The following is a 72,089-nucleotide window of genomic DNA, read 5'->3' as shown; positions in this document are numbered from 1 at the left end:
TGCATCAGATGACCTGGTCTCCACAATCCCCTGACCTCAACCAAATTCAGATAGTTTGGGATGAGTTGGACCGCAGAGTGAAGGAAAAGCAACAAGTGCTCAGCACATGTGGGAACTCCTTCAAGACTGTTGGAAAATCATTCCAGGTGAAGTTGGTTGAGAGAATGCAAAGCGTGTGCAAAGCTGTCATCAAGGCAACGGGTGGCTATTTGAAGAATCTCAAATATAAAATATATTTTGATTTGTTTAACACTTTTTTAGTTACCACATGATTCCATATGTGTTATTTCATAGTTTTGATGTCTTCACCATTATTCTACAATGTAGAAAATATAAACAATTCTGAAAAACTCTTGAATGAGTAGGTGTTCTAAAACTTTTGACCTGTAGTGTAAGTCAATGCCATCTTCCATTAGGGTGAACCATTGAGATGTCCTCTTAGTAATGCATGTGGGACAGGCTATACAATAGTAGAAAGTGACAGCAATGACCTTCTTGTCATTTTTGTCAAGAGAACTCCAAATTCATCACCGGTACAGATGGTTCAATTCCACCAGCAAAAATACAATCAGCACCAACATTGACGAACTGTCCACATGACAAATTAGTTGTTTATGATTATGTGAGATCCCCCAGTCACAGGGTTATTGCCAAAGGTATTTTCAACACCAAGGTCAACATAACAGAGAGACTCCTTTCCTTTTCTGATAGTGATTGTTCACTCTGCAGTCACACATGAAGCATTCCTGAATATTGTTCAGGTTTGATGGACAAATGTGTGATGTAGTTTGACTGTGGTTAGGTGTGGAGGACACTGCAGAATTTCCTGTGCTGGAATACTCTGGAGCAGAGTGCAGTCCACCTGTCACCCTCAGTGAGACAGGCTGCTTAGCGAGACCAGAATTTTCTGGCTTACTGAAGTATGAAATTCATTTACTTCACACCTCTCACAGACTTCATCGGAAATCAGGACCCATTCAGCTCTGATAGGAGGACTAACTGCATGGGCCTGGTAGCACTTACCACGGTTTAACGCCAAGTGGGAGAAGAAATCAGGAAATGACAGATTTCTGAAATTGCTGTACATGGGTGAGTTTTCCTAAAACCTCAAAGCTAACATGACAAATTCCCTCTCTTGACAACAAAGCCACACAGCCGCAAGAGAGGAACAATTATAAAAATCGATGGTTGTCAGTAAATCTTCCATGTGTGAACCAAATAAATTTGTCAAATGTCGCTCTTTAGAGCAAAGAGCTCTATTTTCATGTCATCCAACAAATGTCAACACCTGGAGTTTGCATTGGCACTTGAATTGGAACCGGTGCTTTGGTCAAAGGACATGAAAATAGAGCTCTTTAGCCACGCACACCAGCAGTGGGTTTGGCGTTGAAGTGAGAATGTATGAGCAGGAAAGGTCCCCATACCTACTGTTAAATATGATGGTGGATATTTGATGTTATGGGGCTATTTTGCTTCCACTGGTCCTGGGGCCCTTGTTAAGTTCCACAGCATCAGAACCCAGTACCAGGATATTTTAGCCTCTGCAAGGAGGCTGAATCTTGGCCCCAAGTGGATCTTCCAGCAATACAATAACCATAAGCACACATCAAAATCCACAAAGAAATCAAAATCTTCATTTTACAATGGCCATCTCAGTCTCCGGACTTGCAACCCATTGAAAACCTGTGGTATTTGAATTGAAGAGAGCAGTCCATAAGCGCAGATGAAGGATATCAAGGATCTGGAAGGATTCTGTATGGACTATGGAGGAATGGTCTAAGATCCCTACCCCAAAGTGTTTTCTAAATCATCAAACATTTTTGAAAAAGATTCAGTGCTGTTATCCTCACAAATTGTTTTTATAACTTGTTAAACAACATTTTTCTGAGCAATGGTACTAGAGTGTCACGACTTCCGCCAAAGTTGGCTGCCCTGCCTGTTCGGGCAGTGCTCGGCGGTCGTCGTCACCGTCCTACTAGCTGCCACCGATCCCTTTTTCGTTTGTCTGTTTGTTTTGTCTTATTAGTTTCACCTGTGTTTCTGTTGTTTGGTTTAATGAGCTCCCCTATATTTAGTAGGTAGACCCGCCTTTGTTTTGTGCGGGATTGTCTTTATGTTACGTGTGTACATTTTAGGTAGTGGTGGATTTTCTTTTCTTAAACTTGGCACCCTGTGGTTTTTGGGTTGTCTCGTTGTATGTCCGCGCCCTGTATTTGTTGAGCTTATTATTTTGTGTGCCTTAGTAAAAGCACTTAACCTCAGTGGAACTCTCTCTGTGTCTGATTCCTGCACCCACCTTGTCCCGCGTGACATAGAGTGTATTTCCAAAACTCTTCATCCACCCATTTTGCACATTTGTAAAATGATTGGTTATGGGTACATTCATGTGTGTGTATAATATTGCTGTTCTCAGTTTTTGTATTCATAGATTTTGATGTGTATGAAAATGTTTTGGTTTTTTTTTGCAAAATCCATTGTTTAGCTGGAATGGAATGTTGGTATCCTGTATATTTGACCGAGATATGTGGTTGTCTCACCTTAGTCACCTAGCTACTATAAGATGCTTCTTCTAAATTATTAAAATGTAAAATGTAACATTAGCTAACGCACTTTTGTACATCGCGCTGTTTCATACATTTGACCTTATTTAAGCACCCCTAAAACGTAATACTTCTAGGTCAACTGCAATATGAATACCATGGTGAAGCACAATTTCTCCCCTTTCCAGCAAAATCAATGATGAGACCTTCATGCTGCCCGTCTCATTTGATGGCGTATCAGGATTTCTTATAAGGGTCCGGATTAGTGTCCCGCTCCTTGAAAGCGGCAGCTCTAGCCTGTGGCTCGTTGTGGAAGTTGCCTGTAATACATGGCCTCTGGTTGGGATATGTACATGCGGTCACTGTGGGGACACTTATTGATTTTGTCGATGACTAAGGTAGTATACTCCTCAATGCCTTTGGATGAATCCCGGAACATATTCCAGTCATAAAACAGTCCTGTATCTTAGCCTCCACGTCATCTGACCACTTCTGTATTGAGCAAGTCACTGATACTTCCTGCTTTAGTTTTTGCTTGTAAGCAGGAATCAGGAGGATAGAATTATGGACAGATTTGCCAAATGGAGGGCGAGGGAGAGCTTTGTATGCATCCCTGTGTGTGGAGTAAAGTTGTTCTAGATTTTATTTTTTCTGGTTGCACATGTGACATGGTGGTAGAAATTAGGTAAAGCAGATTTAAGTTTCCCTGCATTATAGTCCCCGGCCACTAGGAGCACCGCCTCTGGATGAGCATTTTCTTGTTTTCTTATGGCCTTATAGAGCTGGTTGAGTCCGGTCTTAGTGCCAGCATTGGTTTGTGGTGGTAAATAGACGGCTATGAATAATATAGATGATAATTCTCTTGGTAGATAGTGTGGTCTACAGCTTATCATAAGGTACACTACCTCAGGCGAGCAATACCTCGAGACTTCTTTAATATTAGACATCTCGCACCAGCTCTTATTGACAAATAGACACAGAACCCCACCCCTCGTCTTATCAGAAGTAGCTTCTCTGTCCTGCCGATGCATGGAAAATCTCGCCAGCTCCATCTTTTCTTCACGCAAATGATGGAGATTTGGGCCCATTCCCGAGAAATCAGTATATCCTTCTTGACGGACTCATTAAAGAAAAAATATTTGTCAAGTTTGAGGTGATTAATCGCTGTTCTGATGTCCAGAAGTTATTTTCTGTAGTAAGTGAAGGTAGAAGCAACATTATGTACAAAATAAGTTACAAACAATGCAAAAATAGCAAAACGGCAGCCATCCCATTCAGCGCCATTCAATATTTAGAAGTTGATCAAATATTTTAGCATCCTACAGCATAGAGTCTTATATTTTCAGCAGAAATCTGTGTTTTCCCTCGATTTGTATTTTAAATATTGCCAAAGGCCTGTTTTGTCTGTGTGCTGTTTATTCACAGATTTGCCGCTCGTTCCCGACTGTAGGCTATTTCTTGTTATCGGGCTACAAATCACAGCTAGGCAATTTTTAAAAAATAAGCTATTGATCCTCTGTGGCTACATTAGAGGCCTTCTTATGGTGTAGTAGGCTGTTCTGAATTATTTCATTTATTTCTGAACAGACAGCAGTAATTCTATAGCTTTGGCAAATGTATTAAAATGTATCAGGGGTGCTGCAGTTCCTTCAGAACCCTTCCCGAGGCTATGATTCAAAAAGGAAATGAATGATGAAGTACAATGCTGGAGAGATGAGAGTTGCAGGCTCATGTCTATCAGAGCATAGAGAGGGAGAGTGATCATAGAAAGTGAATCTCATTGTACTTATGTGAGTGATACTGGCGCGCTTCTCACACAGCCACGCCATGCGTTGGTCTCAAACATAGGTTACAATGTTGTGCAAACCATAATTCTTGAGGGGGGAGACACAGTTGCATGTGAGCTCCTGCATTTTTCAGCATGTTTTTACAAAAAGATAGAGTAAGATAAACTTGGATTTTTCTGCAAGGACATATACAGGATACCAACCTCCACAACAACCTTCACTCCAAATCAAAACTCCAAACCTACAACCTGATTTTGGACAAAATTACCTATAAGGAATATTACAACCAAAGATTCCTATTTCCAAGCTATACAGCAAATACTCTGGCAATTTTTTTTTTTTTAAACACCATCCAACCTGGATCTGAGTGAGTACTGTTTAGTCTGAAGCTATTTTGAAAGCCAATAAGAAAAATACATTACAAGGATGTATTTTACTTTATAAGGACTAATGCTAAGATAAGGCTACCTAGCTTGATAGGACAGAACATATATAACTTTAATTAGCACTGAGGTGTGAAGTGAGAGGTGTCAAAGCCTTTGAGCCCAACAATGTTAGGAGAGTCTCACAGTCTACCCCACCCAAATCCAGAGGCCTTTGAAGCCCCCTCCCGCTATTCAGAGGCCATCCCCTGGCATTTTCTACAAGAAATCTGCCTCCAGTAAAAAGCTTCTCCCAAGTGGGTGTGACACCTACTCCCGTTGCCTGCTGCACTGATGCTTGGATTCCACCTGGCGATCTGTACACAGTCTGCCCTGGCCTGTCTCCCCCTGTCTGGTACAGGTACCACCGCCATACTCAATCCTCTCTCCCGAGCTTTCACTCACATCCAGCACGCACTGTTGGGGCGAGCAACTCTGAACTTACAATGACTAGTCATATTCCAAGGAGGAGACTACCTCAAACTCTAAAACCTCAGAGGTAGTAATCACACCTGTGGGGAGAGGGGCATTATTCTTACCAAATCAGGTTATGGATGTGTTACTGCAACCTTAAAGATCCTCAATGATGTCACCATTGCCCTTGAATCTAAGCAATCTTGTGCTGCTATTTTTATTGACTTAGCTAAAGCTTTTGATACTGTAGACCATTCCATTCTTGTGGGCTAAGCAGTATTAGTGTCTCTGAGGGGTCTTGGGCCTGGTTTACTAATTACCTCTCTCAAAGAGTGCAGTGTATAAAGTCAGAACATCTGCTGTCTCGGTCACTGCCTGTCACCGAGGGAGTACCCCAAGGCTCGATCCTAGGCCCCATGCTCTTCTCAATTTACATCAACAACATAGCTCAGGCAGTAGGAAGCTCTCTCGTCCATTCATATGCAAATTATACAGTCTTACACTCAGCTGGCCCCTACCCAGGTTTTATGTTAAACGCTCTACAACAAAACTTTCTTAGTGTCCAACAAGCTTTCTCTGCCCTTAAACCTTATTCTGAACACCTCCAAAACAAAGGTCAGTTGGTTTGGTAAGAAGAATGCTCCTCTCCCCTCAGATGTGATTACTACCTCTGAGGGTTTAGACCTTGAGATAGTCACCTCGTACAAGTACTTGAGTATGGCTAGAAGATACACTGTCCTTCTCTCACATATCAAAGCTGCAGGCTAATGTTACATCTAGACATGGTTTTCTCTGTTGTAATCGTTCCTCTTTCACCCACGCTGCCAAACTAACCCTGATTCAGATGACCATCTTACCCATGCTAGATTACGGAGACGTAATTTATAGATCGGCAGGTAAGGGTGCTCTCGAGCGGCTAGTTGTTCTTTACCATTCGGCTATCAGATTTGCCACCAATGCTCCTTATAGGACACATCACTGCACTCTATACTCCTCTGTAAATTGGTCATCTCTGTATACCGTCACAAGACCCACTGGTTGATGCTCGTTTATAAAACCCTCTTAGGCCTCACTCCCCCCTATCTGAGATTCCTACTGCAGCCCTCAACCTCCACATAAAACACCCGTTCTGCCAGTCACAATTCTGTTAAAAGTCCCCAAAGCACACACATCCCTGGGTCGCTCCTTTTTTCAGTTAGCTGCAGCTAACGACTGGAACGAGCTGCAACAAACACTCAAACTGGTCAGTTTTATCTTCATCTCTTCATTCAAAGACTGAGTCATGGACACTCTTACTGACAGTTGTGGCTGCTTGGCGTGATGTATTGTTGTCTCTACCTTCTTGCCCTTTGTGCTGCTGTCTGTGCCCAATAATGTTTGTGCCATGTTTTGTGCTGCTTCCATATTTGGCTGCTGCAATTTTGTGTTGCTACCATGTTGTTGTCATGTTGTGTTGCTACCATGCTTTGTTGTCAAGTGTTCCTGCCATGCTATGTTGTTGTCTTAGGTCTCTCTTTATGTAGCGTTGTGGTGTCTGTCTTGTCTTGATGTGTGTTTTGTCCTATATTTTATTCTTTATTTTTAATCCCAGCTCCCATCCCCTTTGGAGGCCTTTTGTTTTTTGGTAGTCATTGTAAAAAATAATTTGTTCTTAACTGACTTGCCTAGTTAAATAAAGGTAAAATATAATAAAAAATAATAAACCCAGGCTGGCCCAACCCGAACCAACTCTTAGAATGTTAGTCTTAGAATATTAGGCCCGGGCTGAAAATGTGGGGGCAGGAGAATTTAAAAAAGAAGCAACTCAAATTAACTTTGACCGCTTTTATTCAAATTGTCACGTTCTGACCATAGTTCTTGTGTGTTTTCCTTGTTTTAGTGTTGGTCAGGACGTGAGCTGGGTGGGCATTCTATGTTGTGTGTCTAGTTTGTCTGTATCTGTGTTTGGCCTGATATGGTTCTCAATCAGAGGCAGGTGTTAGTCATTGTCTCTGATTGGGAACCATATTTAGGTATCTTGTTTTGTGTTGGGGTTTGTGCGTGATTGTTTCCTGTCTATGCACCAGATAGGACTGTTTTTGGTTTTCACATGTGTTGTAATTTGAAGTGTTCAGTTGGGATTTATTATTAAAGAAGATGAACACTCACCACGCTGCGCTTCGGTCCTCTCTTTCCCAGGAAGAAAGCTGTTACACAAATGTTTACATTGCAAAAAGTGAACATTATTTTTCATGCCACGAGAGGTACCGGACCAGGTCAACTAGGTTCCGGAACAAAACAGTCCAAAATGGAGCACTGTATATTAAGGACTTTTAAAATCTTGCATTGGTTTTGGCTGATTACCTTGTCATTTAGATTGATGTTTTGACAGGGTGTAGGTAATGTGGGATCAAATGTCAAACTGTACCTTCTGTGCAAGAAACTGAACAAAGCCATTTGACCTTTAATACTGGGGCACTAACGATTACACACTATCAAATGTACACTATACAAAAAAATCATGTTTTTACAGTAACTTACAGGTAACTGGATTTTTTTTTTACAGTGTAGGTATGTACAATAACACATTTATCACTAATACCTCTCGTACTTTTAAATAGGAACTAAGCAGATTGGCCATTAGTTCTACAGTCCTTTGCCATGCAGTCTCTGAACACTTAGCTTCCCAAACTTTCCCATCCACCAGCGTCCACCATCAGACTAGAAGCTCTACTCAACATTCACTGGACAAAGCCAAAAAACTGACTGTGCAATCCTGTAGAGCTATGAAGAACATAAGCTTATACCTTTTACTGAGAATAAAGTAAGTAGCAAAATGGCTCTAAATTCTACATTGCAGGCAAACCGCTGTCAGCAGCATACCGTCTTGATCAACTTGGTGTCCAGACTTTAAGAGCACCACCTGCATACTCCAGCTCTCGTTCCAGGTACAGAGCTGCACCTTACAGATCATTAGTCAGGACATTGCTCCATCGCCCAATCAGATCAGAAGCCCTCACTAATAACCAGTGGGAGGCAATTAAACTGAGGAGCTCATGTCTCATTTGACAGTTCTCACCATCCCTCTATGAGAGAGGGTTTTCAGCGCATTATTGCAGTCCAGTAACTTTTAAAGCCAATTATTAGAACTGGTATCAAGACTGGACTCAGTTTAACAGAAAAAAAGTGAAACTATTCTTGTGAGCATATTGATTCAGAGGTTCAGTTTTTGTCCCTGATGATGAAACAAACTGGTATAGCCTGCGGCAGGAAATTCAGTCATCCTGCCATTGTTTTGCAGAGGGCAGAGATGGTGCAGCTTTGACAGACAAGCACAGACTATAAAAGAGGCATATTGATTGGTTAGGATGGCATCTTCACACATCTACATCTTTTCTCATTTCACCAAATGCCCTTGAGGGTCAACAAAGTGTATTTGTTAATGAGAAATGCCACCCTTGAAGGACAAAACCAATTTCGGACAAAATAGGCAAAAAAATGGGATAATGTTTCCAACATTGTGATGGTTTCTGCTAGTTCAGGATTGAATATTTTTGCCCAAGGCGGTGGAAATCTAGTTTCATTGAGGTCAGGTCTGACAAAATCCCACAGTAGGGTGGAAATATAACACTGGAATAACACTGCAGTAAAGTGCATCAGAGGATTGCAAAGAGAAGGAACAGAACTCTGGAAATAATCCTCTCCAATAACAGTGACTTAAATAGTGTTGTTGGCATGAAAACACAAAAAAACTCTCACATGATTTTGAAACCTTCAAAAGGAAATACATTTAAATGTTATCAACTGTAGCCGACCTACTATGTTAATTATCTGTCTCTGCAACACATACAATGTTGTGTACAATCAATGGCAGGTCTACAGTGCAGACATCCTCATACTAGGCTAATAATGACAACTGCTAATAGACACAGTCCTAATGGGTCAACTGAGAACTCTCTTTCTGTACTTCATACTGAATGCACTTTATAAACTAAATGTTAGAGTGAGAAGAACAAAAAGAAGAACCATATCCGAATGTGATATCTAAATTGAGTAGTTCCCCATTCATTGTTGAATGTCATAATTTCCTTGCTTAGTAAGAAGACGTTATTGACTTCATAATAAAATATTTTTCATTTTAATTCTATTGACAGTAAGGGAAAAATATGGGGAAAAGATACGGAAAAATGTACTGTATCTCATATAGAATTTGAACAGGTTTGACAGACTTCTGCACAAGGGAAGTAATACTCACACAACTATTGTATTTACAGGGGCTTAGAGAAACATTGTACCCAGCTAGCACATTTGGTTCCTTGGAAGTTGTCGGGAAAGTATGTTTTTGGTTTCACATTAGTTGTAGGAATAAGTCATACGTTTCCTGGCCAGTAAAACTTAAATGTTTTAAACGTTCTGAGAACAGAAGGGAACATTTTGCCTGTTCTGGGAACATTTATTTTTAGGTTCCACAGAGGTTCTAAGAACATTTTACTCTCATTCCCTGAAAGTTTTCTAATCCATGGATTTAGTCCACTGCGCTACCAGGATGGAGCTAGCATGCCATGTTTTGTTACGCATACAAAGCTGTTCATTTTAGTCTATTTAAACAGACCACATTTCAAAGGAAACAAGCACTCATTTAGGTCAGATGTGGCCAGGGCACAGACCTTAGGGGGGCAGGTGCTCAAACTAAAAAAGGGCACCCCACCCCCAAAAAAACATTCACACGCCTTACCAGACGCGTCTGAAGGTCCCCGGTACCAGTTGTGAAAAATGTATGAAAGTACAGTGTATTCGGAAAGTATTCAGACCCTTCCCCTTTTACCACATTTTGTTATGTTACAGCCTTATTCTAAAATTGATAAAATGTTTAAAAATCATCAGCAATCTACACATGACATAACGACAAAGTGAAACTGTTTTCTTGTTTTTTTATTTGATTTATTACAAATAAAAACAGAAATACCTTATTAACACAAGTATTCTGACCCTTTGCTATGAATCTTGAATTAAGCTCAGGTGCATCCTGTTTCCATTGATCATCCTTGAGATGTTTCTACAACCTGATCTGAGTCGACCTGTGGTAAATTCAATTGATTGGATATGATTTGAAAAGGCACACACCTGTCCATATAAGGTACCACAGTTGACAGTGCATGTCAGAGCAAAAACCAATCTATGAGGTCGAAGGAATTGTCAGTAGAGCTCCGAGACAGGATTGTATCGAGGCACATCAAAAAAATGTGCAGCATTGAAAGTCCCCAAGAACACAGTGGCCTCCATCATTCTTAGATGGAAGAAGTTAGGAACCACCAAGACTCTACCTAGAGTTGGCCGCCAAGCCAAACTGAGCAATCGGGGTAGAAGGGCCTTGGTCAGGGAGTTGACCAAGAACCCAATGGTCACTCTGACAGAGCTCCAGAGTTTCTCTGTGGAGATTGGAGAACCTTCCAGAAGGACAGACATCTGTTCAGTACTCCACCAATCAGGCCTTTATGGTAGAGTGGCCAGATGGAAGCCACTCCTCAGTAAAAGGCACATGACAGCCCACTTGGTTTGCCAAAAGGCACCTAAAGGACTCTTAGACCATGAGAAACAAGATGCTCTGGTCTGATGAAACCAAGATTGAACTCTTTGGCCTGAATGCCAATGTACAGAGAGATCCTTGATGCTCCAGAGCGCTCAGGACCTCATACTGGGGCAAAGGTTCACCTTCCAAAAGGACAACGACCCTAAGCACATAGCCAAGACAATGCAGGAGTGGCTACGGGACAAGTCTCTGAATGTCCTTGAGTGGCCCAGATAGAGCCTGAAAATAGCTGTGCAGCGACACTCCCCCACCAACTTCGACAGAGCTTGAAAGGATATGCAGAGAAGAATGGGAGAAACTCCCCAAATACAGGTGTGCCAAGCTTGTGGCGTCATACCCAAGAAGACTCAAGGCTGTAATCGCTGCCAAAAGTGCTTCAACACTTTTTTTTCTAAATACATTTGCAAAAAGTCAAGGTCTGAATAATTTCCAAATCCACTGTATATTTGGAGATAGTTTAGTGCCTAAAATAAAATGACAAATACATGTCAAAAAATGTTTTATGACAGAACCCAGAGTCTCTGATGGCACAGCTGGCGCTGCAGTACAGCGCCCTTAACCAATGCGCCAGCCGGGAGGCCGAGAACATAACTTTAAGTAAAAATATGAGGACACCTGTAGGAAAACGTTATGCTGAAATCCTGAAATTCCCATAGAAGAACATTGTATATACTGTACTCTAAATCATCTACTGCATCTTGCCATCTTTATGTAATACATGTATCACTAGCCACTTTAACCTCTAATGACTCCCCATCCCACATGAGGGAGTGTAATCATCGCCTGACACCAATTAGCGTAACACAACGGACAAAAACATTCCTAGAAAATATTCCTATTCATAAAAATCACAAATGAAATATATTGAGACACAGCTTAGCCTTTTGTTAATCATCCTGTCATGATTGTTTCATAACGTTCTTGGAACAATTTGAGAACATTACTTTAAACAGAACCATGAGGAAACCTGTAAGAAATGTTATGCTTAAGTAATGAAATGACCACATAAGAACGTTGTTTCTTAACGTTCTCTGAACCAATGTCAAACCAGTAGGAGAACGTTCCTAGAACATTACCAAAACTAAAATGAAATGTAACCATGTTTGAACTACTAGGAAATGTTCTGTTAAAATAATGAAAGAAAATAAATATTTTCCTTAAATGGGCTGAGAATGTTCCAAAGCCAATAAACTATCCTGCAGCATTCCCAAAAAGTTGTGGGAAGGATATATACAAAATAACCATAGGACAAACACACTCTCACACTCTCACCAAGCTCTAAGAATCATATGGTTCATATGTGCTGAACTGAACTGAAAGGCGAACAGAACTATGAAGGCCTAACTTTCCCTTCCAATGGATACCTTAGGCATCATTAGTGCTCAAACATGTCCACATCCTGAGCTGTCAGTAAATGACTCCCATGCATCAACAAAGTAGTTGGCCAGATCTGGTGACTGTCATGGATGCAGTGACGGGTCATGGAGCCATCTGCTGTAACTGACCACTGCTCAGCTCACATAGAAATCTGCAGAGGAATTTTTTATTTGTATTTTACTAGGCAAGTCAGTTAAGAACAAATTCTCCTTTACAATGACAGCCTGGGAACAGTTGGTTAACTGCCTTGTTCCAGGGCAGCAGATTCTTACCTTGTCAGCTCAGGGATTCAATCTAGCAACCTTTCAGTTACTGGCCCAACGCTCTAACCAGGTCGGGCCCAAACACAAAATTATACACAAGAGACCAGGGCAGACTACAGTATAAATAGAAACTTCTTATAAACACAAAAAGAGCCCCAGATGCCTTGCATTTAATCCTAGTCTTATTTACAAACCCTGGCAGCTGTCACCTGTAGAGAATTTAATCAGCTGGGCTTCCAACTGTATGTTTCAAAGCTCTGGCAACACAAACCGTAAAATAATATAATTACACTCTTAGCTAGAAGTAATGCATAAATTGAACAGCAAAAGTGAACGAGAAATGAGTTTTGTGATTTAAATTGAGTTTATCTTTGCTTTACATGCATGTCTAATTCAGAATGAGTAGCTGGGGAACCATTGCTCCTCTCTGGTCCAATAATAACACTCCCTCCAGATGTGGTGAGTTAAAGGAGAAACGACAGCCATGGAGCATCATCCTCCACTTGGGGCTTTCTGTCCCAGTCAATAATTGCTAAGTTAGTGTTGCCCAGCGCTCCTCCAATACACACAGCCTCATGGGAACAGAACTGTAGACATTGGCTGGTTCTATTGACTGAGAGACTGGAGTCTCTGCAGCAGTTCAGCTGCTTCAGCCTCGACACCAAACTACACTGAAAACACAGGAACGTTTCTCTTCATTTACAAGTTTGGGAATCTGATTTTCATAATACATTCCAATAATTATGTCTTTCACTCTAGATTATTGAGAGCAACACATGGTACTTTTTCACCCCACCATTCTTGTCATTATTGTGTGTCTGTCAATTATACTGACACATTTTATTTGTGTTTTTGCCAACAGGGACTTAGAGTAGCACAGACAAGGCCCATCCTGAGTTTTTAATTTATGTTAAGATTAACCTCTCCATCACAGAGATAGATGCCTCTGGGAGCAGAACTCAGAGTCAGAGGTTCAGGATTAGACCAGTAAGGACAAACTTTACCTCATTATTGGACTGAGATCTACAGACCTGAGTGAGACCCCATATTTCACTGACATTACCAGTAATAATCCACTAATCCCTCAAATCTCTCCAAAGACGGGTGATTTAAGGAGAAATGTACCTTATCATGAGCACTTCTGCACATCAATGTCTTTGCAGAGGCTGTATGGGTAACCACATCTGGAGACGAGCATTCCACTTTGGTATCCCCATCAAAGGCTTGTCTTCCAGGCATTTACCCAAGTGTCGTCTAAAAACCTTGTGCCTTAAAGTCCTTTATGTTCCCACACTAACTGATTGCCTCACATTCACGTTTTGTCATATTACCAAGGTACTCTTCTCTTACACAGTATGAGAATAGTAACCTTTGAACTGGCTGTGTAATCTAGCATTGTTTTTCCCCTATGTAAGGAAGTCTGTGTGTAGCTGGTGTATAGGAGTCAGGTGCAGGACAGCAGATATGAGTAAATAAACGTATTTTACTCAACATATAAATAAATGCAATACAAAAACAGAGCCAACCTTCCTACATACAAACAATCACTCACAAACAAACATGGGGGAACAGAGGGTTAAATAATGAACAGGTAATTGGGGGATTGAAACCAGGTGTGTAAGACAAAGACAAAACAAATGGAAAATGAAAAGTGGATCGGCGATGGCTAGAAGGCCAGTTACGTCGACCGCCAAACGCCGCCCGAACAAGGAGAGGGACCGACTTCGGTGAAAGTCGTGACACCCTAGTAGAAGCTACCTTACTCAGTCAATAACTACTGACACTGCGCTTCCATGTGACATAAATAAAGCTGCTGTGATATAAATACATTTGATGTATAATCGGATTACTTGAAAGATAGTTTTGTCATATGTTCTATTTACATATTTATCAATGCTAATGAAGCTGTACAAATGTTTTTCAGTCTCAGGCTCTTTCAATTAAAATAGATTCTCAACAGGAAGGCTGTAGAATTGTCATTGACAGGAACCGTTTAGTATTAAGCACACGTTCACTCACACCTCAGTGTGCCATTGATGACCTTATCAGCTGAATGTCAAAAGGAAAGATTATATTTAGCCTCACTAAGAGGAAAAAGAGAACAGAGCAATGCCTCTCGGCAGTTGCTTGACAGATCAAACTCATATGAAAATCTTTCAATAACACAATTGCAGTGAACTATACATGGTGAGATATGTAAAAAAAGAAGAATGCAAATCTCTTTCGAGAAAAAAGTTGATAATGTTTCTTGTTGTCCTGAAATAGACACAACCCTTAACCTGTCTGGGCATTAGACGCCATACTCTGTCTGGGTAAATTAATCTTGTCCACATTAGAAGCACATGCAGATAGTGTCCTAATTTCCTCTGTCAGTGTGCAATTACCCAATGAACCATATAACATTGGCATAAATGTTTTGGTTGATCACCAAAAAGATCAGCATAACTCGAGCCACAGAGGCAAATTGATGTTCTGTTCAGTAATAAAGCCTACTGGAGTCAGCATTGAGCTCTCAGAGACCAACACGAGAGTGCACTCCATTGAAAGTTTAACATCCAAATAAATGGAAGAAGCAAAGTCCATTGAATGGCCCCAACTGGCATTTTTCATAGAGGCACTGGATATTAAACCTTGCTAATGTTTCTCTGCTGGGTCGTTTTTGTCACATTTGAGTGAGTGCATTTAATTTTGCTGTGCATAAAGTCATATTTTGGCCATTTTTAAATTGGACCATTTAAAATGTACTTACAGTGTTGTCATTTTCTATGTTTTCACAAGTGTTGATCATTCCGATTACATGTTTGATGATATACACTGAGTGTACCAAACATTAGGAACAACTTCCTAATATTGAGCCCTCCCCCTGTTTTTGCTCTCAGAACAGCCTCAATTCGTCTGGGCATGTACTCTACAAGGTGTCAAAAGCATTCTACAGGGATTCAGGCTCATGTAAACTCCAATGCTACCCACAGTTGTGTCAAGTTGACTGGATGTCCTTTGGGTGATGGACCATTCTTGATACACACAGGAAACTGTTGAGTGTGGAAAACCCAGCAGCGTTGCAATTCTTGACTTTAACCGGTGCGCCGGCCTGGCACCAACCACCATACCCCATTCGAAGGTACTTAAATATTTTGTCTTGCCCATTCACCCTCTGAATGGCACACATACAATGAAGGGGAGGAGACATAACCTGCCCCTTCATCTACACTGATTGAAGTGGATTTTACAAGGGATCATAGCCTTCATCTAGATTCAATTGGTCAGTCTATGTCATGGAAAGAGCAGGTGTTCTTAATGTTTTGTATACTCGGTGTATGTAGGAAAACCTCACAAATGGTGCTGCACTAGAACCCACAAATAATATGGGGAATATGGAACGGCAAGGCATACTCCTCACAGGTCTGAAGTCTTAGACAATGTGGCATTCAATTCCATAAGACTCAGCAAGCAATACAGTTCATAATGAAAATTCAAGTCACAGGGACATGGTACACATGCAGAGCACCTCTTATTTCCCACCTGATGGCCCATGGGAAGACTTGGAGAGGCAAGCTACAAATTATTGTGCGACACTTGCATCTCCTGACGCATTGTCATAAACATTTGGAGTAAAAAGGTGTTGGCTTTCAGTTACTAATCACTTAGAAAAAAGGGTTCCAAAAAGGGTTATTTGACTGTCCCCATAGGAGAACCCTTTTTGGTTCCAAGTAGAACTCTTTGGTTCCAGGTTGAAGTCTTTTGGTTTCCATATAGAGCCCTTTGTGGAAGGGGTTCTACATGGAACCAAAAAGGGTTATTCAAATTGTTCTCCTATGAGGGTGGCCGAATAACCCTTTTAAGTTTTAGACAGCACCTTTTTTTCTAAGAGTGTATTTCGAAGTTATAACATTAGAATTATCGACAGTGAGCATGAATGGTGCTAGTCAAGGAACAATTGAGGCCTGGACAAATATACTTCACTCTGTAAATAATCACCTTAGATAAAGCCCAACACAATCTATAAAGCCCAACGCATACATACAAACAAAATACACTCAGTCGCCAGTTTATTATGTACACCCATCTAGTCCTGGGTCAGACCCCCTTTGCCTACATAACAGTCTGAATTATTTGGGGCAGGAACTGTTACTCAATTGGTATCAAAGGACATATATGTGCCAGGATAACCTTCAACCACACTATTACACCACCTCCACCAGCCTGTACCATTGGTAGGATTGGGCCATGGTCTAAAGCTGCTTATGCCAAATCCTGACTGCCATCAGTAGATCATAACAGGAACTGGGATTTGTCGGACCTAGCAATGTTTTTCCACTCCTCAATTGTCCAGTGTTGATGATCACATGCCCACTGGAACAGCAATGCCCCATCTGTGAAAAGGGCCAATGAGTTCTGCGTTCCAAGATGCTGTTCTGCACACAACTGTTGTATTGCGCCATATTTGCCTGTTTGTGGACCGCTTAATAGCTTGCACAATTCTTGCCATTCTCCTTCAATCTCTCATCAACAAGATGTTTTCGCCCACAGGACTGCCGATGACTGGATGTTTTTTGTTTGTTGCACCATCCACGGTAAACCCTAGACACTGTTGTGCGTGAAAAGACCAAAAAGCCAGACATTTCTGAGATACTGGAACCAGCACGCCTGGCAAGGACGATCATACCACTCTCAAAGGTGCTTAGGTCACTCGTTTTGCCCGTTCAATTGAACAGTAACTGAATGCCTCGATGCCTGTCTGCCTGCTTTTTTTTCTTTTTTTTCGAATTTTACCCCTTTTTCTCCCCAATTTCGTGGTATCCAATTGTTGTAGCTACTATCTTGTCTCATTGCTACAACTCCCGTACGGGCTTGGGAGAGACGAAGGTTGAATGTCATGCGTCCTCCGATACACAACCCAACCAGCCGTACTGCTTCTTAACACGATGGTCCGACCAATCTGATTCCACGCTTCAAGACTGCTTCGATCACGTGGATTGGGATATTTTCCGCATTGTGTCCAACAACAACATCGACAAATACGCTGATTCGGTGACCGAGTTCATTAGAAAGTGCATCAGCAATGTTGTACCCACAGCAAGGATTAAAACATTCCCAAACCAGAAACCGTGGATTGATGGCAGCATTCGCGCGAAACTGAAAGTGCGAACCAATGCTTTTAACCAGGGCAAGGTGACCGGAAACATGACCGAATACAAACAGTGTAGCTATACCCTCCGCAAAGCAATCAAACAAGCTAAGTGTCAGTATAGAGACAAAGTAGAGTCGCAATTCAACTGCTCAGACACAAGAGGTATGTGGCAGGGTCTACAGTCAATCACAGATTACAAAAAGAAAACCAGCCCTGTTGCGGACCAGGATGTCTTGCTCCCAGACAGACTAAATAACTTTTTTGCTCGCTTTAAGGACAATACAGTGCCACTGACACAGCCCGCTACCAAAACCTGTGGGCTCTCCTTCACTGCTGCCAACGGGAGTAAAACATTTAAACATGTTAACCCTCGCAAGGCTGCAGGCCCAGACGGAAACCCCAGCCGCGTCCTCAGACCAGATGACATATTCAATCAATCCTTATCGCAGTCTGCTGTTCCCACATGCTTCAAGAGGGCCACCATTGTTCCTGTTCCCAAGAAAGCTAAGGTAACATAGCTAAACGACTACCGCCCCGCCCCGTAGCACTCACTTCCGTCATCATGAAGTGCTTTGAGAGACTAGTCAAGGACCATATCATCTCCACCCTACCTGACACCCTAGACCCACTCCAATTTGCTTTACCGCCCAAATAGGTCCACAGACGATGCAATCGCAACCACACTGCACACTGCCCTAACCCATCTGGCCAAGAGGAATACCTATGTGAGAATGCTGTTCATCGACTATAGCTCAGCATTTAACACCATAGCACCCTCCAAACTCGTCATCAAGCCCGAGACCCTGGGTCTCGACCCCGCCCTGTGCAATTGAGTACTGGACTTCCTGACAGGCCGCCCCCAGGTAGTGAGGGTAGGTAACAACATCTCCACCCCGCTGATCCTCAACACTGGGGCCCCACAAGGGTGCGTTCTGAGCCCTCTCCTGTACTCCCTGTTCACCCAAGACTGCGTGGCCATGCACGCCTCCAACTCAATCATCAAGTTTGCGGATGACACTACAGTGGTAGGCTTGATTACCAACAACGGCGAGACGGCCTACAGGGAGGAGGTGAGGGCCCTCGGAGTGTGGTGTCAGGAAAATAAACTCACACTCAACATCAACAAATCAAAGGAGATGATTGTGGACTTCAGGAAACAACAGAGGGAGCACCCCCCTATCCACATCGACAGGACAGTAGTGGAGAGGGTAGTAAGATTTAAGTTCCTCAGCGTACACATCACAGACAAACTGAATTGGTCCACCCACACATACAGTGTTGTGAAGAAGGCGCAGCAATGCCTCTTCAACCTCAGGAGGCTGAAGAAATTTGGCTTGTCACCAAAAGCACTCACAAACTTATACAGATGCACAATCGAGAGCATCCTGTTGGGCTGTATCACCGCCTGGTACGGCAACTGCTCCGCCCACAACCGTAAGGATCTCCAGAGGGTAGTGAGGTCTGCACAACGCATCACCGGGGGCAAACTACCTGCCCTCCAGGACACCTACACCACCCGATGTCACAGGAAGGCCATAAAGATCATCAAGGACAACAACAACAAGTGCTAGCCTCCCTACACTGGCTTCCTGTCAAAGCAAGGGCTGATTTCAAGGTTTTACTGCTAACCTACAAAGCATTACATGGGCTTGCTCCTACCTATCTCTCTGATTTGGTCCTGCTGTACATACCTACACGTATGCTACGGTCACAAGACGCAGGCTAATTGTCCCTAGAATTTCTAAGCAAACAGCTGGAGGCAGGGTTTTCTCCTATAGAGCCCCATTTTTATGGAATGGTCTGCCTACCCATGTGAGAGACGCAGACTCGGTCTCAACCTTTAAGTCTTTACTGAAGACTCATCTCTTCAGTAGGTCATATGATTGAGTATAGTCTGGCCCAGGAGTGGGAAGGTGAACGGAAAGGCTCTGGAGCAACGAACCGCCCTTTCTGTCTCTGCCTGGCCGGTTCCCCTCTTTCCACTGGGATTCTCTGCCTCTAACCCTATTACAGGGGCTGAGTCACTGGCTTACTGGGGCTCTCTCTTACCGTCCCTGGGAGGGGTGCGTCACCTGAGTGGGTTGAGTCACTGATGTGATCATCCTGTCTGGGTTGCCCCCCCCCCCTTGGGTTGTGCCGTGGCGGAGATCTTTGTGGGCTATACTCAGCCTTGTCTCAGGATGGTAAGTTGGTGGTTGAAGATATCCCTCTAGTGGTGTGGGGGCTGTGCTTTGGCAAAGTGGGTGGGGTTATATCCTTCCTGTTTGGCCCTGTCCGGGGGTGTCCTCGGATGGGGCCACAGTGTCTCCTGACCACTCCTGTCTCAGCCTCCAGTATTTATGCTGCAGTAGTTTATGTGTCGGGGGGCTAGGGTCAGTTTGTTATATCTGGAGTACTTCTCCTGTCCTATTCGGTGTCCTGTGTGAATTTAAGTGTGCTCTCTCTAATTCTCTCTTTCTCTCTTTCTTTCTCTCTCTCGGAGGACCTGAGCCCTAGGACCATGCCTCAGGACTACCTGACATGATGACTCCTTGCTGTCCCCAGTCCACCTGGCCGTGCTGCTGCTCCAGTTTCAACTGTTCTGCCTTATTATTATTGGACCATGCTGGTAATTTATGAACATTTGAACATCTTGGCCATTTCTGTTATAATCTCCACCCGGCACAGGCAGAAGAGGACTGGCCACCCCACATAGCCTGGTTCCTCTCTAGGTTTCTTCCTAGGTTTTGGCCTTTCTATGTAGTTTTTCCTAGCCACTGTGCTTCTACACCTGCATTGCTTGCTGTTTGGGGTTTTAGGCTGGGTTTCTGTACAGCACTTTGAGATATCAGCTGATGTACAAAGGGCTATATAAATAAATGTGATTTGATTTGATTTTGAACCACCCGAGCCACTGCCTGTACACCCCGCTATCATCCAGAAGGCGAGTTCATGCAGGTGCATCAAAGCAGGGACCGAGAGACTGAAAAACAGCTTCTATCTCAAGGCCATCAGACTGTTAAACAGCCACCACTAACATTGAGTGGCTGCTGCCAACATACCGACTCAACTCCAGCCACTTTAATAATGGAAATTGATGGAAACTGATGTAAAAAATGTATCACTAGCCACTTTAAACTATGCCACTTTATGTTTTTATACCCTACATTACTCATCTCATTTGTATATACTGTACTCTATACCATCTCCTGCATCTTGCCTATGCTGTTCTGTACCATCACTCATTCATATATCTTTATGTATATGTTCTTCATCCCTTTACACTTGTGTGTATAAGGTAGTAGTTGTGGAATTGTTAGGTTAGATTACTTGTTGGTTATTACTGCATTGTCCGAACTAGAAGCACAAGCATTTCGCTACACTCGCATTAACGTCTGGTAACCATGTGTATGTGACAAAATACAATTTGATTTGATTTGATTTATATAGTACCATTCAAAGGTTTGGACACACCTACTCATTCCAGGGTTTTTCTTTATTTTGACTATTTTCTACATTGTAGAATAACACTCTTGGCATTCTCTCAACCAGCTTAATTAGCTGGAATGCATTTCAATTAACAGGTTTGGTGAAAGTTAATTTGTGGAATTTCTTTCCTTCTTAATGTGTTTGAGCCAATCAGTTGTGTTGTGACAGGGTGGGGGTGGTATACAGAAGATAGCCATATTTGGTAAAAGACCAAGTCCATATTATGGCAAGAACAGCTAAAGTATGCAAGGAGAAATGACAGTCCATCATTACTTTATTAAGACATGAAGGTCAGTCAATGCGGGAAATTTCTAGGACTTTGAAAGTTTCTTCAAGTGCATTCACAAAAACCATCAAGCGCAATGATGAAACTGGCTCTCATGAGGACCGCCAGAGGAAAGGAAGACCCAGAGTTATCTCTGCTGCAGAGGATAAGTTCATTAGAGTTTCCAGCCACAGAAATTTCAGTCCAAATAACTGCTTCAAGAAATGGGGCGTAGGGTAGCCTAGTGGTTAGAGTGTTGGACTAGTAACCGGAAGGTTGCAAGTTCAAATCCCCGAGCTGACAAGGTACAAATCTGTCGTTCTGCTCTTGAGCAGGAATTTGTTCTTAACTGACCTGCCTAGTTAAATAAAGGTTAAAAAAAATATATATATATCTCAACATCAACTTTTCAGAGAAGACTGTGTGAATCAGTTCTTTGTGGTCAAATTGCTGCAAAGAAAACACTACAAGAAGAAGAGACTTGCTTTGGCCAAGAAACACAAGCATTAGACCGGTGGAAATTTGGTCTGGAGTCTAAATTTGAGATTTTTTGTCAGATGCAGAGTAGATGAACGGATCATCTCCGCATGTGTGCTTTGCTTCCGGGAAGCATAGAGGAGGAGGTGTGTGCTTTGCTGGTGACAATGTCTGTGATTTATTTTGAATTCAAAGCACACTTAACCATCATGGCTGCCACTGCATTCTGCAGCGATACACCATCTCATCTGGTTTGCACTTAGTGGGACTATTATTTATTTTTCAACAGGACAATGACCCAACACACCTCCAGGCTGTGTAAGGGCTATTTGACCGAGAAGGAGAGTGATGGAGTGCTGCCTCAGATGACCTGGCCTCCACAATCACCCACCCTAAACCCAATTGAGATGGTTTGGGATGAGTTGGACCGCAGAGTGAAGGAAAAGCAGCCAAAAAGTGCTCAACATATGCGGGAACTCCTTCAAGACTGTTGGAAAAGCATTCCAGGTGAAGCTAGTGTGCAAAGCTGTCAAGGCTTCTTTGAAGAATCTAAAATCGAAAATAATTTGATTTGTTTCACTTTTTTTTGGTTACTACATGATTCCATATGTGTTATTTCATAGTTTTGATGTCTTCACTATTATTTTTTTTCTTCCTGTTTATACTTTTTTTTTTCTTTTGAAATGCAGCCCATACCTGTACCCCCTCCCCCCGACCAAAAAATGAAATAAAAATAAAAACTTGGTCAAAAAAGTTATGATGCCTACTGGTATTGCCTTGTGTATTGAGAAGAGTTCCCTCAATCGTGAACATTTAAGAGATTGGATGGAAGAAAACTTGAGCTCACCCTGTGACAGACAGTTACAGTTATCTCAGCTGCAACTGTATAACAGTCATGTATGATCAATCTAAAAAGCATTAGACCTGCATGGAAAATACTATTCCATGTGACAGCTGGAGGGAATATAGCAATCAAGACACAATCAACAACAATGTCCTGGTATATAGGGACCCACAGCTACTCATGTCTAAAATAACCATTCAATCACCATTTGCCTGATTGGATTAATCTTCTGAATAGGATCCATTTCTCCTGGATTCTAGTAAACATATCCTCAGGCGATTAGAAACACCGTTCTCTCTGTGATGCACCAACGTGGGCTTGTGTGAATCAATAAAAGACAACATTTGATTGCATGTAAACATTTGCTCATCAGTTCATAGGAAGTAAGCCCTCTCCACTGTTTTGCACGGATGCCTACAGGCATGATCAGAGCACTTCTTGGGTGTTGTTGCTAGGATACAAAACATTTACTGTGAATCACAGTGGACATGAGGTTTGTGCTGTCCTGAAACTCTAAATGTGTCGCACCATTCCACACACTGTGTACTCCAAAAATACTTGGGACGCACGGCAGTGTAACCTCTAATGGGGAAAGCAGAGTGGCTCAGAGTGAAAAAAATAGTGCACCTTCGAAGGAAATAGGATGCCTGCGGAGGTGTAGGTATCCACAGACTCATACGTTTACACTGCTGACAGGGAAAGGTATGTTTCCTACAGTGTACAGCAGGTTACTCTATGTAGGCAATCTACTTTTCATTTTCTGACTGGACTGTTTACTGTATAGCGTAGCTGGCAGTAAAGTCATTGTAACGTGTGGTAAATTGCTTACAACATGCATGATCTGAGTGTACATTAGCTGTTCGGTGGGGCAAGTGGGGACACTTCAGGCTAAGGAGTAAGTTTCACACATCCCTATGTGCAACATGGGCTTAATCTGTGTCCAGGAAACCACCCCTTAGTCTTTTCAGTGGAGGCTATCATACATTTTGAAGTGGTTCCTAAATAGGTTTCTATTGAGGGATTTTAACTCAAATGCATCAACCTAAAACATCTGACTTTCCACTGGGATCTACCTGATATCTACTCACTGTGTATATTATCTTGCTTCTAAATATCAGGAATCAAGGTAAGACCCAAGTGCAGACGGTTTGAAGTAGCAATGTTTATTGTAACCACAGGAGCAAGCAATTGAAAGGTCAAGGCATACAGGGGTTGATAATCCAGAGCAGAGGCCAAGGTACAGGATGACAGGCAGGCTCAGGTCAAGCAGAGGTTGGTAACCCAGAGGTGGCGCAAAGGTACAGGATGGCAGGCAGACTCAGGAACAGGCAGTGGTCAGGCAGGTGGGTACAGGGTCAGGCAAAGGTCAAAAACCAGGAGGGCGAGAGAGACTAGGGTAAATCAGGTGCAGAAACAAAACGCTGGTAGACTTGAACAAACAAGACGAACTGGCAACAGACAGACAGAAAACACAGGTATAAATACACAGGCGATAATGGGGAAGATGGGCGACACCTGGAGGGGGTGGAGAAAAGCACAAGGACAGGTGAAACAGATCAGGGCTTGACACTAAAGGTCAGTCATCAATAATGTATTCAACGATGGGAATGTAATGTAGCCAGGCCTGTACTACACAAATAATGCAATATTTGTAGTACTGTATTTTGGTAAAAATAAACCACAAACATTTTAAATTAGTCAACTAAACTCAGCAAAAAAAGAAACATCCCTTTTTCAGGACCCTGTCTTTCAAAGATAACTTCATTGTAAAGGGTTTAAACACGGTTTCCCATGCTTGTTCAATGAACCATAAACAATTAATGAACATGCACCTGTTCAATGGTTGTTAAGACACTAACAGCTTACAGCACCGGTATGCACTACCAAGTGCGCTATTTTTCAGATGTTGCCCTACCGGAGTTACACAGTAATAGAGTAAATGTTATTAGCTTCACGAAATACATAAACTCAGCAAAAAAAGTAATGTCCTTTTTTCATTACCCTGTCTTTCAAAGACAATTCATAAAATCCAAATAACTTTACAGATCTTCATTGTAAAGGGTTTAAACACTGTTTCCCATGCTTGTTCAATGAACCATAAACAATTCATGAACATGGGACGGTCGTTAAGACACTAACAGCTTACAGACAGTAGGCAATTAAGGTCACAGTTATGAAAACTTAGGACACTAAAGAGGCCTTTCTACTGACTCTGACTCTGAAAAACACCAAAAGAAAGATGCCCAGGGTCCCTGCTCATACGTGCCGTAGGCATGCTGCAAGGAGGCATGAGGACTGCAGATGTGGCCAGGGCAATAAATTGCAATGTCAGTACTGTGAGAAGCCTAAGACAGCGCTACAGGGAGACAGGACAGGCAGCTGATCGTCCTCGCAGTGGCAGACCACGTGTAACAACACCTGCACAGGATCCGTACATCCGAACATCACACCTGCGGGATAGGTACAGGATGGCAACAACAACTTCCCGAGTTACACCAGGAACAATCCCTCCATCAGTGCTCAGACTGTCCGCAATAGGAGGAGAGAGGCTGGACTGAGGGCTTGTAGGCCTGTTGGTAAGGCACAGACAAACCCACCGTCGCTGGACCAGACAGGACTGGCAAAAAGTCCTCTTCACTGACGAGTCAGGGTTTTGTCTCACCAGGGGTGATGGTCGGATTCATGTTTATCATCGAAGGAATGAGCGTTACACCGAGGCCTGTACTCTGGAGCGGGATCGATTTGGAGGTGGAGGGTCTGTCATGGTCCTGGTGCGGTGTGTCACAGCATCATCGGACTGAGCTTGGTGTCATTGCAGGCAATCTCAACGCTGTCCTCCCTCATGTGGTACCCTTCCTGCAGGCTCATCCTGACATGACCCTCCAGCATGACAATGCTACCAGCCATACTGCTCATTCTGTGCGTGATTTTCTACAAGACAGGAATGTCAGTGTTCTGCCATGGCCAGTGAAGAGCCCGGATCTCAATCCCATTGAGCACGTCTGGGACCTGTTGAATAGGAGGGTGAGGGCTAGGGCCATTCCCCCCAGAAAGCCGGGAAATTGCAGGTACCTTGGTGGAAGAGTGGGGTAACATCTCACAGCAATAACTGGCAAATCTGGTTCAGTCAATGAGGAAGAGATGCACTGTAGTATTTAATGCAGCTGGTGGCCACACCAGATACTGACTGTAACTTTTGATCCCCCTTTGTTCAGGGACACATTATTCCATTTCTGTTAGTCACATGTCTGTGGAACTTATTCAGTTTATGTCTCAGTTGTTGAATCTTATGTTCATACAAATATTTACACATGTTAAGTTTGCTGAAAATAAATGCAGTTGACAGTGAGGACATTTCTTTTTTTCCTGAGTTTATGTATGTATGTATGTATGTATGTATGTGTGTCTCACTCAGCCGCCTCAAGGAGCAGACAAAGTTTATTGATAGGTCTCTGTATGATATTGGTCTTGGTCTTAACCGCTCCCGACAAGATCTTTGGCCCCTGGCAACGCCTCCACCACACACCCCATTAGTCAAGAGTTCCTTGGGCGGTGTCATCGATGATGACAACAAGGTCACCAGTACTGAAGTTATGAGTGGAGACTGAAGTGCGCCGCTTCTCTTGGCACATTGTTTTCCTTTCACAACTAGTGCAATTTATTGTTTAAAGTGCTGTCATTAATCAAATCGAATGATGACCTTTTCTGCTTCATCTAGGTCATCCACAGACAGACTTTCTTTTCCAAACGTCAGTTTGAACTTGTCAAGTACAAGTCTGGGGATCGTCATCTGCTAGAGTGGAGTCACCCTTGATTTCACGAGTAGGAATGCGATGTGGACCTTTTCCATACCGTTTGTGAACCTAAGGTAGCTTGCTGTGCCATAATCTTGTTCACTTGTGTCACCAAAGTTATGCAGCTGTGCGGTCTTGGCATCATACACCATACAGCTGGTCCAGCTCTGAGAGCCATCTCTTCCATGAAATAGAATGTTCTTCAGGGAGGACTTGGTCCCATCTACACTTTAGCTTGCAGAGCTCTTGAAGAATTTGCTTTGCCTTTAATATGAATAGGGCGAGGAAACCTAATGAATCATAAATAGAGCTGACAGTTGAGAGAATAGCTCTTCTTGTAATGGGTCTGTTCTTGACAGTGACTCGGAAGGTAAATGCATCACTTTCAATGTTCCGTCGGATTCACCAAGCCAAAGAAAGGATAGGTGGGAGCTTGAATGCCCGCAGTGCTGCTTTGTGGGCAAGGACTCACATTGTTAGGGCAGAGAAACAAGTATCTTGTCAGTATATCCATAATCTTTGGTTTAGCTCAACACTGATTAGCTATTCTTTTATAATTTTTGGATCAACATGCTCGCTGCCTTTCCTTGCATTCAATGATAGGGGCGGCAACAATGTCATACAGTACTCTTTTTGACCAGACAGTATCAGATAGATGGGTTACACATACTGTACTGAGACAGAGCGGTGCTGTTTCGCTCACTCTGATGCTTTCTCCGGTGAGATAAAGTACATTCAGCCACTTGCGAATTGAAGAACAATCATGAAAAACAGAAGCGAAAGTTATATTATTTTATATGCTTATTTTTTATTGGTTATTTGGCAATCATGAATACACTCCACTTGGGGTAGGCTCGGCCCAAGGATCCCGCACTATGCATCTACACAGGAGGAATAGCCGGATATGTAAATGAGTTGAGCAAACGAAAGTAAGTCTTTCGACGACCGAATATTCATAGACGCTGCTTCTGTTGAGCAAGAGAAACGGTAAGACGACGATTGTTGTGTATATTCATATAGTTGATGATATCGTTATGTGGACATAGTGTTATAATAGGCCTACTCTCCTTAAAAAGGTATTCGATGTTAGATGGAGTGAATGTGTGCTTTGTAGAATTTGTAGAAAATAAGACACGGTGGCAGAATAATTTCAACCACACCTTTGTTTAATAACAAAACCGGATAACAATATCTGTCCCGTGAAGTCAGCTTAGTCTCATAGACTAGACATATAGTAAACTTATTCAGTACACTCAAAAGTATATTACATTTGGGATGGTTACATAAAAGACATATGGTAACTTAAAGATGCACTATGGTTGCTAAAATTCGAATAGCTCGCCTAATATCAGTTTGTGACAAAACAAGCAGTCATTGTGTATAAATATTTTTCGTAACCACAAATATTCTATATATTGTTTGAAGCTGGTGTGCAAAAACGAAACTTCAGAATGGAAAAAAAAGTACCCAGTTGTCATACTTGAGTAAACGCGTAGAGAGATACCTTAATAGAAAGTTACTCAGGTAAAAGTGAAAGTCACCCAGTAAAATACTACTTGAGTAAAAGTCTAAAAGTATTTGGTTCTAAATATACAGTGCATTCGGACTGTTGACTTTTTCCACATTTTGTTACGTTATAGCCTTATTCTAAAATGGATTAAAAAAAATAAAATGTGGCTTGGTTTTTGCTCTGACATGCACTGTCAACTGTGCGACCTTACATAGACTGGTGTGTGCCTTTCCAAGTCATGTCCAATCAATTGAATTTACCACAGGTGGACTCAATGGAAACAGGATGCACCTGAGCTCAATTTCGAGTCTCATAGCAAAGGGACTGATTACTTATGTAAATAAGTTATTTCTGTTTTATATGTTTAATAAATTAGCAAACATAAAAAAACTGTTTTTGCTTTGTCATTATGGGGTATTGTGTGTAGATTGATGGAATTACAAAAAAAATCCATCTTAGAATAAGACTAAAGTAACAAAATGTGGAAAAAGTTGGTCTGAATACTTTCCGAGTTCACTGTATTTTTAAAAAATCCCTTAACTCAATAGCTCCTTGACCATGTGACCTAGACACCTCAAACCAACTTGGGAATGTTCACAGGGTAGAGACATACACTACCTGACCAAAAGTAGGTGGACACCTGCTCGTCAAACATCTCATTCCAAAGTTATGGACATTATAATGGAGTTGGTCCCCACTTTGCTGCCTTAACAGCCGCCACTCTTTTGGGAAGGCTTTCCACTAGATGTTGAAACATTGCTGCGGGACTTGCTTCCATTTAGCCACAAGAGCATTACTGAGGTCGGGCACTGATAATTGGGAGATTAGGCCTGGCCCGCAGTCGACGTTCCAATTCATCCCAAAGGTGTTCGTTGGGGTTGAGGTCAGGGCTCTGTGCAGACCAGTCAAGTTATTCCACACCGATCTCGACAAACCATTTCTGTATGGACCTCGCTTTGGTCAAGTGGGCACCGTCATGCTGAAACAGGAAAGGGCCTTCCTCAAACTGTTGCCACAAAGTTGGAGGCACAGAATTGTCTAGAATGTCATTGTATGCTATAGCGTTAATATTCAGCTTCACTGGAACTAAGGGGCCTAGCCTGAACCATGAAAAACAGCCACAGACCATTATTCCTCCTCCACCAAACTTTACAGTTGGCACTATGCATTGGGGCAGGTAGCGTTCTCCTGGCATCCGCCAAACCTTGATTCATCACTCCAGAGAATGTGTATCCACTGCTCTAGCCTGCTTGTCATTGCGCATGGTGATCTTAGGCTTGTGTGCGGTTGCTCGGCCATGGAAACTCATTTCATGAAGCTCCCAACGAACAGTTATTGTGCTGAAGTTGCTTCCAGAGGCAGTTTAGAACTCGGTAGTAAGTGTTGCAACCGAGAACAGATGATTGGTACGTGCTGTGCGCTTCAGCACTCGGTGATCCTGTACTCCCTGTTCACCCACGACTGTGTGGCCTTGCACGCCTCCAACACAATCATAAAGTTTGCAGACGACACTACAGTGGTAGGCTTGATTACTAGAGGTCGACCGATTATGATTTTTCAACGCTGATGCCTATTATTGGAGGACCAAAAAAGCAGATACCAATTAATCAGCCGATTTTTATTATTTTTTAAATATATATTTTTTAATTATTATTTAAAAAAAATTAATTACAAAAAACTTTTTATGTATTTGTAATAATGACAATTACAACAATACTGAATTAACACTTATTTTAACTTAATAGCATACATCAATAAAATCAATTTAGTCTCAAATAAATAATGAAACATGTTCAATTTGGTTCAAATAATGCAAAAACAAAGTGTTGGAGAAGAAAGTAAAATTGCAATATGTGCCATGTAAGAAAGCTAACGTTTCAGTTCCTTGCTCAGAACATGAAAACATATGAGAACATATTAACATGAGTCTTCAATATTCCCAGGTAAGAAGTTTTAGGTTGTAGTTATTATAGGAATTATAGGACTATTTCCCTCTATACCATTTGTATTTCATTAACCTTTGACTATTGTATGTTCTTATAGGCACTATAGTATTGCCAATGGAACAGTATAGCTTACGTCCCTCTCCTCGCTCCTCCCTGGGCTTGAACCAGGAACACAATGACAGCCACCCTCGAAGCAGCGTTACCCATGCAGAGCAAGGGGAACAACCACTCCAAGTCTCAGAGCGAGTGACGTTTGAACGCTATTAGTGCGCACCCGCTAACTAGTTAACCAGTTCACATCGGTTACACCAGCCTCATCTCGGGAGTTGATAGGCTTGAAGTCATAAACAGCGCAATGCTTGATGCACAACGAAGAGCTGCCGGCAAAACGCACGAAAGTGCTGTTTGAATGAATGCTTACAAGCCTGCTGCTGCCTACCACCGCTCAGTCAGATACATGCTCAGTCAGATTATATGCAACGCAGGACACACTAGATAAACTAGTAATATCATCAATCATGTGTAGTTAACTAGTGATTATGATTGATTGTTTTTTATAAGGTAAGTTTAATGCTAGCTAGCAACTTACCTTGGCTTACTGCAACGAGAGGCAGGTGGTTATAGCATTGGACTAGTTAACTGTAAGGTTGCAAGATTGGATCCCCCGAGCTGACAAGGTCAAAATCTGTAGTTCTGACTCTGAACGAGGCAGTTAACCCATCGTTCCTAGGCCGTCATTGAAAATAAGAATGTGTTCTTAACTTGCTTGCCTAGTTAAATAAAGGTGTAAAAACAAAATTGGTTTCCGATTGTTATGAAAACTTGAAATTGGCCCTAATTAATCGCCCATTCCAATTAATCGGTCGACCTCTATTGATTGCCAACAACGATGAGACGGCCTACAGGGAGGAGGTGAGGGCTCTCGGAGTGTGGTGTCAGGAAAATAGCCTCACACTCAACGTCAACAAAACAAAGGAGATGATCGTGGACTTCAGGAAACAGCAGAGGGAGCACTCCCCTATCCACACACCCCTATCCACATCGACGGGACAGTAGTGTAGAGGGTAGTAAGTTTTAAGTTCCTCAGCGTACACATCACGGACAAACTGAATTGGTCCACCCACACAGACAGCGTGGTGAAGAAGGCGCAGCAGCACCTCTTCAACCTCAGGAGGCCGAAGAAATTTGGCTTGTCACCAAAAGCACTCACAAACTTTTACATCTTTTACATTGTATCACCGCCTGGTACGGCAACTGCTCCGCCCACAACCGTAAGGCTCTCCAGAGGGTAGTGAGGTCTGCACAACGCAACACTGGGGGCAAACTACCTGCCATCCAGGACACCTACACCACCCGATGTCACAGGAAGGCCATAAAGATCATCAAGGACATCAACCACCCAAGCCACTGCCTGTTCACCCGCTATCATTCATAAGGCGAGGTCAGTACAGGTGCATCAAAGCAGGGACCGAGAGACTGAAAAACAGCTTCTATCTCAAGGCCATCAGAATGTTAAAAAGCCACCACTAACATTAAGTGGCTGCTGCCAACATACTGACTCAACTCCAGCCACTTTAATAATGGAAAAATTGATGTAAAAAAATGTATCACTAGCCACTACATCACTCCAGTGTTATTAATCTGCAAAATTGTAATTATTCGCCTACCTCCTCATGCCTTTTGCACACAATGTATATAGACTCCCCTTTTTTTTATTTTTCTACTGTGTTATTGACTTGTTAATTGTTCACTTACTCCATGTGTAACTTTGTGTTGTCTGTTCACACTACTATGCTTTAACTTGGCCAGGTCGCAGTTGCAAATGAGAACTTGTTCTCAACTAGCCTACCTGGTTAAATAAAGGTGAAATAAAAAATAAAATAAAAAATATCACTAGCCACTTTAAAAAATGGCACTTAATATGTTTACATACACTACATCACTCATCTCATATGTATATACTGTACTCGATACCATCTACTGCATCTTGCCTATGCCATTCTGTACCATCACTCATTCATATATTTGTATGTACATATTCTTCATCCCTTTACACTTGTGTGTATAAGGTAGTTGGTTATTACTGCATTGTTGGAACTAGAAGCCCAAGCATTTCACTACACTCGCATTAGCATCTGCTAACCATGTGTCTGTGACAAAAAAATTGATTTGATTTGATCCCTTTCTGTGATCTTGTGTGGCCTACCACTTCATGGCTGAGCCGTTGTTGCTCCTAGGCATTTACACTTCAATAACAGTACTTACAGTTGACTGGCGCAGCTCTAGCAGGGCAGAAGTTTGATGAACTGACTTGCTGTAAAGGTGGTATCCTATGACGGTGCCACGTTGAAAATCACTGACCTCTTCAGCACGGGCTGTTCTACTGCCAATGTTTGTCTATGGAGATTGCATGGCTGTGTGCTCGATTTTATACACCTGTCCGGAATGGGTGTGGCTGAAATTGCTGAATCCACTCATTTGAAGGGGTGTCCACTTACAACTCTTGAACCATAGGAGCTAGAGACACCAAGCCAACTTACATTTTCAGGCTAATCTAACTTCAAATTCTTTAAAACCTTTATCAACTATAACTATATAAATGAGAATAAATTAACAATAAAATAACCCACTAAAGGTAATTCTACCATACCAACTTTCAATCGTTTAGGCTATCCTAACTTCCAATTCTTAAAAACCTTTATCAACTATAATTGTGTAAATTAACTAACTATACACATTTACATATATTTGTATAAATAACTCACCAACAGTAACTCTTCAACCGTTCAAGCTTGAGACACCAAGCCAACTTTCACATATTCCAGTTATCCTAATTTCAGATTCTAACAAACTTTTATCCACTATAACTATATACATTTGCATAAAATAACCCACTAACAGTGTCTCTTGAATCGTTCAAGCTAGAGACACCAAACAAAAAATTGCATGTTCAGGCTATCCTATCAATCAATCGATCTTTCACAAGCTAGCATGCACACCACATTTTCTTCAGGAAATGTACTTGTCTGTTTATTATTTTTATCTGCACGCTCTAGCGCTTATATTACTTAAGTTATTAACACAAACCAACTTCCAAAAATGCAGACTCTTGGCATTAAATAACTCACCAACAGTAGCTCTTGAGCCATTCAAACTAGAGACACTGTTACAGATTTAAGTTTTTCCATTTATGTTTTGAGGTTGGACTTTTAGCATGAAAAGCACGTTACCATTTTAGGGCGCACCGATTGGTGTCACCTCATTAGTCAGTATGTGTTACACCTGTGCTGGATACCATCGGATAGGTAAAACGTTTGTTTTTTTTGGAGGAAAAATATGGCGGAAGCGGATGATGATGAAGTGGATTCTGAATCTAATGGCGGTAGAATCAAAGAGAATTGGAATATTGTCCAAAAGAATGGAAAATGGAGCAAAGTAGAGTGCAGAGATGAGAATGTCACTTCGTATCTTGTAGGAGTACAGTTTGTAAATGAGGAGCAGATGAACCAATTACCAATCTTAAGGAATCCATTTGAGATATCCAAACTGGTGGAAAGAGTGCTGGGAAGAGTGAAGGCTGTGTGGATCACTAGAGGCGGGCTTGTTTAGATTTTTTGTGCTTCTGAGGAACAGAGGAAACGTGTGTTGCGGCTCACGTGATTTGATACGTTTGAAGTGTCGTGTTTCTCTTAGGAACAGGGCACACCTCAAGGGGGTTATATCTGGCGTATCGTGGGAAATAGATGTTAAAGAGATGAGCATTTATCCCAAGACCAATGCAGTGTGATCATTGTAAAGCTTTTGGCCATGTATAAAGTGTTTGCAGAAGGGAGAAGCCGAGATGTCCAAGTTGTGGAAAATATAATATTATGTGTTATAAATGTGATGAGCATGTGACAGGTTGCTATTGTGATGGGAACCATGAATTCACGTCTTTCACCCCACAAGGGTGAAAGAGGATGTATAGTGCCTATAAGAACATCCAATAGTCAAAGGTATATGAAATACAAATGGTGTTGAGAGAAATAGTCCTATAGATACTATATTAACTACAACCTAAAACTTCTTACCTGGGAATATTGAAGACTCATGTTAAAAGGAACCACCAGCTTTCATATGTTCTCATGTTCTGAGCAAGGAACTGAAACGTTAGCTTTCTTACATGGCACATATTACACTTTTACTTCAACACTTTGTTTTTGCATTATTTAAACCAAATTGAACATGTTTCATTATTTATTTGAGGCTAAATATATTTGTATTGATTGTATTATATTAAGTTAAAATAAGTGTTAATTCAGTATTGTTGTAATTGTCATTAATACATTTTTTTATTTATTTTTTAAATAAAATAAAATCGTCCGATTAATCGGTATCGGCTTTTTTTGGTCCTCCAATAATCGGTCGACCTCTAGTGGTGACTGGTTATAGTTGAAAAAGCAGGTAGATAAGTTTGGATAGCCTGTACATGTGAAAGTTGGTTTGCTGTATCTAGCTTGAATGGTTCTAGGGATAATGTCATTGATTTATCAAGACCAGTCCCCATGCTTGTCTCAGAGCAGCGTGAAACGGTGGTGAAATAGTTGACCATACGCAGGTAGGCTATTGCTTCAAATCCTATTGCTTCTAACTTCAATGATTTGTGACATTGTGACATTTAAAGCATATTGAACACACACAATTCTTAAAACTCTAATGCTTTATTATTTAATATTTTCTGCCCTCCGATTTCATATTCATTATATAAATAGGCCCATGTGCACCTTGATATTGGGGGTGGCCGTGCCTAACGGGGAAAGGGGGGGATGGATCCGGTCGGGCGCAACCCAGGCGACATGGAGATGCGGGGAGCTGAGCTTGGTCTAGAGCCGAAGCCACCCTCCCGGCCCAGAACCCCGCGCAGAGGGAAGGGAGAAGTAAAATATAGGTTAAATAAAAATGAAATAAGACCTACAACACCTCGCCTACGGTAGGCCTACAGTATATCTAAAAATAAGGGACATTTTTCGATAGGGCAAATCTGATCTGTGAGAATATTGTGAGCAATTTATGTTATTCTTCAATAATACAAATTCCAAAGCACATCAGGTGGAGAAAAATAGATGTTATGTTAAAGATGTCAAGATGTTATGCTGGGAGGAAGATGTTCAGTCTCCCCTGTCCTCAGCTTTTCCAACCTGAACAAAGGAACAGGATGCCATTTCTAACCCCCCACCCTAGCCTGGGGTTGACCAATCAGAAGTCCTTGCAGGACAACTGAGCCAATGACCAAATAACAGGTATCCTGCCCCTGACTCAATGTACAGAACGTAGCACACGTAGCTCTGAGTTCAAGACTGACATCCCACAGATCCTAAACAGATGTTGAACTGAAAACCAAACTCCTATTGATCGTTAATCCTAGTCCTCTCGGCCTCACATCCTCTGCGTTGTGTAATTAACTTCAAAATATTCTTACAATATCTAAGGGGCTCTTATATAATTATAATGCATGGTTAATAATAATAATAATCGCTTTGTTTAAAAGATAACGATATTTGAGATATCACTTTCAAATAACCGAAGGTGAGCGATTTGCAAACTGAGTAATGGCCAAAATAATATTTATAAAAACCAAAATAGTTATTTCTGTTTTTAGAAGGCGAGAAACCAAAAGCACAAGTCCGTACGGGAGTTGCACGAAATTGGGGAGAAAAAAGGGGTATCATTTTTTTTAAATAAAAATACAAAAATTAAGCAACATTTCTTAAAATCAATCTCATATACTATGTTATTACAAAAAAAGGGTTTAAATTCTCTGGTACAGCCAATACTAACTAGCATTAATGGTATGATGGCTGACAATTAAATATAATACCGTAGAATTATATGGCAGCCCGCAAGGTGTGCTGCAGTACAATGCAACTTTTACAGGAAGAACCACTGTAACAATAAATCCATAGCACTTTACAGTACAATAAAACATATATAAATGTGTAGCTGTTTATGAACTCTTGAAATAATCCAAACATTTAATTCACACAGTAACATTAATTTCCTCAATAAAAAAAAAGTTCACACCTCTCCTGGTGTCAGTGACCCCAGGACTTCCTCGAGATTGCCACAGATCCAAACATCATCCAAACAATGTCATAAATTGTGATTGAGTCATCACGCTGTGCTCCCATAACAGCGTGAAAGAACATTGGTGATGATTTTGACTTAACAACTTTTTATTTTTCATCTCAGCATCACCTCAGAGTATGATTTACATCGAAGTGGATATTTTGTGAGGTGAGTTTGTTTTGCATCATCAAATCACTTTTCCAGGAAGTAAATATAAACTTATTGGATATTTGAGGCTTTAATGCACGAAATATTGATATTTTGTGACCATACAAGGTGCTCTCTAAAAGGGTTCTTTGGCTGTCCCAATAGCCAAGAACCCATTCAAGAATCCATTTTGGTTCCAAAAAAGTGTTATCCTATGGAGATAGCCAAAGAACCCCTTTGGAACCCTTTTTTGTAAGAGTGTACATATGGTGGAATGATGAGAAATATAAAACGAGTTGAGTTAAGTACTCCTCTCAAGTTTGATTTGATCTGTCTTTGTCCTCCACAGCCTGAGCATGGGGTCCAGCTGGTGTAAGATCATATTGAAGAACGAGACCCCTTACACCTGGCACTACTCCGGTTCCCATGTTGATGACCCTTTTCCCAATAGCTCTTACACAGAGAGGAAGGTAAAATATTTACCTGTATTTATTTTCTGACCCCGAATTCACATAGCCCTTTCACAAACACAGTGCAAAGCATAGTGTGGGAGGGAGATGTCTGGTCTTCTCATTTGAGGCATAGTTGAAATAATTAAGTTACTTTGTGCTTTGGTGTAGAAGACCTTCAAAATGTGTAAGCTTTATGGGGGATATCAAATGCGATGTTAATATGCTTTTATCTATACATTAGAGATCTTCATTGTCCAAAAAGTTGGACCCATGGCTTTCCCACCCGACCCGATATGCATAATTATTATTATATATATTTTTTTAAACAGAGACAACTTCCGAAAAAGCCTGTGGGAAAAACAGACCCGTGGTGGTTCGGATCTGAACCTGTTTGATGTGTAGCATATTCAAAACTATATAGCCTATTGTTTTATTGGTTTTTACTTTCCTAAAACAATAATTGTCCACCTAACAGTTCAGCGGCCTGAGATTTGAGCACTAAATGCAACAAGGCATTGCATGCATATAGGCCTAGGCATCCACTGTATGATATTATTGATTATAATTGAGATGGACAAACTATATGACGATGGTTGATTGTTGCGCGGGTCGACTGAGAATGTTGTGCTTTGATAATTAGTAGGCCTATCCTTGATGAGCAACTATGATGTTGATGGTTGAATTCCTCCTGACAAGTACTATAAGGGCTGATTGCTTGTTGACATAATAATGTGTGTGTGTGTTGTTGTGCGGCATGCCTAAACCTATTTTGTGACTTGATTGACACAAGTGAACTGGGATGATGTCGTAAAATGTATGCACAAACAAACAAAAACAATGTCATAGTACGATGTCAGTGTCATGTTGTTGAAGGAATTCTAAATTCCTCTGTTTTAATTACCAAACAAAACAACTCTGTCAATGCATAAGGGTGTGTAAGACCCTTATTTTATAAGAATGGACAGAGCCCCGGTCTTAAAAGTCAAGTAACAGCCTTTAATTCAAGAGAGTACTAAGTTCATACACATTTTACCACAGGTTATAAACTGAAAATGATGTCAGCGTTTTCTAAATGTTCCGTCTCTTCTTGACACTGGTAGAAAGGCCCTATAGTTCAAGCCTTCCCTCCTCGCCTAGAGCCAAGGTCAGTCAGTGTAGATAAGCATTCTAGACAGTTCATTCATTTGTACCAAGGAACAGACCATCATTGTTCTAAACTCTTGAGTACATTATATCCTTTACAGGGAGCAAGAGAGAACATTCATACATGTACAGTAACATAACAGTATTCAGATTATTCAGTCCTGATTGAAATGTATACATAATTAGTCATCATTGATAAAAATTCCCTTAACACAAGTATATTTTGCACAATATTTAGTTGAGTTCTGATTATGAGGGAGGCCGCGATGAATTAGTTCTCATTCTCTCTCTCAACCTCAAAAGGTATGAGAACTGCTGGTCTAGGGTAATTTGAGCACAAAATGGTCTGGCTTACGCTGCATTGAGCTTCCTTTTTGTGTTTCGGTAATATAATTTTTCCCAATCATTATGACCGCCCACACACATACACTTGGTCGCGTAATCGCGGTTGTCATTGTGATATAGCCTAGTTTTTCTTCATTTACAGTATTCAAACATATCATCAGCGCCCACGTAGACTCCTTGGAATTTCAGAGGTATAGCTAATGAAGTTAGGCCTAGTTCAGCTAATAGCATCTAGCTGCTACTGAAATTTATGAAGATCCACATAAGTCTGGCGATAGTATACTGAAGCTGAAAACAATACACACAACCACAAATTCTAAAGATACGCCCAACCCCCTCTCCATCTCATCCTTTACCAGTCTCTAAAACAACAGAGAGAAAGAAATTATGACAAAGACAAAAGCCACAAATAGTATTGATAAAGACCTCTTTACTTTTCCAGGAAAGTGGCACACTGAAGGCTCGGGAGGAAAAAGAATATTGGCCAGATCGGAATGGTAAACGCTGTATGTTCATTCTGAAATATGGAGATCATCAACACAATTCTTTTTCATATCCCTACTCTGGATATCAACACACAACGTTCACCATCAGAGAAAGCCTGGACCGCTCTGTCATTGAGCTGCACTGTAGCACACATTCTGATGTTGAAACATGTCCCAACTATGGTAAGTCGTATTTTTTTCATTTTAAACCTTCAGGGCTCTATTTTAACAACCCAAATGCAATTGTTGATCTAAGCGCTTCAGAAATAATTGTTAAAGTTCCGTGGTAATATCTGTCGGTGAAAATTCTGGCAGTAGTGTAAAGCTGTCTTTAGATTAATAAAATGAATAATAGGTGTGTCAAGGGCTTGACCACTCACAGACCAATCAAAATGTGCTCCATAGCCAAATATATGCGCTCTGTGTATTTGGGGCTTGTGTGTTTTCCTCAACTCATATGGATGCATATGGTCTTCCAAACCACTGGCTAGTGAATTGATGGATAGTTTCAGTATCACATAATCGCAATGACAGACAAAATTTGGCCAACTTTCTTTAGACCTGACATCGTGTCTCCGAAGCAATAGGCTTGCATTTGCAATAGTGAACATAACGTCCTTGCAAGTTTGATAAAATAATGATAAATGTTTTACTCTGAATTTGTTGCCTAGAGCATTAATAAAAGAAGGCTTTAGGATGTTAAATCAAGGCTGGATTTAACATCCTATTAGACTATAGACCTACTTTTTGTGGGCAAAGACTTCTCGCTTTGGCATTAAACATTATTGATGGTTCCGTTTTTCCCAAAAAGCAAAGAAGGAGAAGGACCAGCAGCGGCGAGAGGAGGAACAGCGGCGGCAGGAGAGACAGGAAAGGGAGAGGAGGATTGAGGAGGAGATCAGCAAGGAGACTGAGGAGGCCAGGAGGAGTCTGACAGAGGCAAAGCTGAACCTCAGTCCTAGTCTGAGGGAGCAGGAGGGTCATCGGCAGCGCACACATGTATTACAGCAGGTGATGGGGGACCATGAGACTGTCATCGAAAGGGATGAGGTATGATGTATTTTATCTAAGCAGATCACTGAGTAGTACAACATTATTCCCTTAAAAAAACAGTTAATCCCTCTGGGTAACACTTTACAATAAGTGTACATGAATTACAATGTATTACAAATAAATAATTGACTAATGCATTTACAAAGCATAAAGCCATTAATATAATGTTTACTATACCATTGATAGACAATTTTCATGAAGTGGTAAATTATAGTCAGATGTATAACTTAATCAGCAGGTTAACACATGGTTTACAGGTATTTTGCTTGTTCATGGTTCTGAAGGGGTAACATGTGAAAGGGAAAGTTCACATTACAAAATAATCTCAAGTTATTTACATCATATTGCTTAGAAAGCAGTCAGTATACAGACCTGGACTCAGCAGCCGATTGGGGGTTTATTTACTTAACTACAGTTTAGCATTAGCATTGTCAAAACAGGTCATGTAGAAATATTTGAGACTATATTCAGTGCAATAATGTGCATGAGTGATTTTTTTCAAAGCATATCAAGCTATACATTTCTTTACAAAACCTCCTTTTAACAAGACATGCACAATACATTAACAAAGCCTTATTGATTTGGTACAACACTTGTTCTACTCTCATAAAGGTATTTAGAAGTGCAGTACCAGTCAAAAGTTTGGACACACCTACCCATTACATGAGATTCTTCAAAGTAGCCACCCTTTGCCTTGACAGCTTTGCACACTCTTGACATTCTCTCAACCAGTTTCACCTGGAATACTTTTACAACAGTCTTGGAGTTCCCACATATGCTGAGCACTTACACAGCCTGGAGGTGTGTTTGGTCATTGTCATGTTGAAAAACAAATGACACCGCAAATCAGATGGGATGGGATCATTGCAGAATGCTGTGGTAGCCATGCTGGTTAAGTGTGCCTTGAATTCAAAATAAATCACAGACAGTGTCACCAGCAAAGAACCATCACACTTCCTCCTCCATGCTTCACGGTGGGAACCACACATGCAGAGATCATCCGTTCACCTACTCTGCGTCTCACAAAGACACAGTGGTTGGAACCAAAAATCTCAAATTTGGACTCATCAGACCAAAGGACAGATTTCCATCGGTCTAATGTCCATTGATCGTGTTTCTTGGCCCAAGCAAGTCTCTTCTTATTATTGGTGTCCTTTATCATGGTTTCTTTGCAGCAATGCGACCATGAAGGCCTAATTCACGCTGTCTCCTCTGAACAGTTGATGTTGAGATGTGTCTGTTACTTGAACTCTGTGAAGCATTTATTTGGGCTGCAATTTCTGAGGCTGGTAACTCAAACGAACTTATCCTCTACAGCAGATGTAACTCTGGGTCTTCCTTTCCTGTGGGAATCCTCTTGAGAGCCAGTTTCATCATAGCGCTTGATGGTTTTTGTGACTGCACTTGAAGAAACTGGCCTTGACTGGCCTTCATGTCTTAAAGTAATGATGGACTGTCATTCTCTTTGCTTATTTGAGCTGTTCTTGCCGTAATATGGAATTTCTCCAAATAGAGCTATCTGATGTGTACCACCCCTACCTTGTTACAACACAACTGATTGACTCAAACACATTAAGGAAAGAAATTCCACAAATTAACAAGGCACACCTTTTTAATTGAAATGCATTCCAGGTCGTATATAGACTTGTTTATACTGTATTATTGACTGTATGTTTGTTTTACTCCATGTGTAACTCTGTGTCGTTGTATGTGTCGAACTGCTTTGCTTTATCTTGGCCAGGTCGCAATTGTAAATGAGAACTTGTTCTCAACTTGCCTACCTGGTTAAATAAAGGTGAAATAAATAAATAAATAAATAAATAAAATAAAGGTGACTACCTCATGAAGCTGGTTGAGAGAATGCCAAGAGTGTGCAAAGCAGTCATCAAGGCAAAGGGTGGCTACTTTGAAGAATCACAAATAACAAATATATTTTGATGTAGTTTTGCTGTCTTCTACAATGTAGAAAATTGTAAAAATAAGGAAAAACCATTGAATGAGTAAGTGCCCAAACATATGACTGGTACTGTATGAAAATTTCCCAAATTTCTAATAACAGGATTTAATTTAGCCATTATGGGGTCTAGAAGATTTAACAGTGAAAGCATCAAGGTAATGACTTCATTTGTTTCATATGTTTCTGTGCGTTGAATGGGACACTAAGTCTTGGCTACTGTGCTCAATTGTGTATGATAGCCTAGGCCAGTGGTTCCCAAACTAGTTATAGTCCCATACCCATTCAAACATTCAACCTCCAGCTGCATACCCCTTGCACCAGGGTCAGCACACTCTCAAATGTTGTTTTTTGCATCATTGTAAGCCTGCCACACACACACAATACATTTATCAAACATAAGAATTAGTGTGAGTTTGTCACAACCTGGCTTGTGGAAAGTGACAGAGCTCTTAGGGCACAAATAATAATCAATAATTTCTCTTTATTTAGCCATCTTACATATACAGTTGAAGTCGGAAGTTTACATACACCTTAGCCAAATACATTTAAACTCTGTTTTTCCACAATTCCTGATATTTAATCCTAGTAAAAATTCCCTGTCTTAGGTCAGTTAGGATCACCACTTTATTTTCAGAATGTGAAATGTCAGAATAATAGTAGAGAGAAGGATTTATTTCAGCTTTTATTTCTTTCATCACATTCCCAGTGGGTCAGAAGTTTACATACACTCAAATAGTATTTGGTAGCATTGCCTTTAAAAATTGATTAACTTGGGTCAAACGTGCCTGGTAGCCTTCCACAAGTGTCCCACAATAAGTTGGGTGAATTTTGTCCCATTCCTCCTGACAGAGCTGGTGTAACTGAGTCAGGATTGTAGGCCTCCTTGCTCGCACACACTTTTTCAGTTCAGCCCACACATTTTCTATAGGATTGAGGTCAGGGCTTTGTGATGGCCACTTCAATACCTTGGCTTTGTTGTCCTTAAGCCATTTTGCCACAACTTAGGAAGTATGCTTGGGGTCATTGTCCATTTGGAAGACCCATTTGCGACCAAGAGCTTTAACTTCCTGACTGATGTCTCGAGATTTTGCTTCAATATATCCACATAATGTTCCTGCCTCATGATGCCGTCTATTTTGTGAAGTGCACCAGTCCCCCCTGCAGCACAGCACCCCCACAACATGATGCTGCCACCCCCATGTTTCACGGTTGGGATGGTGTTCTTCGGCTTGCAAACCTCCCCCTTTTTCCTCCAAACATAACGATGGTCATTATGGCCAAACAGTTCTATTTTTGTTTCATCAGACCAGAGGACATTTCTCCAAAAAGTACAATCTTTGTCCCCATGTGCAGTTGCAAACTGTAGTCTGGCTTTTTTATGGTGGTTTTGGAGCAATGGCTTCTTCCTTGCCGAGTGGCCTTTCAGGTTATGTCGATATAGGACTCGTTTTACTGTGGATATAGATACTTTTGTACCCGTTTCCTCCAGCATCTTCACAAGGTTCTTTGCTGTTGTTCTGGGATTGATATGCACTTTTCGTACCAAAGTACGTATATCTCTAGGAGACAGAACGCATCTCCTTCCTGTTTTGTATGATGGCTGCGTGATCCCATGGTGTTTATACTTGCGCACTATTGTTTGTACAGATTAACGTGGTACTTTCAGGCGTTTGGAAATTGCTCCCAAGGATGAACCAGACTTGTGGAGGTCTACAAATTCTTTGAGGTCTTGGCTGATTTCCTTTGATTTTCCCATGATGTGAAGCACAGAGGCACTGAGTTTGAAGGTAGGCCTTGAAATACATCCACAGGTACACCTCCAGTTGACTCAAATGATGATCAGAAGCTTCTAAAGCCATGACATTTTCTGGAATTTTCCAAGCTGTTTAAAGGCACAGTGTACTAAGTATGTAAACGTCTGACCCACTGGAATTGTGATACAGTGAAATAATCTGTCTGTAAACAATTGTTGGAAGAATTACTTGTGTCATGCACAAAGTAGATGTACTAACCGACTTGCCAAAACTATAGTTTGTTAACGAGAAATTTGTGAATGTAAACTTCCGACTTCAACTGTAGGTACATGGTTGCAAAGAGCATAGGTTGCAAAGGGCATAAGTGTCAGCGCGATTTGCGCTAAGTGGACTGGAGGCAGGGCATGAAAGGGATAACCAATCCAGTTGTTTGTGTCATCTGTTTCAGAAAAGTACCTGCATAATTGCACACCCAACTCACTCAGGTGCTTCGCTATATCACATTTGACATTGTCCATAAGCTTGAGTTCATTTGCACACAAATCATACAATGATGAAAAGACCTGTGTTGTCCTTGTTAATGCAGACAGAGAAGATCTCCAACTTCTTAATCATCACCTCAATTTGGTCCTGCACATTGAATATAGTTGCAGAGAGTCTCTGTAATCCTAGATTCAGATCATTCAGGCGAGAAAAAACATCACCCAGATACGCCAGTTGTGTGAGAAACTCGTCGTCAGACAAGTGAAAATTATGGTCAGTAAAGAAGTTTAAGCTCATCTCTTAATTTAAATAAAAGTGTCAATACTACTTCCTCTTGATAACCAGCGCACTTCTGTATGTTGTAAAAGCGTTACATAGTCGCTGCTCATATCATTGCATAGTGCGGAAAATACGCGGGAGTTCAGGGGCCATGCCTTTCAAGCAGTCAGGCATTCCCTTGGCAGCAAGAGCCCCTCGGTGGATGCTGCAGTGTACCCAAGTGGACTCTAGAGCAGCTGTTTGACGTGCGTTACCACTCTGTCTCCCTGTCATGGCTTTTGCGCCATCAGTACAGATACCAACACATCTTGACTACCAGAGTCCATTTGATGACACAAAGCCTTTAAAAAGATCCTCTCCTGTTGTCCTAGTTTCCAGAAGAGGATGTCTTCCTTAATTGATCCCCCATAAATGTAACGGACATATACCAGGAGCTGTGCCAGGCCCGCCACGTCTGTTGACTCATCCAGCTGTAATGCATAGAATTCACTGGCTTGTATGCAAAGCAGTAATTGTTTCAAAATATCTCCTGCCTTGTCAATGATGTGTCGTGACACAGTGTTGTTTGATGAAGGCATTGTCTGTAAAGTTGTGCCTTTTTCCCCAGCATTGTCCCAGCCATATCCGTGGCAGCAAGAAGAATTAAGTCCTCCACGATAGTATGGGGCTTGCCTGTCCAAGCCACTCAGTAGCTCACCATATAAAATACTTCTAGGCCCTTCTTATTAATGGTATCAGTTGCTTTTATACATGGGGGGGGGGGGGGGGGGGGGGGCTATAGTAAACCACTAAAATACCAAACTTTTAACAACCAAAGTTCCTTTCCCGTTTCAGCTACAGTCGTGACATTTGGTACATATACTGTGTGCATCTCCTCATGAGCAACACGTTTTCCATAAGGACCTATAATCTCAGCCCATTACATTTTCCACAAATTAGACTGTGTTCCCTACCAAACTTTGAACAAGCAGATCTCCCTTTTGAGCCACGGTCATGACATTGTATATCCAGTATATGCATTTCCCCATGAGAAACAAGTGTCTCATAAGGATCTATAAGCTCCGCCTACTCAAAAGTGTATCGATGTCAATAGAGCCCAACAGTGGAGGCGTCATAATACCCATAAAGCCTAACGGTCAAACAAGGTAAAGGTTCCAATCGTTTTTCTTAGAAAGATTTACACGGTTATCAAAACGGGGTAAGCCTACACAAAACACAGCCCTTATTTTAAATGTTTCTAAAATCCCCTATGGGAAGAATGTAGTGGGAAAAACACTGTTTAACCGCTAGGTTTTATGGGTATAGTGACTAATACTGTGGTATTCTATATTTCGGTCATTGACCATTATGTTAGTATCGGTATAGTCTAGCCAGACTACTTTCAGTTTAACGGTCCATCGTCTGCCCATTAAAATAAATCCTGTTTTACATCAATGTCTCTCCATCAAGCTGTAGAGTCCATTCTCTAACATCTCGTCCATTGTGAGCTATCAAGTTTAGATTTCCAGTGAGGGAAATGAATCCACACAAGTTTGAATAATTGTCACTGCATCATTCGTGGATGATGACATGTTTACTGTTGTCTTGTTTTAACTATGGCATGTATTCATTTTAATTAATGCACCCTTATTGTAAAGTGTTACCATAGTATTTATATACATATGTTTCATACATTGTGTTACCTACATTGTTGAAGTAAACATTTTAAACCTTCAATTCTAGCAGAGAGAAATTGAACAGAAGTTTGAGGAACTCTTGTTGGATTACCAGATCAGTGAAAATGAAAGCCTGCAAGATGTCACATTTGAAGACAGGATGAGAAACCTCCAGACTGAGCTGACAGTCCAATACTTTAGAGAGAAGCACCTCTCCCTTTGGCCTCTTTTTACCTTAGAGAATGCCATCATGTATGAAGATCTCTCTCTAACTGAGAGGTTCTGTATCCTTAAGGCCGTGACAGAGGTAACACTGGCAGGCAACCCGGATGCCGTCAATGGGGATGTCCACCAACTTGAGTGTGCCAAAAGGTATAACTTCCACCTTAGTCTTCTTGAGCATCTGAATGGTTCAAATCCCACTCTGGCAGGTACACTTCTTTTGGCTTTTTTTGACACATTTTCAGATGTGTCTCAGACCAGCAGGGAGCTCCTTAGTCAAATTCTCTTCAGTAACATCTGGACACCTGTAGAAATCCTGCTCTTTCTTCGTGGGGTTGCTTCCATGGACCAGAAGAAAACAGATGCAATCCTTCATACAGTGCAGACCTACAGGCTGGATCTTCTCTCCACACTCTCTGCCCTTAGAAGTAATGATCCCAATAAGACTCTGCAAGGTTATGCAGAAGAAGAAACTGACAAAGATATTGACACCATTTTGAGTGAGATGCGGGATGCAAATTACCCCGAAAAGTTACTCTCTATAATGGAGACTGTTTTAGGACATATAGAAGAGAAGCTTTCAAAAGATCCCATGGTAGACACACAGAAGAAACTGAGCAAGAGAGAAAAAATGGAAATGATCAAAGACTTCAAGAACAAAATTAAATTGTTGAATTTTGCTGAGGCAGACAACACTATCCTCAAGGAAGTTCTTATTACAATGTGTATTGCTGTTAAAGACTGCTCAGCCGTTTCCACTCAAAGTGGAGAGCAAATCAAGGGATATTTTCCCAGACTCACCCAGCTGGCATCATTACTCATGCTCCTTCTACCAAAGGCAACATCAGATAAAGGATGCCTCTTAGAAATTGGCACAGGAGAAGGAAAGTCTTGCATTCTAGCTATGTTTGCAGCAATCCAGGCCATCAGAGGGGCCACAGTCGACATTGTGACCAGTTCTCCAATCCTTGCACGACGGGACGAAGAAGAGTGGAGAAAACTTTTTGACATGTTTGATATCACATCCTCCGTTGTGCCTCCACCGTTGATGAAGGAGAGCAGCCTTAAAAGCTGTGACAAAATACTACAGGACGCTTACAAAAGGCAGATTGTGTATGGAACTGTAAGTGACTTTGCAGCAGACACTTTGAGGCAGGAATTTGAGAAAAACACCACTCGTGGGGAGAGGAAGTTTGACTTAGTGATTGTGGATGAAGTAGATTACATGACCTTGGACAGTGGAGTGCAGGTGACCTTCCTGTCTCATGAAGCCAGCGGCCTTAGGCACGTTGAGCAAGTCCTTGCTAGCATTTGGTGCATGATATCTGTGTGTCGGCCTATTCGAATGGAAGAAACGGGGGAGACTGAGTGGATAACTGGGATACAGCATTTTCACAAGGCTGCAAAGATGGCTGTTATGGGCTCAGACAGATCTGAACACTTTTCTGAATTTGATATTCTGCAAACAGGGTTGCAGTTTGGATTTTACACACAGGAAGACATTGATACATTGACGCAGAGTGAAAGTGAGGCACAAAGAGATGGTAAAGCTGATGATTTTCAAGATGAGAATTGGAAAGCTATTGAGGCGTTCATGACTAAAATTGGAGTGGAACAACAATATGATCTGCTCAGTATTCTTGAGACGGCATTAGATCAAACTGTTTTCATCGACTGTTACACATTAACAAATAATAAAGCCACATCAATTGGAGAGAAAAAAAGGGACAGTGACATGAAAATCAAAATGCTTCTCCTCAACAATGGACGAGCTAGTGAAATAATGTCTGAAAAATCACTAATTGATGCAGTTGTTCTTGAGATACAATCTAAAATCATATATTCTGACCAATGTCAGCCAAACTCAAAGGAAACCGATAACTATATTGTGATCCCCTTCTTCCTTAAGAAGTACATTGAGAATCGGATGCCAGTCTTTGTGGGAAATGCCTTAAAAGCTATTGCAATGAAACAAGGCAGAGAGTACATGATTGGCATGTCTTCTGACGCTAATCCAAGCACTGTCAGTGAGTCTGACAAACATTTCTACCATGCCATCATCCCAGTGGACTACCAGGCCAGTGGAGTACTGGAAAAGAACAAACGCTGGGGTGACGGCCTTCAACAGTTTCTAGAGATGAAGCACCAGTTGGCCATATCATCGCTATCCAATGTTACAAATTATATGTCAAATATTCATTACTTTAAAAGATACCTTAAAGGGAGTGGCATATTTGGTGTTTCTGGAACATTAGGTGGAAATGCAGACAAACACTTCTTGAAAAGGCATTACAAATCAGACAGCTACACGATACCTTCTCACAGGCACAATAAGGTAGTTGAACTCCCCGCTCTTCAGGTAAGCGGTGATGACTTCAAATGGATAGAGGTAGTCTGTGAAAGTGCATTGAAAGCTGCCGACAGGAACCAGGTCGTCTTGGTGGTTTGTGAGGATGTTAAGACAGCAAATGAATTACAGGTGGCAATGGCCAACCGAAGAGCAAATCAACGACATCCAATCACCATGTACACGATCAGTGAGAGAGACAACATTGAGCAAACCACATTCAGTGGGGGAAGCATCATTATCGCCACCAATCTGGGAGGACGTGGCACAGACATTAGATTGGAGCAGAAAGTGAATCAATGCGGCGGACTCTTTGTCCTTCTCACGCACTTTCCTGACAATCGCAGAGTGGAGAAACAGGTGTTTGGACGCACAGCCAGAAAAGGAAATTCCGGCATGGTACAAATGATACTCCATTGTGACCAACTGGCACCAGCGTACCAGGGCCAGCCTGTGGAGATCATGAGGCAGCTAAGAGAGGATCATGAAATCCAACGCATCACTGGTATGGAGACAAATGAGCTGCAGGAAATTGAAAGGAAGGAAAAATTATTTTCAACAGTTTGCCAATTTCTTGACAATTTTGACAGCAACTACTCAGAAAAAGAGAGAGAGAACCTGTTGACAATTAAGGTGGAGGAACATAGTTTCAGACGTCAAGGCGATAAGCTTGATTACCAGCCAGCACTCAATGCTCTAAAAGAATCCTGGGCATTGTGGTTGACCCTTCATGAGACCCATATCGAGAAGGATGATGATATCTCTGACTTGGAAGCAGACTTACTTCAACAATTGACAAACACAAGGAACATGATGTTGAAAGGACAAAGCCAAAATTTCTATGATCATCTGAAGCAGGCTGTTGTTAGAACCAACCTGCACTGCCGTGATAAAACCAAGTGGGACTATGATGCAAAATCTTCCTGGCAGAAAGCTGCAAAATGTGACCCCTTTTACAGAGCAGTGGCGCTATACAACCAAGCTTACATCACAATTAACCTGGCAGAGAGTGACTATAAAACAGAGGCTAGTAAATTACTGCAGGAAGCAAAAGACACACTAGGTATCTATATCTCTGAAACAACAAACACTTTGAATGCATGTCAGATGGCAATGAGGGGCAACTTTGAGCCACATCATGATGGTGTCTGCAATTTCCAAAGTCAGATGCAATCTAGGATGAATATTTTCCAAGCATGGCTGGGATACATTAACAGTACACTGAAAAAACTTGCAGAGCTAAAGAACAGTACAAGTGGTGCCATAACAGAGGATTCCTCAGTGTATGCACTCTCAGACGGGACAGACTATGTCACCACAAATGAACTCATGGCCCTGTATGAGTACGGCCTTGGCATGGTGTTCGAAGTAAAAGAGAAGCCAAGGTTCAACATTGATGCTCTTGTGTGTTTTTTACTGGGTGCATGTCAGGTTCTGGCTGGAGTTCTTGTTTGTGCTCTGTCCTATGGCTCCGCCTCCCAGTTTGGTCTTGCCTTGATCTCAGAGGGAGTGTCTGACATGATCAGTGGGTGTGATGGCATGATAACTGGCAGTTTCAGTTGGGCATCGTGGGCCATCTCCAAAAGCATCGGTATTGGGATATCTTTGCTCACTTCTGGATTTGGCACCATCAAGAGAGCTTTCCAGTCTGTATATAAAGCCACAAAAGGCTTGCTAACAGGTACAAAAACCCTGTCATCTGTTGCAAAAGGTGTCATTAAATCAGGGAAACATGCATTCATGTCTTTCAAAGGCAGTGTCACAGCGGCCTCCTCTCTGTCCCTAGGTACAGTGAAGAAGCTGGGCACGAAAACTGTAGTCAAACAGACTTTCAAACATGCAACCAAGTATGCAGGACAGGAAATGGCTAAGCAGATAGTTACCCACACATTGCATTACTTCATTGATGCAGGGCTTCAATCTGTACTGAAGGAGATTTTGAACAAGGCTTTCAAGGATTCAATCACCTCTGTAGTTAAAGAGAATGATGCATTGAGTCAAACTCTCACAGAGCTTGTATGTTCTGGAGTTCCAAAATCAGCTTTACAGAAACCAGCTGCTGAGTTCAAGATAGACAGGGAGTGTGAAAAAAGTATTAAAGATTTAGTAAAATCAGTGACAGAAAAAATTATTTCTGATCTAATGACAAATTGCAGCACAGTGCATGAGATCATTGACAGACTCTCTCAGGTGAGTAGCAAAGCGTCAGACCTTATGGACAACGCAGGAGTGCCTGGAAAAGTCCAAACTGCTATCTCTGCAAGCCTCTGCATAGCAAAGTTCAGTACAGTGCTAGTCCAAATGTTGAACTCTATCCCTACAGAAAAATGTATCAATGACAGATTCTCTTCCAAGTTGATAAAAGAAATTCATGTGCAACTGCCAAATGGGTATGACCAGGATGGCAGACACAGACTCCTTGATGTGGGACGCCTGAAGAATGAGCTCCTCGAGGGCATCTCAGAGAATGTCTCCCAGGAATTTATTGAGTCCTGTGCCAGACACATGAACTCCTTGATAACACATATGTTTAAGGAAAAGATCAATAAAGTCACGAACGCCATTGGCAATACCACTAGCAACATGCTTGGCAGGTACAAAACGGAAAACTATTTCGTAGAGCAGAAGCAGAGGCATGATATGAAATCAGCCAGTAAGCATGCAGGGGAGTCTACATGTGAGATTGAACAGTCGGACCTCCATCATTACATCAATAACATCAGCGATATTGACCGCCCTGCTTCAGAGCTGGACATCTATGTCCTTACAAAGAGTGACCTACTCCAGGGCCAAGGCATCAGGGTCAAGGTAGTGGATAAACATGGGAAACCACTCGATGAGCAATCCTACCCAGGCACTGACTGCTCAGCAGGATACATCACACTCAAACTGACCATGGAGCCAGAGACAGCTAAAAGGTATGTGCCTCTGTATTCAGCTCTGAGTTTCTGTGCCACGTCCCTCATTGAACTTTAAGGATATCAAAAATACAAATATTAATGTTCAATACCACTAAATTGACAGAACATAAGATCAGGAGCATATTTATCCTAACTGCATTACTCTTCAGATTGCTATGTTTGAATTTTATCTTTGAACTTAACAATCATGATTCTGTTTGATTTGTTATTTTAGTGAGATGGGTCTGTTATCTCACATACAAGACCGAATCCAAGGTGTTCAAACTGCGTACAGCGGCCATTTTACCATTGTTCAACCAGATGGATGTGAGACCAGGGTGATGTCAGAGGGCCAGAATTGCATGTACCACGCCTTAATCCAGGCAACATCCAGAAGCCAAGAGCAGGACATCAAAGAACAGGCAAGGATTCTGCGCAAAAAAGTACAAAGCGAGGTTAGTCATGGAGTTCACATTCCATCTTTCATGTAAAAACTTTGTCAAGTATTTTCTAAGAGAGCCATATGGATGTCTATAGTAGTTTATATGATACTGTAGGTGATGGGAGGCTGTAACCCACTGTTGCAGGAGTATGTTGACTCACAAATTAGTAATATTTTATTAGAGTTGATAGCATAACTTCACATATCTATATGTTGTACATTGACTCCTGTAAGGAGATTGCACTAGAAAATAAGTCAAACTGCATTGTGTAGGTCCCGGTGTTGTGATTTGACATACAGTACCAGTCAAAAGTTTGGACACACTTACTCATTCTGTCACAAGGATGAAGCTGGAGAGGCGAAGCAGGTACGGGGAGTCAAACATTTAATATGGAACAAGACAGGACCAGCATCAGCACACAGGTAGCACAGACAAATTACAATTAATGCAGCAGCGGGGAACAGACCTGGGGAACTGACAAATATAGGGGAGGTAATAACAGGTGATTGAGTGAGTCCAGGTGACTCCAATATCGCTGATGCGAGTGACGAGGAACGGTATGTGCGTAAATTATGGTGGCAGGAGTGCGTAATGCAGGAGGATGAGCAAGTGTGACACATTCAAGGGTTTTTCTTTATTTTTACTATTTTCTACATTGTAAAATAAAAGTGAAGACAGAAAACCTATGAAATAACACATGGAATCATGTAGTAACCAAACATTGTTAAACAAATCAATATACAGTTGTAGTCGGAAGTTCACATACACTTAGGTTGGAGTCATTAAAACTCAATATTCAACCACTCCACAAATGTGTTGTTTAACAAACTATAGTTTTGGCAAGTCGGTGAGGACATCTACTTTGTGCATGACACAAGTCATTTTTCCAACAATTGTTTACAGAGAGGTTATTCCACTTATAATTCACTGTATCACAATTCCAGTGGGTCAGAAGTTTACATACACTAAGTTGACTGTGCCTTTAAACCGCTTGGAAAATTTCAGAAAATTATGTCATGGCTTTACAAGCTTCTGAAAGGCTAATTGACATCATTTGAATCAATTAGAGGTGTATCTGTGGATGTATTTCAAGGCCTACGTTAACTCCGTGCCTCTTTACTTGACATCATAGGAAAATCAAAAGAAATCAGCCAAGACCTCAGAAAAAGATTATAGACCTCCACAAGTCTGTTTCATCCTTGGGAGCAATTCATGAACACCTGACGGTACCACGTTCATCTGTACAACTAATAGTACGCAAGTATAAACACCATGGGACCAAGCAGCCGTCATACCGCTCAGGAAGGAGACACGTTCTGTCTCCTAGAGATGAACATACTTTGGTGCGAAAAGTGCAAATCAATCCCAGAAAATCAATCCCAGCAAAAGACCTTGTGAAGATGCTGGAGGAAACAGGCACAAAAAGTATCTATATCTACAGTAAAAACGAGTTCCTATATCGACATAACCTGAAAGGCCGCTCATCAAGGAAGAAGCCACTGCTCCAAAACCGCCATGAAAAGCCAGACTACGGTTTGCAACTGCACATGGGGACAAAGATTGTACTTTTTGGAGAAATATCCTCTGGTCTGATGAAACAAAAATAGAACTGTTTGGCCATAATAACCATCGTTATGTTTGGAGGAAAAAGGGGATGCTTGCAAGCCGAAGAACACCATCCCAACCCTGAAGCACGGGGGTGGCAGCATCATGTTGTGGGGGTGCTTTGCTGCAGGAGGGACTGGTGTACTTCACAAAATAGATGGCATCATGAGGCAGGAACATTATGTGGCTATATTGAAGCAAAATCTCAAGACATCAGTCAGGAAGTTAAAGCTTGGTCGCAAATGGGTCTTCCAAATGGACAATGACCCCAAGCATACTTCCAAAGTTGTGGCAAAATGGCTTAAGGACAACAAAGTCAAGGTATTGGAGTGGCCATCACAAAGCCCTGACCTCAATCCTATAGAAAATGTGTGGGCAGAACTTAAAAATCGTGTGCGAGCAAGGAGGCCTACAACCTGACTCAGTTATATCAGCTCTGTCAGGAGGAATGGGCCAAAAATCATCCCAACTTATTGTGGGAAGTTTGTGGAAGGCTACACAAAACGTTTAACCCAAGTTAAACAAAAGGCAATGCTACCAAATACTAATTGAGTGTATGTAAACTTCTGACACACTGGGAATGTGATGAAAGAAATAAAATATGAAATAAATCCTTCTCGCTACTATTATTCTGACATTTCACATTCTGAAAATAGTGGTGATCCTAACTGACCTAAGACAGGGAATTTTTACTAAGATTAAATGTCAGGAATTGTGTAAAACTGAGTTTAAATGTATATGGTTAAGGTGTATGTAAACTTCCGACTTCAACTGTATATATATTTAAAAATGTTCAAAGTAGCCAGCCTTTGCCTTGATGACAGCTTTGCACACTTGGCATTTTCTCAACCAGCTTCACTTCGGATGCTTTTCCAACAGTTTTGAAGGAATTCCCACATATGCTGAGCACTTGTTGGCTGCTTTTCTTTCCCTCTGCGGTCCAAATCATCCCAAACCATCTCAATTGGGTTGAGGTCAGGTGATTGTGGAGGCCAGGTCATCTGATGCAGCGTTCTATCACTCTCCATCTTGGTCAAAAAGACCTTACACAGCCTGGAGGTGTATTGGGTCATTGTCCTGTTGAAAAACAAATGTCCCAGTTGGGTTGACGTATCGCTGCAGAATTCTGTGGTAGCCATGCTGGTGTTGACCAGCAAAGCACCATCACACCTCCGCCATATTTCACATTCGGAACCACACATGCGGAGATTATCCGTTCACCTACTCTGTGTCTCATGAAGACACAGCGGTTGGAAACAAAAATCTAAATTTTGGACTCATCAGATAGAAGGACAGATTTCTTCTGGTCTAATGTCCTATGCGTGTGTTTCTTGGCCCAAGCCACTTACTTATTATTATTTGTGTCTGGTAGTGGTTTCTTTGCAGCATTTTGACCATGAAGGCCTGATTCACGCAGTCTCCTCTGAACAGTTTATGTTGAGATGTGTCTATTATTGAACTCTGTGAAACATTTATTTGGGCTGCAATTTCTGAGGCTGGTAACTTGAATGAACTTATCCTCAGTAGCAGAGGTAACTCTGGGTCTTCCTTTCCTGTGGCGTTCCTCAAGAGAGTCAGTTTCATTATAGTGCTTGATGGTTTATGCGATTGCACTTGAAGAAACTTTCAGAGTTCTTAATTTTCTGCATTAACTTACCTTCGTGTCTTAAAGTAATGATGGACTGTCGTTTCTCTTTGCTTATTTGAGCTGTTCTTGCCATAATATGGACTTGGTCTTTTACCAAATAGGGCTAACCTTGTCATAACACTGATTGGCTCAAACGCATTAAGAAGGAAAGAAATTCCACAAATGAACATTTAACAAGGCACACCCATTAATTGAAATGCATTCCAGGTGACTACTTCATGATGCTGGTTGAGAGAATGCCAACAGCGTACAAAGTTGTCATCAAGGCAAAGGGTGGCTACTTGAAGAATCTCAAAATAAAATATATTTTGATTTGTTTAACACTTTTTTTGGTTATTACATGATTCCATATGTGTTATTTCATAGTTTTGATGTATTCACTATTATTCTACAATGTAGAAAACAGTACAAATAAGGTAAAACCCTTGAATGAGTAGGTGTGTCCAACTTTTGACTGGTACATACCAACCCAAATCTGTAAACTCAATTGTGCATTCTTCAGCTGAGATGCTAGACATTTTACATTTTAATAATATAGCAGATGCTCTTATCCAGAGTGACGTACCGTTAGCCATCTTAAGATAAATACACTAAGTGGGACAACCACATATCTCAGTCATAGTAAGTAAAGGTTTTCCTCAGTAAAGATGCTATCAGCAATGTCTGTACTATTATGGGGGGGGGTCAGGTGTGAGTGTTAGTGTGCGGAGGAGCAGGGTGACATAGCAGAACTTGGGAAGGTTGAACACCAGGTGGGCTGCAGCATTCTGAAAAACCACCAGGGGTTTGATAGCACAAGTGGGAGCCCAGCCATCAGTGAGTTGCAGATGATAAGTGCCTGAATTAGGACCTGCACCGCTTACTGTGTGAGGTAGAGTCGTACTCAACAGATGTTGTAGCTCATAAACCTGCAGGAGCGGGTGTTTGCAGAGATTGACAGGGTGTTGTCCAGGGTCAATCCAAGGTTATTTACACTCTGGGAAGGGGACACTGTGGAGTTGTCAACCGTGATGGAGAGGTCTTGGAGCGGGCATGCCTTCATCGGGAGAAAGAGCAGATCCATTTTGTCGAGGTTGAGCTCGAGGTGGTGGGCTGACAAGCTGAGATATCTGCCAGGCACGCAGAGGTGTGTCACCACCTGGGTGTCAGAAGGGGGAAGGAGAGAATTAGTTGAATGTCATCTGAATTGCAATGATAGGAGACACCATGTGAGGATATGACGAAGCCGAGTGACTTGGTGTATAGAGAGAAGAGGAGAGGGCTTAGAACTGAGCCCTGGAGGACACCAATACAATCTTAGAAAAAAGGGTGCTTCGGCTGTCCCCATAGGAAACCCCTTTGTGGTCCATGTAGAACCCTCTTTTGGGGTTCTGTGTGAGTGGGATTAGTGCACTCAATAGGCTGAGTGAATGAGGAGCAGATGTTGTCAACCTTCTTTTCAAAGTAGTTGACAAAGTTGTCCAAAGAGAGGAATGGGAAGGGGTGGAGGATTAAGGAGGAGAAGGTGGAAAATAGTTTCTTAGGTTTAGAGGCAGAAGCTTGAAATTTAGAGTGATAAAAAGTGGCTTTAGCAGCAGATACAGAAGAAGAGAAGATAGAGAGGAGGTAGTGAAAGGATGATAGGTTCTCAGGAAGTTTTGTTTTCCAAAATGTTTGCTAAGCTGCCAGCAGGCCTGTTCTGTAAACTCAGTTAATCACTCAGCAATGGAGAAGAACAGGATGGCTGAGTGAGGGACGGAGAACAGAGAATCTCCACTTAGTAGAAATGAGTAGCCCCGTGCCACCACCTCGACAATCAAATTCTCTCTGACTTTGAGAGAACACATAGTCAGATAAAGAGAGAGCAGCTTCAGTAGCAGTGTCCTCTGGAGTGATCCATGTCTCTGTCAGGGCCAAAAAGTCAAGCAACTAAAGGGAAGCATAGTCTGAGATGAACTTGCCGTTCTTGACCACAGATCGGCAGTTCCAAAAGCCGCCTGAGACTAGGAATTCCACATGGGTTGTGTGCGCAGGGTACACTAAATTAGAAGAGTTGCTGCCAATGGGTGGGGAGCATCTGTAAAACATACAGGGAGAGGAGCAAACAGGTATAGAAAACACACACAGTTGACAAAGCTCCAAAAGGGAAAAATTAGATAATCTGAAAATAACTAGGTTAGATACACCAGTGAGAGAGGGTGGTAGAGCGGGTATAAGGTAGGGCTGGGCAATATTGCCAAAAATGTTATGATATATTTTTATAACATTGGTCGATAACTACAAACTGTCAAACTTGGCTGTAATATATATAGTGAAGTAAAATATATATATATTTTTTTTACAGTACAATAGACTGAATTGCATTGTGGGCAAATTCTGACATATTGTGAATAGTATACAGTAATGTACTATAGTACAGACTAACTGTAAAATGACTCAGGTAATACAATAAGGTAGTGTAACTTTATATATTTACTGTAATTTTCAAAACTACCTGACATCAGTCAGGCTGTCAGAGAGCAACCTAACACAGACTGTAGTGTGTGTTGAACCAACAATCTGGCTAGACCATACAGCAGTGGAACCAACATTGATAACCCCCGAACAACATCCTGGTAGGTATAACGGTAAATTAAGATACATGAACACAGGAATTACAATTACCCACAATCCTCTAGCATAGAGTTCTTTCAAAAGTCTTTGAAAGCCAAGTTAACAAACACATCACCTGACCATTTCGAATCCCACCGTACCATCACCGCTGTGCAATCAGGTTTCCGAGCTGGTCACAGGTGCATCTCAGCCACGCTCAAGGTACTAAGCGATATCATAACCGCCATCAATAAAAGACAGTACTGTGCAGCCGTCTTCATCGACCTGGCCAAGGCTTTCGACTCTGTCAATCACCGTATTCTAATCGGCAGACTCAACAGCCTTGGTTTCTCAAATGACTGCCTCGCCTGGTTCACCAACTACTTCTCAGATAGACTTCAGTGTGTCAAATCGGAGAGCCTGTTGTCCAGACCTCTGGCAGTCTCTATGGGGGTGCCACAGGGTTCAATTCTCGGGCCGACTCTTTTCTCTGTATATATCAATGATGTCGCTCTTACTGCTGGTGATTCTCTGATCCACCTCTATACAGACGACACCATTCTGTATACTTGTGGCCCTTCTTTGGACACGGTGTTAACAAACCTCCAGACGAGCTTCAATGCCATACAACACTTATTCCATGGCCTCCAACTGCTCTTAAATGCTAGTAAAACTAAATGCATGCTCTTCAACCGATTGCTGCTCGCACCCGCCCACCCGACTAGCATCACTACTCTGGACGGTTCTGACTTGGAATATGTGGACAACTACAAATACCTAGGTGTCTGGTTAGACTGTAAACTCTCCTTCCAGACTCACATTAAGCATCTCCAATTCAAAATGAAATCTAGAATCGGCTTCCTATTTCGCAACAAAGCCTCCTTCACTCATGCTGCTGAACATACCCTCAAAACTGACTATCCTACCGATCCTTGACATCCGCTATCTGAGCAGCTTAACGATCGCTGCAGCTGTACACAGCCCGTCTGTAAATAGCCCATCCAACTACCTACCTCATCCCCATCCCCAACTTTTTTTTCTCTTTTGCACACCAGTATTTCTACTTGCACATCATCATCTGCACATCTATCACATCTATCACTCCAGTCTTAATTTGCTAATTCACTACAATGGCCTGTTTATTGCCTTACCGCCTTATGCCATTTGCACACACTGTATATAGACTTTTTCTATTGTGTTATTGACTGTACGTTTGTTTATTCCATATGTGACTCTATTGTTGTTTGTGTCGCTTTGCTTTATCTTGGCCAGGTCGCAGTTGTAAATGAGAACTTGTTCTCAACTGGCCTACCTGGTTAAATAAAGGTGAAATAAAAAAATGGAATAAAAAATAGCCATGTGTGTATTGTCAATGGCGTAGCCATAGCTAGTGGTATAGAAGGAAAAGTGGATTGTGGGTAATTCCTGTGTTCATGTTGCTGAATCTTATTAACCATTGTACCTACCGTACTGTTGTTCTGGTGTTATCAATATTGGTTCTCTGCTGTACGCTCCATCACTTTTGGCAGGGTTATTGGTTCAAGTACCATCAGTGATAAGTGTAGTAAAATGTATGGGACCAGCCCTTTTTTAAACATTATTTTAAGATGAATGACCCTTGACATAATTATTGGCTTAAGTAAAACTTTTTGAGTCACTCTATCCTTCATTACAACCCACACTACAATATTACTGTAGAATGTAACGTGTGGGGACAGGTCGAAAAGCATAAAACATTTATGGCAATTTAGCTAGCTAGTTTGCTGTTGCTAGCTAATTTGTCCTGGGATATAAATGTTGAGTTGTTATTTTACCTGAAATGCACAAGGTCCTCTACTCCGACAATTAATCCACACATAAAACGGTCAACCGAATCGTTTCTAGTCATCTCTCCTCCTTCCAGGCTTTTTCTTCTTTGGACTGTCGATTGTCATAGTTACCACGACGACCGACCAAACCCCTTTCATCTTTCAATCACCCACGTGGGTATAACCCATGGAGGTGGCACGTGGGTATCTGCTTCTATAAACCAATGAGGATATGTAAGAGGCAGGACCACGATCAGCGTCACAAATAGAAATGACTTCTATTTTACATGCTGACCACACTCCTTACGTCGTGTAGGTGAGCGTTACAAAAGAAATGTAAACATACACGTTATTCAATTATTGCACCCACACTGCTCGTGCGTGCCAACGAGCATCTTCGTTGCCAAGGGCTAAAATAGAAGTCAGTTCTATTTGTGACGCTGATCGCAGTGCAAGTCCTGCCTCTCCCATCTCCTCATTGGTTTATAGAAGCAGATACCCACATGCCATCTCCTCATTGATTATACCCACGTGAGTGATTGAAAGATGAACTGAGTTCGGTCGGTTGTCGTGGTAACTATGAAGTCCAAAGAAGAAAAAGCCTGGAAGGAGGAGAGATGACTAGAAAGGATTCATTTGACCGTTTTGTGTGGATTAATTGTTGGAGTAGAGGACCTTGTGCATTTCAGGTAAAATGTCCTGGGATAAATTAGCTAGCAACTGCAAGCTAGCTAAATTGCCTTAAATGTTTAATGCTTTTCGACCTGTCCCCAAATTAATATAATTAGTTCAGAGTTTGTTTTGATATTTTAATCTGCGTGTCGTGATTTTGTTTGGTGTGGGGGGACAAAATCAATTTGCGCACGATGGTGCACGTGCGCAGCCGGTTTGGGTACAGTGTTAGCCCTTGTTGGCGCGCGTGAGCAGTGTGGGTGCAATAATTGAATAACATGTATGTTTACATTTATTTTGCAACGCTCGCGCAAGTGACGTGAGGGGTGTGGTCAGCATGTTATTTGCAAAGGTTTATACCTACTGTAACATGTAATTTACTGTAAACATTAAGATGCTATTGCTGTAGAAGTAATGTAGTTAATACAGTAAAAATACAGAACTGTATTGGTTTGTGTTTTACAGTATCTCTTTGCTTGTTTTATGGTACAGTATAGGCAAAATACAGTAACTGTCTGGCAATCGTGGTGCCAGTACAATACTGTAACTCCAGCGAAAAGTTTTACACTGTAATTATGTTATACACATAAAATAATGCTCTATATAAAGTCTGAAGGTCACTTTCTGCTTAGGACTGAAGCCTGAAGAAACCAGAGGGTTCATTGTGGTTTAAAAATATATACTTATTTATTTTCCGAACATGAAACAGACCAAACCAAAATGTCTCTATCAGAAAATGGGCATGATGGACAGTAGGAGTGTGCCCAGAGCCTTATAATTAGTTCGGCCAACTTTTGGAATTTTTAATATTGTTTTAATTCTAGACATTTAGTTACATATCATTGTTTAATTATTCACCATGTAATGTTAATAGGGAACTAACATGGCTGCCATAGAATGGTGAAGTGTGATGTAAAAGCATCATAATGCAGAAACCGCATTGGCCCAACTCTCTACATACATGGCTCTGGGTTCACCTACTGTGGAGGCCACTATCTGTATCTGTTATTTAGTATGCATGGAATTCAAAAAAGAGACCCTCCTAGAAAGTCAATTAAATCAATAGACCCAAGATCTCCGAGCAAGACAGGCTGTGTAGTTGGCACAACTTTACAACTAATAATTAAGGCTTATCAAACAATTATTTTTGTATAAAGCCAGAAAACACAATACATTTCTGAAACAGCCAATCGTTTTTTCAAAGGCATGGTCCTAGATTATATGAATAATAAAGCCAGAAGTGTAAGAGACAGATTTAAGCAAATTATTGAGAATCGGATTCTGTCAAAACAATCAATCAATGTCATCACTAGAGCTACAGCAGTTTCAAATCAATAGTAGAGGAAAATCTGGCAACTTTCAAAATGTTTTGTTAAAATGTTGGACAGTTCTGATGACAAACTGGTGCCAATGTTCACTAGAAATAAGGAAAAGTTAACTGAAAAGCTAGCTTGTGCGATCTGGCTATTTTTATTTTTTGCTTTGTTCAGTCACTTTATTATCACAACTTTATTATCCATAACGTAAAGTGAATGAATATACAACAGGCATGTTACCAACAGATAGGCAAACAGGGAAAAGATTGCTTCTCCCCTCGCTGTGTGTGTGTGTGAGGACCAACTTCTCTTTCTCTCTGGCTTTCCATGTGTTCTGCCTCCAGACCAAACTCCTCAGAAATGATATATGATGTTGAAGCCTAGGAAGAGGAAAACGGCCACTACAAAATAAAAATATTCTATCAAAAGTTTAGCATCGTTATAGGGGAAAATGTTATCGAGAACCTTATATCGCCCAGCGCAAGAATAGGGAGCACAACCTTTGGGAGTAGAGAAATTGATATTGTAACACTATTTATGCTTACTGACTTCAGTTATTTTCTCAAACAGGTTCAGGAAAACCTCCCAACCTACTGTGAGTTAGTAAAACTCCAGAAGCGCTATGATAATGTTATGGATCCTGGAAAATATTCCATATTGGGAGGGGCAAGGCCAGAAAAGAAGATTATCAGCCAGGACTACAGGGATGCCATCGCACCTATGACGGAAACCGACTATATCATTGCCCAGCATTACGACCTTGGTTATGTTGCCACATACAAAGAGTAAAGTAGTTTCATCTTCATTTGGATACCGATTGCATAGATGATTTAGAGACACTCAGAATACAATTGTAAAAGAAATGAGTTCTCTAATCATATGAAAATAAATTTAGAAATGTATTATTTCTACACTCAGGAAATGTCTTCAAAATATCAATAAAGGTAATGTTTAAATATTCAAGACTGTTTCGAAGACTCTTAGCTGCTTGATACTGTACATATGGCCCCTGATATGTCTCATGCACTTTCTTTTTCTTTTCCCTCAAAAGTGTAAGAAACACCATATTGTCTGGAAGGTACACTGTGGAAGCTGACCACATCATACCAAAGGACACATTAAGGAAGGCACTAGTACACCGTGACTTGGAAAAACTCAAGAGTAAGAATCCACATCTTTATGCTCTAGTAACAAGTATTAAATCGGACCCAAATGGAAGATGCCACCTTGTCATGCAGGTTCTCTACCAACATCACCGCACTGCCTTGACAACTGGCAATTGCACGGAGGCCAAAAAGTGCAGGTGAGTCATCAGGTGTGAGATGTTTGCGTGCATGTACATCTGCACTGGGCGTGCAAGTGAATCTGTTTCAGAGTACAGTGGATTTATTCATGAAAGCATGAATAAGAATATGTCCCTTTTTAACCTTAAAGTCTTATAGAATGTTGCCCACCCATCCCTGGTCCCTCTCTTTGCCCCATTTCCCAACAGGGCACTGCTGGCTGACACACTCGTAAGTGGGAATGCTGAGAAGATGCTGAAGCAGGCCATGATTATGGCCAATCCTGTGTCCTCCCAGAAGCTTAGGGATCATGCAGGTATCGACATCACAAGCTTGTCTACTGCTGTCCATTCCCTACTGCTCTGTTTATTCCATGTTGCTCCATGCATTCCCCACTGCTTAATCCATTCCCCACTGCTCTATTCACTCTCTTATTCAACATCCATTCTCTACTCCAGTGCTCTTTAATTATATGTAACTGCTTAAATTTGGATGAGTATTTTTATTCAGAGGACTTACCAGTTTATTGTACATGTTTACCCTACACCTAGGCCTCATAAACCGCTCGTCCATTGGAAAACATCAAGACTTTTCAGAAAATGGGACGAACTGCTACTACAAAGCTGGGTTCATGAATGTGTTCAGTGAGTATCTGAACATTGGCATCATTGACCAGAACCAGCATACGAGGCTAAAGTCATGGGCCAAAGAAAACAGGCACCAGGACACAAACACAGAGGAGTTTAGAGAGATACAAAGAATAGTCGGAGGACAACAAGGTGAGAAATTTAGGAAACGGGTGAGAGGAAACATGCTCGGACCACAGACACATCAAAGCCCCTGACAAAGAGGGAACATTCTCTCTCCCTGTATCCTATAGTCATTTACACAGAATTTAGATCATGCATTTAATTATGTTTGTAAAGGAAAAACATAAGAGCATGTAGACATCAGCTATATATTGATGACCAATTTAGGCCCGAATGTCACATGCTGGAGAATGGTGAATGATTTCTTATGTTTCTTCATGAGGGACTTGGTTTTCTATCTGTTACATAAAAAAGGTAAAGACCCGACTCTCTGTTCAAGTCATAGGCCTCTCTCCCTCATCAATATTGACATGAAATTGTACGCCAAGGTTCTAGCCAAACACCTTGAAACTATTTTGCAAAAACTAGTTCATCCTGGTTTGTCAAATATCGATTGGCGTCAGACAATTGGAGACGTCTCCTACGTATAATACAAATTACACCTGATATACCATCCTCCTGTGCAGTCCTGTCAATTGATGCAGAGATGGCCTTTGACTGTCTCAGTTGGTTCTACCTCTGGTAAACTGGAACATATGGGATTTGTTTATTACTATGTTGAAGACACTGTATAGTAACCCCTCTTTAATGGTCTTGAGAGTGTGATGGAAATGTGATACATTTGCTTTTCTTATAACTAATTTCTGTGTTCTATTCATGTGCTGTTCTATATACCAATTTCTGTGTTCATGCAAGTGACTGACTGAACGAACCCTCACTATCAGTAACTGCAATTTAGCAGTACGTCCAGACCTTGTTTTGAGAATGAAAGACGTCTCAGCTTAGATTGAAGAAGCCTCGTGAGGTATTGGTCAGTCACATGTTATGAACCAGTATTGATCGGTCATGTGAATGAAACAAAACAGTAATAATTAATTAATTATGCTAAATCATGCAAATGTAACTTGTCTGTGTATAGCCGTATATAAGACAACTGCTGGGACTGCCCAGGCAGAGCTTCTGACTAACGTTCACAATGGTGCATTAAGGTTGTTGGAACCTCTCCAGCGTGCTGACAAATAAACATTGATTCATTTAAGATTTACTTTGAGTATCCCTGTGTAAAATTCCACAGCAATGTGTAACCAGTGCTCCTCAGTTTTCCATCAAACGGTGATCTCGTCAAGGCTGTCCAGTGTCCAGTCTCCTATTTGCCATATCACTGGCACCTTTTGGAAGAAATAAAAATGTCAAGCCTACTTCAATCGAGTACAGGCTTAACTGAATGACAGAGACAAAATGCAATCTAGAATTTTATTGAATTGTTTGGGGTAGGCCTCGTCTCTGAGGAATGCTCCTTGGCGTCAGATTCTGATGACAGGTTACCTTATGCTAGGGCAGTTGGTATCAAAACCCCCCAAAAATAAATACGTTACTCACCAGGGAGAAGGGACACATGGAGCAATGGTTGGATATGAAGACACTGGTAATTAGATGTAAAAGAGATGCATGCAAAGACTAGAACAAAAGTGCAATTATACTGCATACTGTAATGGAAAGTATTATATGAAATGTTTGTTAATTACATCTAACCAACCACACATGATGTAATGCAATATGTATGATTAACGTGAAACTACAGCTGAGCTTTGAACCCAATAGTGCAGATCTTCAACCAAAACATAATATTAGATAAAAGAAATCTGAATGAACAAATAAAACAACAATTACATGTTTAATTTATTTCATAAACAAAGTTATGCAACACCTAATGCCCCTGTGTGAAAAAGTAATTGCCCCCTTACACTCAAAAACTGGTTGTCTGCAATCGAACCCACAAATGCTCCAGATACTCAACTAGTCTAAAGAAGGCCAATTTTATTGCTTCTTTAACCCGAACAACAGTTTTCAGCTGTGCTAACATAATTGCAAAGGGTTTTCTAATGATCAATTAGCCTTTTAAAATTATAAACTTGGATTAGCTAACACAACTTGCCATTGGAACACAGGAGTGATGGTTGCTGATAATGGGCCTCTGTACGCCTATGTAGATATTCCATTTTTTTTTAAATCTGCAGTTTCCAGCTACAACAGTTATTTACAACATTAACAATGTCTACACTATAGTTCTGATCAATTTGATGTTATCTTAATGGACAAAAAATTTGCTTTTCTTTCAAAATGAAGACATCGCATGGGGTGGAAGACAAGGTTTACGGGAGTGGGGGGTGGAGGGGGTTAGATGTAGACATGTTGGCTGGGTGGGGTTGGGGGGAAAGAATGGGAGGTTGGATGGAGACATGTTGGGGGAAATGTAGGTTGGGGGTGGAGGCCTACTTATTTTTTGTTTTTCCTGTTTATACTGAATTTATTACTACTTAATTATTACTGTATATATTTCTTATCTATCTTTTGAGGTGCAGCCCATGTGTACATATAAACTGAATATATTAATGGAAAAGGAAGCTCTGCGCTGCACTGTAGGCTAAAGGAGCAAATGGAGCAATCTGCAGATAACAGCACATCCTCCCCTGCTGTTACCAGGGATACAGCACATCCTCCTCTGCTGTTAACCAAGTAACAGCACATCCTCCCCTGATGAGACAAAGATGGTTAGACAAACCACATTTTTACATGTCTGCTAGACATTGGTGGAAATATATTGTTATTGATGCTTTGTTAATACAAACTAAAATAGATGTCCTAGATGGCAAATAATGATTACAAGTCAAGGTACAGTCATAATCCATTGCAAACACACCAAGATGCATAAATCTACATTTAAATGTCATAACATGTCAAATATAATCACATGCCTTGGGGGTGGGGGTGGGGGGCATTAGTGATGAACTGACTGTAAATGGTCCAAATAGTTAATGATGTGGGATTGCGGCGCATGCTGGCACATTTGATAATCCCCCTGTAATGAGAATACACTGGATATCACTGGCTTTGTTCATATTCCGGCATTACACACTGAGCTTATTAATGATCACAACAGTAACCATACAGCCACGAGGCATGCAGTCTCCTATTTCCCTTTTACTGCAGTGGGATAAATCAGTGTTTGAAACAAATGTATACACCTCACACACATGGTTATGAGATTAAAAATAGAAGATACCTGTACCATGTCAAATATAGAGTTTAAATGTATTAAATAATGAGTGTGTATCCCAGTATTACACTTTCTATACATCACAGAAGACTGATATATAACAAAACCGTTTGACATTGAAACATTGGATTTTCAACTGGATTTTTAAAATCATATTTATAAATTATGACATTTTTAAAAATGTTAACATTCCACCCACTAGGTCACCTTACTGCAGGAACAGCTACAGAAGAAGAGAAATAAGAATAAGAAAGCCTAAGTAAGGTTATTCCTAATGGGTACCCTATTCACTATTTAGTGCACTACTTTTGACTAGGGCCCATAGGGCTCTGTTCACTATACAGTGCATTCGGAAAGTATTCAGACCTGTTGACTTTTTCCACATTGTGTTATGTTACAGGCTTATTCTAAAATGGATTCAATTGTAATTTTTTTCTCATCAATCTACACACAATACCCCATACTAACAAAGCAAAAATGGGTTTTTAGAAAAAAATATTGTTGTAAAAACTGAAATATCACATTTACATAAGTATTCAGACCCTTTACTCAGTACTTTGTTGAAGCACCTTTGGCAGTGATTACAGCCTCGAGTCGTCTTGGGTATGACTCTACAAGCTTGTCACACCTGTATTTGGGGAGTTTCCATATGGTAGACTTGAATTACTATTTATTTAGTTTCATTCCACAATGGTATTACATTTCTTCAATATCAACTCACAGTGGTAAAGAAGTGTCCCCACTAGACATTGATTTCAAACAGTTAATTTAGAATCCCATAGAGCGAGAGGTTATAGAATGTTCTATATAGAGAGAGACAGGTCATTTTAGTAGTATGCCATACAGAGCATTCAGAAAGTATTCAGAGCCCTTTTTACTTTTTCCACATTTTGTTACGTTAAAGCCTTATTCTAATGATCAATTTAATACATTTAATCAATCTACACATTACCCTATTGACAAAGCAAAAACAGGTATTAGACATTTTTGAATGATATTGTCATTTCCGGTCACAACTTTCAGACTTGTTTACGTGTTGCTGTGCGTTTTGTTGCCAACCTTACTTTGCTACCTGACAACTTTACAGTTTTTACTTTTTAATTACCATTTATATTTTTTGTTTTTCCCTCACTCAATTTTTTTTTCTCCATTCAACTTTTTTACTCCGGACGCTTTATCTGGACATGGTTCGTCAGGACTTCCAACAGCCGAAGCTAAGTAGTAACATTAACATGATGCCTTCTAATTGCAGTCGCTGTACTCATAATATACAGGAGAACGACCGCCTTACGGCGAGGATAGCTGTGCTACAAGCCCAGCTTCAGACGCAATCATTAGGCAAGGGTAATTTCAGTGTAGGAAAGGATGAAACAGCATCTGTGCCACCAGTAAGTACAGATAGTAGTATAAATCCCCTCGCACGTTCCCCACAGCCGGGCAACTTTCTCATGGCTTCTGGAGGGAAATGCTGTAGGAATGCTCCAACGGTGTCGCTCATTCCACTGACAAACTTTCAACCGGTTTTCGCCATTAAGCAGCGAGTCGGAGTCTAAGGCCGAGCCTTCTCTTGTCTCTACTCCTCCCGTTACGGTGTCTGAGACTCCGAAGCTTCCCACCATCAGCTCTGACAAATTGAAAACCCTAGTCATTGGCGACTCCATTAGCCGCAGTATTAGACTTAAAACGAATCATCCAGCAATCATACACTGTTTACCAGGGGGCAGGTCTACCGACGTTAAGGCTAATCTGAAGATGGTTCTGGCTAAAGCTAAAACTGGTGAGTGTAGAGAGTATAGAGATATTGTTATTCACGTTGGCACCAACTATGTTAGGATGAAACAGTCAGAGGTCATCAAGCGCAACATAGCTTCAGCATGTAAATCAGCTAGAATGATGTGTCAACATCGAGTAATTGACTCTGGCCCCCTCCCAGTTAGGGGGAGTGATGAGCTCTACAGCAGAGTCTCGCACCTCAATCACTGGTTGAAAACTGTTTTCTTCCCCCCCCCAAAAGATAGAATTTGTAGATAATTGGGCCTTTTTCTGGGACTCACCAACAAACAGGACCAAGCCTGGCCTGCTGAGGAGTGACGGACTCCATCCTAGCTGGAGGGGTGCTCTCATCTTATCTACGAACATAGACAGGGCTCTAACTCCTCTAGCTCCACAATGAGATAGGGTGCAGGCCAGGCAGCAGGCTGTTAGCCAGCCTGCCAGCTTAGTGGAGTCTGCCACTAGCACAGTCAGTGTAGTCAGCTCAGCTATCCCCATTGAGACCGTGTCTGTGCCTCGACCTAGGTTGGGCAAAACTAAACATGGCGGTTTTCACCTTAGCAATCTCACTAGGATAAAGACCTCCTCCAGTCTTGCCACTATTGAAAGAGATATTGATACCTCACATCTCAAATTAGGGCTACTTAATGTTAGATCCCTCACTTCAAAGGCAGTTATAGTCAACGAACTAATCACTGATCATAATCTTGATGTGATTGGCCTGACTGAAACATGGCTCAAGCCTGATGAATTTACTGTGTTAAATGAGGCCTCACCTCCTGGCTACACTAGTGACCATATCCCCCGTGCATCCCACAAAGGCGGAGGTGTTGCTAACATTTACGATAGCAAATTTCAATTTACAAAAAAAAAAAGAGTTTTTCATCTTTTGAGCTTCTAGTCATGAAATCTATGCAGCCTACTCAATCACTTTTTATAGCTACTATTTACAGGCCTCCTGGGCCATATACAGCGTTCCTCACTGAGTTCCCTGAATTCCTATCGGACCATGAAGTCATAGCAGATATTCTAATTTTTGGTGACTTTAATATTCACATGGAAAAGTCCACAGACCCACTCCAAAAGGCTTTCGGAGCCATCATCGACATGTCTCTGGACCTACTCATTGTCACAGTCATACTCTGGACCTAGTTTTGCCCCATGGAATAAATGTTGTGGATCTTAATGTTTTTCTTCATAATCCTGGACTATCGGACCACCATTTTATTACGTTTGCAATCGCAACAAATAATCTGCTCAGACCCCAAACAAGGAGCATCAAAAGTCGTGCTATAAATTCTCAGACGACACAAAGATTCCTTGATGCCCTTCCAGACTCCCTCTGCCTACCCAAGGACGCCAGAGGACAAAAATCAGTTAACCACCTAACTGAGGAACTCAATTTAACCTTGCGCAATACCCTAGATGCAGTTGCACCCCTAAAAACTAAAAACATTTCTCATAAGAAACTAGCTCCCTGGTATACAGAAAATACCCGAGCTCTGAAGCAAGCTTCCAGAAAGTTGGAACGGAAATGGCGCCACACCAAACTGGAAGTCTTCCAACTAGCTTGGAAAGGCAGTACCGTGCAGTATCGAAGAGCCCTCACTGCTGCTCGATCATCCTATTTTTCCAACTTAATTGAGGAAAATAAGAACAATCCAAAATTAATTTTTTTATACTGTCGAAAAGCTAACTAAAAAGCAGCATTCCCCAAGTGAGGATGGCTTTCACTTCAGCAGTAATAAATTCATGAACTTCTTTGAGGAAAAGATCATGATCATTAGAAAGCAAATTACAGACTCCTCTTTAAATCTGCGTATTCCTCCAAATCTCAGTTGTCCTGAGTCTGCACAACTCTGCCAGGACCTAGGATCAAGAGAGAAACTCAAGTGTTTTAGTACTAAATCTCTTGACACAATTATGAAAATAATCATGGCCTTCAAGCTGCATACTGGACCCTATTCCAACTAAACTACTGAAAGAGCTGCTTCCTGTGCTTGGCCCTCCTATGTTGAACATAATAAACGGCTCTCTATCCACCGGATGTGTACCAAACTCACTAAAAGTGGCAGTAATAAAGCCTCTCTTGAAAAAGCCAAACCTTGACCCAGAAAATACAAAAAAACTATCAGCCTATATCGAATCTTCCTTTCCTCTCAAAATGTTTAGAAAAAGCTGTTGCGCAGCAACTCACTGCCTTCCTGAAGGCAAACAATGTATACAAAATGCTTCAGTCTGGTTTTAAATCCCATCATAGTACTGAGACTGCACTTGTGAAGGTGGTAAATTATATTTTAATGGTGTCAAACCAAGGCTCTGCATCTGTCCTCGTGCTCCTAGACCTTAGTGCTGCTTTTGATACCATCGATCATCATATTCTTTTGGCGAGATTGGAAACCCAAATTGGTCTACACGGACAAGTTCTGGCCTGGTTTAGATCTTATCTGTCGGAAAGATATCAGTTTGTCTCTGTGAATGGTTTGTCCTCTGACAAATCATCTGTAAATTCCGGTGTTCCTCAAGGTTCCGTATTAGGACCACTATTGTTTTCACTATATATTTTACCTCTTGGGGATGTCATTCGAAAACATAATGTTAACTTTCACTGCTATGCGGATGACAGCTGTACATTTCAGTGAAACATGGTGAAGCCCCAAAATTGCCCTTGCTAGAAGCCTGTGTTTCAGACATAAGGATGTGGATGGCTGCAAACTTCCTACTTTTAAACTTGGACAAAACAGAGATGCTTGCTCTAGGTCCCAAGAAACAAAGAGATCTTCTGTTGAATCTGACAATTAATCTGGATGATTGTACAGTCGTCTCAAATAAAACTGTGAAGGACCTCGGCGTTACTCTGGACCCTGATCTCTCTTTTGATGAACATATCAAGACTGTTTCAAGGACAGCTTTTTTCCATATACGTAACATTGCAAAAATCAGAAACTTTCTGTCCAAAAATGATGCAGAAAAATGAATCCATGCTTTTGTTACTTCTAGGTTAGACTACTGCAATGCTCGACTTTCCGGCTACCCGGAAAAATAAATAAATTAACTTCAGTTAGTGCTAAATACGGCTGCTAGAATCCTGACTAGAACCAAATAATTTGATCATATTACTCCAGTGCTAGCCTCCCTACACTGGGTTCCTGTTAAGTCAAGGGCAGATTTCAAGGTTTTACTGCTAACCTACAAAGATTTACATGGGCTTGCTCCTACCTATCTTTCCGATTTGGTCCTGCCGTACATACCTACCTACACGTACTCTACGGTCACAAGAGGCAGGCCTCCTAATTGTCCCTAGAATTTCTAAGCAAACAGCTGGAGGCAGGGCTTTCTCCTATAGAGCTGCATTTTTATGGAATGGTCTGCCTGCCCATGTGAGAGACGCAGACTCGGTCTCAACCTTTAAGTCTTTACTAAAGACTCATCTCTTCATTAGGTCATATGATTGAGTGTAGTCTGGCCCAGGAGTGTGAAGGTGAACGGAAAGGCTCTGGAGCAACGAACCGCCCTTGCTTTCTCTGCCTGGCCGGTTCCCCTCTCTCCACTGGGATTCTCTGCCTCTAACCCTATTACAGGGGCTGAGTCACTGGCTTACTGGTGCTCTTTCATGCCGTCCCTAGGAGGGGTGCGTCAATTAAGTGGGTTGGGTCACTGACGTGATCTTCCATTTCTGGGTTGGCGCCCCCCCCTTGGGTTGTGCCGTGGCGGAGATCTTTCTGGGCTATACTCGGCCTTGTCTCAGGATGGTAAGTTGGTGGTTGAAGATATCCCTCTAGTGGTGCGGGGGCTGTGCCTTTGCAAAGTGAGTGGGGTTATATCCTTCCTGTTTGGCCCTGTCCGGGGGTATCGTCGGATGGGGCCACAATGTCTCCTGACCCCTCCTGTCTCAGCCTACAGTATTTATGCTGCAGTAGTTTATGTGTCGGGGGGCTAGGGTCAGTTTGTTATATCTGGAGTACTTCT

At 41.5% G+C, this 72,089-nt stretch overlaps 1 protein-coding gene across 3 annotated transcripts; it reads left to right on the top strand.

Moving 5' to 3' along the window:
- The first annotated feature begins 26,994 nt into the window (after positions 1-26,994).
- On the top strand, positions 26,995-64,998 carry LOC139366414 (uncharacterized). 3 transcript variants are annotated; one of them, XM_071103871.1, is made up of 11 exons: positions 26,995-27,338; positions 36,036-36,080; positions 36,409-36,529; positions 38,442-38,667; positions 39,296-39,534; positions 45,733-51,152; positions 51,370-51,589; positions 61,768-61,982; positions 62,255-62,500; positions 62,690-62,796; positions 63,032-64,998. In XM_071103871.1, exons 3-11 carry the CDS (start codon positions 36,416-36,418, stop codon positions 63,322-63,324), a joined length of 7,080 nt encoding a protein of 2,359 aa, XP_070959972.1. In that variant the 5' UTR covers positions 26,995-27,338; positions 36,036-36,080; positions 36,409-36,415; the 3' UTR covers positions 63,325-64,998. The 3 variants fall into 3 exon arrangements, with proteins under 3 accessions (XP_070959972.1, XP_070959971.1, XP_070959973.1); XM_071103870.1 differs by having other exon boundaries at positions 62,249-62,500; XM_071103872.1 differs by lacking the exons at positions 26,995-27,338; positions 36,036-36,080; positions 36,409-36,529; positions 38,442-38,667; positions 39,296-39,534 and having other exon boundaries at positions 45,924-46,037; positions 46,133-51,152; positions 62,249-62,500.
- The last annotated feature ends 7,091 nt before the right edge of the window (positions 64,999-72,089 follow it).

Source organism: Oncorhynchus clarkii, chromosome 14 (assembly GCF_045791955.1).
Source record: "Oncorhynchus clarkii lewisi isolate Uvic-CL-2024 chromosome 14, UVic_Ocla_1.0, whole genome shotgun sequence".
NCBI classification, from domain to species: Eukaryota; Metazoa; Chordata; class Actinopteri; order Salmoniformes; family Salmonidae; genus Oncorhynchus; species Oncorhynchus clarkii.
Note: the sequence above shows the minus strand (reverse complement) of the source record. Positions and strands in the feature narration are given on the sequence as shown.

What these genes read in the sequence shown, in the direction of transcription:
- LOC139366414 (XM_071103870.1), top strand. Translation starts at nt 36,416, where the DNA reads ATGGGGTCCAGCTGGTGTAAGATCATATTGAAGAACGAGACCCCTTAC. An exon ending in TGAAACATGTCCCAACTATG is followed by an intron (nt 38,668 to 39,295) that starts GTAAGTCGTATT and finishes TTTCCCAAAAAG; the next exon opens with CAAAGAAGGAGAAGGACCAG. An exon ending in ACGGAGGCCAAAAAGTGCAG is followed by an intron (nt 62,501 to 62,689) that starts GTGAGTCATCAG and finishes ATTTCCCAACAG; the next exon opens with GGCACTGCTGGCTGACACAC.